The sequence below is a fragment of the Schistocerca cancellata genome, chromosome 7 (assembly GCF_023864275.1).
Source record: "Schistocerca cancellata isolate TAMUIC-IGC-003103 chromosome 7, iqSchCanc2.1, whole genome shotgun sequence".
In the NCBI taxonomy this organism is placed as follows: domain Eukaryota; kingdom Metazoa; phylum Arthropoda; class Insecta; order Orthoptera; family Acrididae; genus Schistocerca; species Schistocerca cancellata.
The window spans coordinates 318,219,520-318,291,608 of record NC_064632.1 but is presented as its reverse complement, the minus strand read 5'-3'; positions in this window follow the sequence as shown (position 1 = coordinate 318,291,608).

Here is a 72,089-nt window from a genome sequence, read left to right as displayed (position 1 = left end):
CTTAGTCTCGCTATGGGTAAATTACAAGTCCTGCTATCAGCACTACTCTGGTCACAATGTACTGTCGTAGCCTGCGATGTGGACTGACAGACGGCAACTGGAGGTGCTAGTTAGTGACGCCATCTGGTCAGCACCGACGGCCTGAATACATGCTGTTGAGAGGGTGTTGACTGCGTGTTGCTTGTCAGTGTGTCTCTGGTCTCTCTCATGATAGGCACGCTTCATCTAGCACCTACTATCGGTCTTTGTCCTACAGATTGCCGACGGGTGTGCTGGCGACAGCATGCACCAGCACGAGGAGCTCAGCAGTCAACAGATTTTCAGATAATAAATATAGTACACCCATTTTAACCTGACTGATTAAAAACAGGGGTGCAGGGTGCAGGGTTCATGAAAAGGAGTAGTGCAGGGGAACCATGTTTTGTAACAATTATCTACTGGCACTGTGTACAGTTAGCTTTCTTATCTCTAAAGGAGAGATAGAACAAGTCAAATAAAAAAGGATTTTATATTTTACTCAACCATTTTTTATGGTGCAATCATAACCAGTTTTGGCATCCAGAAGCCATCTACAGCCGTTGTGGGTCGCATATAAAACACTAGTTGACAATGCAAATGGGTCAAATGATTCTGAGCACTATGGGACTTAACATCTGAGGTCATCAATCCCTAGAACTTAGAAATACTTAAACCTAACTAACATAAGGACATCACTCACATCCTTGCCCGAGGCAGGATTTGAACCTGCGACCGTAGCAGTTACGCGGTTCCAGACTGAAGCGCCTAGAACCGCTCGGCCACACCGACCGGGAATCAAATACCACCCATAACATCTGATGATAGCCTTTGAAGGTCGAAACTGGTTATGACTGTACCATAAAAATTAACACTGAGTCAAAAATTTTAAAAAAAATGCTTTGCAATCAGTCAGTCACCTTCTCCTGAAACGGAATGCAGTTTTTCTTAAAAAGAAATGTTGTTAGCCGTAAGAAGTAACAATTGTCTCTTTGACCTCTTAGTTTACGACTTAATAAAGAACCCACAGCAACTAAATATTCATTATCTTAAAAATAACGGTGTAAAGGAAAATTCTTTTACATTCCAAAGTTGGAAATTTGTGATGAGAGTATTACATGTGTATGTTGGGTGGTGGGGGTGATGGTGGGAGGGAGGGGATAGGGGGAATTTCTAGCTGACATCTGATTGCACTCAGTGATTATGGTCTAAGGAAGGTTGGGAACCACTGTACTGGACGGTGATATACTGGATAACACCAGTATATGATGACAGAGATAGAAATACAAACAACAAATCAGGACGATGGCTGTGAGTGACGCCGGCCGCGGTGGTCTAGCGGTTCTAGGCACTCATTCCAGAGCCGCACGACTGCTGCGGTCGCAGGTTCGAATCCTGCCTCGGGCATGGATGTGTGTGATGTCCTTAGGTTAGTTAGGTTTAAGTAGTTCTAAGTTCTAGGGGACTGATGACCATTGATGTAAAGTCCCATAGTGCTCAGAGCCATTTGAGCCATTTGAGCTGTGAGTGACAGTGGCACACGGCTCATACCCATTCAGATGCAAAAGCAACCAAGGCAACTATGGAAATGTTACCGCTTTGTCTAGCCATTCCAGTTGACTCCTTTTCCCACCTAATCACTGTGGCTGGGTGGTTGGTATAGCACTATGAATGCAAGAAGAAAGAGATAAATAGCTAGTGAATACCTGTGGATTACCCACTGGTGAAAAATATAAAGAGCCGATCATCACTGGGCAAGGCGGTACTGAGTGTTCTTGGGACTGCCATGGTGTGGTACTAACAAATTATGCCCGGGTTGGTTCAAATGGCTCTGATCACTATGGGACTTAACTTCTGAGGTGATAAGTCCCTTAGAACTTAGAACTACTTAAACCTAACTAACCTAAGGACATCACACACATCCATGCCCGAGGCAGAATTCGGACCTGCGACCGTAGCGGTCGCGTGGATCGAGACTGTAGCGTCTAGAACTGCTCGGCCAGTCCAGCCGGCAATTATGCCCGTAAGGGCCTAAACGTCACAGCGCGATGCTACCACAGTCTGATGAGGTTGCAAGATGCTGTCAAGGCGAAATTTCACTAGAAGCTGTCCGCGAGAGTGTTTGTGTTGTACGACATTGTGCCAGCTCATTCTTCAAAGGTTACAGTCACATATGCTCTTTCTTTGTGATATCGAATTTTGTGTCCTCCCCTCCACCTTTTATCTTGACATAGCATACACAAACATTTTTTCTCTTCGATGACGAAACAACTGCGAGGAAAAAGTTTTCATTATGACAAGGAAATCATTGAGGTGGAACGTTTCTTCAATAACACTGGTGGGCTACCGATAGCTCGTGGGCAGGATCCGCCCTGGGATTGGTTTCAATCTAGCCTGCGGAAGAAGCCTGTGAAATATTTTCGGACATTCGCCATCCTGTATTCGCCTAGTTTCAGTTTTGTATAATATGGTCGATGTACGCTACGTTCATGTGATTGAGACTTTTAATCATTCTAAAATCAACAAACGCGCGACTCCTACGGTCGCAGGTTCGAATCCTGCCTCGAGCATGGATGTGTGTGATGTCCTTAGGTTGGTTAGGTTTAAGTAGTTCTACGTTCTAGGGGACTGATGACCATAGATGTTAAGTCCCATAGTGCTCAGAGCCATTTTTTTTTTAAATCAACAAAGAAATGATGGGTCCATTTATTGAGTGCGACTGATCCAACTCATTCCTATGGGATCAGTCATCAAACGTATTTTTGAACGGATATTTTATATATGCCTCCTAATTGTGTTTGTGGATACTAACACACTAAATTTCATACTATAATGACCAGACTAAGGTCAAAAATAGCAACGTTGCTCCTAATTGCTTTACATCTGGAATCACCTGTCTTATTGCTGTATTTTTTTTTTATTCTTTCTCCTACTAACACTAGTAATAAGTTTTGTTCGTTGCGGACATATTGGAACACTGCAACTGTTGAAACTGTATGTAATGTATTTTGAATTAGTCGCAATCAGTTGCCTTTATAGGCTTTTATTTTTCCGTGATGACATTTCACGATGTCTGGCGTACAAGCTTCAGATGTTTAAATTTATTTGTTTGTAGTGAAGTAATTTTGCAGAATTTTGCAAGGAAAATTTTTAAAACAGCTATCGTAAAACTTTCTCGGTAAAGAAACCATATTCTCGACGCGTAAATAAATATAAATATCTGAAGATGAGAACATAAAATGAATATACCCTCAAAAACGCGCCTTTTCATGCATACTTTGTTGCTGTGGCGCGTCGGGAAAGGAGTGCCCTTCATATCGCTGCTTCACCTCTTAAAAATTATCGTAACGGGCGCCATAGTTTTAACTTATTGCGCTAGGAGCACTGTGGTCGCGTCATGTGATTAACTCGCCCGCGAACTGAAGTATGTGCCTCAGGCTCGCTGGTCATCATAGACTGCCCATGCTTGCTCTACAGCCGAAATGGAGATTTCTATAACAAAGGAGACTGCCCAGTCGAGCATCGTTGTTTAGAGAAGTTCCATGTTGGCAATTTGATTTTTTCTAGGTGGTGCGTAAAACATGCCATTTCCTCGTACATGAAGACACTGTATTTACGCAGCAGAGATGGCAGCTTAACCGACATTGGATCCAAATACTGTGCAGTGTAAAAAAACTACATCACTATAACTAGTGCATTGTTAAAGTGTTCATAACGCGCTGTGTACGAGACAACGGACAGAAGTAAGCCAGCAACGACGGCCGTACCATTTTATTCGACAAATCCTTTAGAAATTGCGTGATATGGGACATGGCTGGATAACCTGTACATTTTAGTCGTATTTTAACTATAACAAAAAGAACTGCTTTACTCGTTGTAATGGGATAAAGTGTGCTCGCATGTACTCGGAGAAATGTAATGTCAAATGTTCCTCAGGATACCAAACCAGAACCGTGCATGCTTTTGACTTGCCCTTACCAACAGCAGATAACTGTTGCCTTTCGGATGATACGACGATTACTATAAGAGCTTAAACTTAACCTACTGACTAATGTAACATGTCGTCCACATGACATAAAGAGCTACTGGATCACAGGTAATATGCTGACTCCCGGTAGCAATAAAACACGTAACTCCAATTTCGCGTACAAAATTCGGCTTCGGGTGGTATTATCCTCTCCTGAGGCCATGGCATGATTACCGAAACAGAACACAACATTCTTTTCTACTGCCAACGAGAAAAGTAAGTTGTTCTTCTAACTTATTGTTCAGCAGATCATTACCCGATTGCCTGAATTGTTTTAAGTATCCATATACGAAAGGAGGTAAAGAAGTACCATGAAGATTCGTCTAGTTCCACATTTGCAAGCATTATTGGGAATTTTAATATTGGTTACGTACATGTGGCTTCTTAACTACACACATCAAAAAATCTTCTGCATCGCTCCGGTTCCCGGAACTCCTGAAGATAGACGTTGACTATGGATATTGTATCACAGACACAGTCCGTTTGAATGTCCAGAGATCCCACTTAACCCACCCAAAGGTCTAAACAACCATGCATGAGCAGCGCCTATTAGACGGAGCCGGTCCGACAGCCGATCAGTTCCAGACATTCTACCAGGAAGGAGGTACATGGCTCGTGTTATCTGTAGTTCAACCATGCCTAGACAGTCAGTACCCGTTTCAATCGCGTCCGCATTGTTACTTTGTGCAAGGAAGGGCTTTCAACAGGGGAAGTGTCAAGGCGTCTCGGAGTGAACCAAAGCGATGTTATTAGGACATGGAGGAGATACAGAGAGATAGGAACTGTCAATGACATGCCTCGCTCAGGTCGCCCAGCGACTACTACTGCAGTGGATGACCGCTCCTTACGGATTATGGCTCGGTGGAACCCTGACAGCAACGCCACCATGTTGAACAATGCTTTTCGTGCAGCCACAAGACGTCGTGTTACGACTCAATCTGTGCGCATGATGCGAAACTTCACTCGTGATGTCCTTGGCGAGGTCCATCTTTGCAACCACAACACCATGCAGCGCGGTACAATGGACCGAACAACATGCCGAATGGACCGCTCGGTATTGGCATCACGTTCTCTTCATGGAAGAGTGTCGCATATACGTTCAATCAGACAATCGTCGGAGACGTGTTTGGAAGCAACCATGTCAGGCTGAACGCATTAGGCACACTGTCCAGCGAGTGGAGCAAGTTGGAGGTTCCCTGCTGTTTTGGGGCGGCATTATGTGGGGCCGACGTACGCCGCTGGTGGTCATGGAAGGCGCCGTAAGGGCTGTACGACATGTGAATACCATCTTCCGACCGTTAGTGCAACCATATCGGCCGCATATTGGCGAGGCAGTCAAGGACGACGCGCCAAAAATCGTGCACATCTGGTGAATGACTTCATTCAGGATAACGACATCCCTCCACTAGAGTGGCCAGCATGGTCTCCAGTCATGAACTCTATCGCACAAGCCTCGGGTAGATTGAAAAAGGGCTGCTTATGGACGGCGTGGCCCACCAACCACTCTGAGGGATCTACGCCAAAACTCTGTTGAGTAGTGGGACAATCGGAACCGACAGTGTCTTGATGAATTTGTGGATAGTATGCCACGACGAATACATTCATGCATGAATGCAAGAGGCCGTGCTACTGGGTAGCACCGGTAGGTACCGGTGTGTACAGCAGTCTGGATCACCACCTCTGAAGGTCTCGCTGTATGATGGTACAACATGGAAAGTGTGGTTTCCATGAGCATTAAAAAGGGCGGAAATGATGTCTATGTTGATCTCTATTGCAACTTTCTGTGCAGGTTCTGGAACACTCGGAACCGAGGTGACGCAAAACTTTTTTTGATCTGTGTACATACAATCTACACTCCTGGAAATGGAAAAAAGAACACATTGACACCGGTGTGTCAGACCCACCATACTTGCTCCGGACACTGCGAGAGGGCTGTACAAGCAATGATCACACGCACGGCACAGCGGACACACCAGGAACCGCGGTGTTGGCCGTCGAATGGCGCTAGCTGCGCAGCATTTGTGCACCGCCGCCGTCAGTGTCAGCCAGTTTGCCGTGGCATACGGAGCTCCAGCGCAGTCTTTAACACTGGTAGCATGTCGCGACAGCGTGGACGTGAACCGTATGTGCAGTTGACGGACTTTGAGCGAGGGCGTATAGTGGGCATGCGGGAGGCCGGGTGGACGTACCGCCGAATTGCTCAACACGTGGGGCGTGAGGTCTCCACAGTACATCGATGTTGTCGCCAGTGGTCGGCGGAAGGTGCACGTGCCCGTCGACCTGGGACCGGACCGCAGCGACGCACGGATGCACGCCAAGACCGTAGGATCCTACGCAGTGCCGTAGGGGACCGCACCGCCACTTCCCAGCAAATTAGCGACACTGTTGCTCCTGGGGTATCGGCGAGGACCATTCGCAACCGTCTCCATGAAGCTGGGCTGCGGTCCCGCACACCGTTAGGCCGTCTTCCGCTCACGCCCCAACATCGTGCAGCCCGCCTCCAGTGGTGTCGCGACAGGCGTGAATGGAGGGACGAATGGAGACGTGTCGTCTTCAGCGATGAGAGTCGCTTCTGCCTTGGTGCCAATGATGGTCGTATGCGTGTTTGGCGCCGTGCAGGTGAGCGCCACAATCAGGACTGCATACGACCGAGGCACACAGGGCCAACACCCGGCATCATGGTGTGAGGAGCGATCTCCTACACTGGCCGTACACCACTGGTGATCGTCGAGGGGACACTGAATAGTGCACGGTACATCCAAACCGTCATCGAACCCATTGTTCTACCATTCCTAGACCGGCAAGGGAACTTGCTGTTCCAACAGGACAATGCACGTCCGCATGTATCCTGTGCCACCCAACGTGCTCTAGAAGGTGTAAGTCAACTACCCTGGCCAGCAAGATCTCCGGATCTGTCCCCCATTGAGCATGTTTGGGACTGGATGAAGCGTCGTCTCACGCGGTCTGCACGTCCAGCACGAACGCTGGTCCAACTGAGGCGCCAGGTGTAAATGGCATGGCAAGCCGTTCCACAGGACTACATCCAGCATCTCTACGATCGTCTCCATGGGAGAATAGCAGCCTGCATTGCTGCGAAAGGTGGATATACACTGTACTAGTGCCGACATTGTGCATGCTCTGTTGCCTGTGTCTATGTGCCTGTGGTTCTGTCAGTGTGATCATGTGATGTATCTGACCCCAGGAATGTGTCAATAAAGTTTCCCCTTCCTGGGACAATGAATTCACGGTGTTCTTATTTCAATTTCCAGGAGTGTATATTTCGAAGTGAAATGTGTTTCACTGTTGGTTAGGTTGTTTACACATAAAGCGAGAATTTATTTATTTAGTAGGAAAATAAAACTACCATCATTTTCTGCTAGCTGTTTAGTCGCTGAGCATTGAAACATTAGTAAAAATAAATTCGGACCGAAAATGACCTAGTATTAGTCTAATATCCGGAAAGAAACTCTGTCGGTGTGAAAGACTCATGAATTAACGAGTCGTTATTAGATTAACAATTATATGCAGTATACTACAGGGTTCTATGTAGTGTTTGTGTGTGTTTGTTTGTGTGTGTGTGTGTGTGTGTGTGTGTGTGTGTGTGTGTGTGTGTCTGTCTGTCTGCATTTGTGTGTGCGTGTGCGTGTGTGTGTGGGTGTGGGTGAGTGTGCGTGGTTTGGGTGTCCGCAGGTTATACTGGCAGCTGCAATGTTTGTGTTTCTGCAGCTGATATTGCAGTCATGCGGTCTAAGGCGCTGCAGACTGTGCGGCCGGTCCTGGCGGAGGTTCGCGTCCTCCCTCGGGCATGGGTGTGTGTGTGTTTGTCCTTAGGATAATTTAGGTTAAGTAGTGTGTAAGCTTAGGGACTGATGACCTTAGCAGTTAAGTCCCATAAGATTTCACACTGATTTGAACTTTTTTTTTTTTTTTTTTTTTTTTTGCAGTCATGGATAGCACAGCACACTTTCAGGGTACTCCCGGTCATGAAATTTTCGTGGATGTTAGTAAGTTAACTGGAGCCAAATCATTATCATTAAACTTCTAAAAGACACACTGAGTGCAGTCCAGAACCTGTAACAGGTCTCCATCGAGAAAATGCCTAAATAAAGTGGTCTTACAGACAAAAGAGTTGACAACTTTAAATTCTTGGGACTGTATGCTGATAATATTCTTGTTTGGTAGAAGCGTTGCCCAACATTGTTAAAAAGAATACCAAAGAAATATTTGAGAATGATTGGTGTTAGATATAGGAGACATACAAAGTAAGGTAAAAGATGTCATACTCCCCCTACTTTCATTTCGTACTGTCATGCAATAGAATCTAGGGAAATTCCAGTAGTCCAAGCGACCTTTCCTCAACCTCAAAGGTAATAACACTAATTACTTAGTCACGTGTAACGAACAGTATATCAGGAATGAGAACGATCTGCGTAATTGGTTAAAGACAATACGATACTGAAAAATTATGTCCTTCATTCATGAGAACACATGTACTACAACTTTCGAGTAAATAGCTTCAGACGAATCTCGGAATTACATTGGTGGCTATCTTCTTCTTCCTCATCAGCGTGATTCATTGTAGAATTAACTGATGTATGCTGTATTGTCAATATGAGATTATGTGTAACAACGCCCCTCGCCTCTTCTTAGTCGTGCAGTGATGCAAGAGGTCTTCGTTGCTACGGTGTACATGACGCAAATTTACCAATGTCGATCCACAGACTCAGTCAGTGCCCACTTCTCAAAACCTGTACTGCGTAGTTATAATTGAACTGAAAGTGTTCCGATTGCTGTAGTACCGTCTCTATACATCGCAGTAGGCTGAAACGTCGTAAGTACGTTTACTAATCGGTCTGCTCGCGGAGTATGCTGAAAAAAAATAAAAGCCCCACATCCTGCCACCAGGTGAAAATATGGCGCTGTGAGCATCCAGAATGTGAAATGTTTCCTGTTCCGACGCCTGTATTGTGTCTTTTTATCGCTTCGAAAAGAGTGTTGATGTCTTTTGTGAATCGATTGGTGATATAAAGTATCAAGAAGGTTTAAGTTTTCTACACGAAACGCAATAGCTATTGAGAAGAAGGAGCGCGCACTGTCGGTAAAGGCTGTTTTATCGGAACGGCAGCAGTAGCAGGACTGCATTGCGGGAAAATCGCCGACAGAAACAGCTGCGAAGTGGCCCTCACGTCAGTAAATGAGCCACAGAATATAATAAAGAAATCTGAAGAAACAGGAGTATTAGGTGGAGCAGCAGGAAGATGGTGGTGCCACATTCCCATGACAGTGAAGTTGCTGTAGCTATACCCAGCCGTGCAACACATGCCTCAGCCGGCAGCTAGTGCTCGTGCTGTGTATCTGGAATTATCTCCACCCTGATCCACAGTTCAAAAGATTCTGCGGCACATTTCCATACAATAATAAGAACTGTGAGTGAAGCTCACATTTGGCGAATACCGATAGCGCTATAACAAGGTATGTACCGTCTGTGAGAGACATGGTAACCTATAATGAACTGCCGAGTGCTGGACAGACATACAGGAGTAGACAAAATAATGTGAATATCTGTACTTACTTGGGAATATTTTATTAATAAGGGGTTGGACCCTCATTTACCCGTAATACAGCAGTGGTTCTACCTGGAATAATAGCATATAATGATTGCATAGTCTCCAGTGGACCGTTATGCCATTCTTCGATCAGAACCTCTTCTAACTCCTGTAGTGGCGAGAGAGACGGAAATAAGCTCCGGAATCTGCCCTCCAATACCGATAATATTCAAGTCCGGGGACTGTGCTGGCCAGGAAAGGCACTGTAGTACAGTTGCATGCTCCTCATACCACTGCCCACTGTCCTGGCAGTGTGAATGGGAGCATTATCGTCCTGAAATATGGAATAATTGTTGGGGAGCAACATTTGAATCATGGGGTGCAACTGATCACCTAAAATGTTCACATAATCGTTGGCTATAGTACGGCCTTTGAGAGTAATGATGGGACCAGCAGAATACCATGATACGGCTGCCCACACTCGGTTCCCCCCGGCAGAGGTTTGAGTCCTCCCTCGGGCATCGGTGAGTGTGTAGTGTATAGCGTAAGTTACTTTAAGTTAGATTAAGTAGTGTGTAGGCTGAGTGACTGACGACCTTAGCAGTTTGGTCCCATAAGACCCTACCACAAATTTCCAATTTTTTTACCTGCCCACACCAACGCACTTCTACCTCCATGTTTAACCATTGGAATCAAGCAATCAGGATTACAGGCTTCTTTTGGCGTTCTCCAGACGTAAACCCGGCCCAATGTTGGAAATACCGAAAACGTTGACTCGTCGGACCATATGACGTGTTTCCACTGATCAGCCGTCTAGGATTTATGCTCCAGACACCATATTTAAGGCTTCTTTGCGTTGGATATCGTCACTATTGGTTTCAGTATAGCAGCTCGTCCATGAATATTCGCTTTATTGAGTTCTCGGTGGACAGTGTCGATAGATACTGGGTCTCGAAGATGGCTATTGAGCTCTGCAGTCACTTTAGCTGCCGTACTTCTGCGTTGTTTTAAAACAATTCGTGTTAGCGTACGACGATCTGTACGCTGTTGAAACAGTTGCTCTTGAAACATAAGTTGGCTGTATTGGTTACTGACGCTTCAGCTAATAGGGCCCCCACAATCTGCCCTCTTTGGCACTCTTAGGTCTTTCATTGCACCTCAGCCTCGGTCTGTGAATGCAAATACGAAGTGAGCACAACCTGCACTGATGGCTAGTCCGTAGCCCACCGTGACGCGTGCCTTACCTACGTTGTTCGCCGTCAAGCACAACCATCCCATTATTAACTCTGTTCACATTATTTTGTCTATCCCCTGTGGGTCACAGGGAGCACGTGGGCCGACAAAATGCTGTGACATAGCCGTTGGCGGCTTGGGGAAGCCCGACCGTTACAACTCGGTAATGGTAGCAACTCGGGCACGGAGTGCACTACGAAGATTAATAAAGCAGAATCAGTGAAGGTACAGAGGTGCCCGTAGGCTCATTTTAAAGGGAAAAGTATGGCGGTGGTGACTGTCGAGAGGCACCACCGTTATTATAAACACTTTTTAAATTACATAAGTTTAAATAATAATTATATTATACACCCAATCAACGAACATACATACTATGTTTCAGCGTTCTGCGATACTAGCAACAAAAACATCAGCCACTACTTCTTTAGGGCTAGAGAGCGACTTGCTTGGTGTATAACGAGTATAAACTTCATTCTTCACGAGATTGCGTTCTAGCTATAGGATTTAGGGTTAGACTGTATGGTGTAAGTCGGAAGGGAAGGATTTTCTTGCACAGTTTTGTTCGTTGAATACGTAGGAAGGAGTTGGAGCTCCTTAATTATAGCCAAAAGTTCGGCTTTTCTTGGCTCTACATATATTTAATGTTTTCTTCATTTTTTCATCATAGTCCGACTTTTTGCGGTACAACGATATAGGAAAAGGGAACACAAAACGAAGCTCTGCGTCCACAACAATTTAATGTTGACCGGCACTGTTGTTTGACAGTAATCCTTACTTACTGTCACTTTGTAACAATTATTCGGTGTAGTGTATATAATCCGTTCATCTAAATGAAGTACGGTCGCTTTAATCCTGATGGCTTAGTTTTGTACAAAATCTAATGTAATAGGCTCTTTTAGCAAGTAAGGTCCTTCGTTCTGAGGTAAGGGCTCGTTCGTTTTGGCATCATTTAAAGCCATAGATGGTACATTTTTCTCTCATACTTTGTTTACTAGTTTGAGATTCCAGTTCTCTGTGACAAAAGCTCTGACGTTTTAGTAAAAGATGGTATTTACTTCTCCAGCTCATAAGACCACAAAACTGCACTCTAATAAGAAATTTATCTACATCATCAGTGAAATATTTGTTCTTTTTCTTTGGGGCAAATATTTTAGTACTCGTTCACTCGGCTTCATGTCTCATCTTATCTAATTTGCTTACCAACAAAATACTTAACTTGTGGTTTTTAATATTTTCTTGCATCTTCCGTCGCCATCAGATTAATCCTTGTGCGTTCTGTGTAGTTATTGTCTTTGAATAAAAGTGTTATTTCTATTCGTCGCATTGCATATTTCTTTCTTTTACCTTCTGCACTATACTGTAACCTCTCTTTGTAGATATAGTCCAAGTGTCATCGAGATAAGGTACTTGTGATACATCATGCGAAAGTTACTCCCGTCCCTAACTTTTGCACACCAGTGTGCATATAGCACTAGCCAGAACTCAATGGCGGACATGTATAACGTAAAAACAAACACTTCGTATTTTATGCTGAACAGTTACAATATAATAATGAAATGGAAATGAGCGCGTGGCATCGTTGGCCGAGACGTACCATACGGGGAATTTCGGCCGCCAAGTGCAAGTCTTATTTCAGTCGACGCCACATTGGGTGACTTGCGCGCCGGTGAAGAGGATGAAATGATGATGAGGACAATACAACACCGTGTCCCCGAGTGGAGAAAATGTCCAACGCTGTCGGGAATCGAACCCGGACCCGCTTGCACGGAAGACGAGCACGTTACCACCCAGCTAAGCAGGCGGACAGTATAACAATAATTTCACTGGATTAATTATATATGCTAGGCCCACAGTACATCGTGTCGGCGACGGAGTTCTATTTGGTACTGCGCAACTCCTGTACCAATACAACGGCACTGCCTGCACAAAATACTTCGAAAATATTCCTTGGTTAATTCTCAGTTACTGGAACCTGCAAGTAAAAACTGTCCCAGCCATTACGCCAAAATTGTTGTCTCCTTCTTTCTGCTTTATGAGTGATTGTTGGAATTTGCTACTCCTGCAATATCTATTCATGCGCAAGTCCAAATAAACGAAAAAAAAACGTTTGCAATTCCATAATCGCTCATTTGGACACGAACTGAAAAAAATGGTTCAAATGGCTCTGAGCACTATGGGACTTAACATCTTAGGTCATCATTCCGCTAGAACTTAGAACTACTTAAACCTAACTAACCTAAGGACATCACACAACACCCAGCCATCACGAGGCAGAGAGAATCCCCGACCCCGCCGGGAATCGAACCCGGGAACCCGGACGTGGGAAGCGAGAACGCTACCGCACGACCACGAGATGCGGGCGACACGAACTGAAATACGTCTCCACAGCGACATTGCGTATCATAGTATTCATGTGATGGTGTGTGTGTGTGTGTGTGTGTGTGTGTGTGTGTGTGTAAGGATAAAAAGTCTGTGAAAGCGAGGTGGGTGGAGTGCCACATGTGTGATGAGGCAGTAGCTCCTGATAGCCACGCCGTTACAAAACCCTAGGACATGCTCGTAGCAGGCCACTGGTCATTCTCATTATTTCTGGGTGCGTACCACTCTCTTTTTATTTAAGTAAGTCCTTTTATCCTCTTTTCGGTAACGGAAATGAGCGCGGTGCTTCATGAGAAATCCAACGGCCACTACCGATACGCAGTAGGGTCGGCAAACCTCATTCCTGTTCGCTTTTTCTCATTTTCTTGCTCTTTAGCCTGTCTTCCCCCGCTCACCTTTTGCACTTTCTCTCTCTCGCGCTCGCTCTCTCGGACACCACCTTTCTCTTTCCCTCTTTCTCTCTGACCGTTTTCCCCTCTCCTCCCTTCCTGAATAACCTTACTTTAATCGCCCCCGAGCACAGAAATGTGATGTCGAAAATTAAATGCAAATGGTTATTGGCAACTCGGTCGGAGCACCCATAAAGGCACGCGCACGCGTGCGTCTGCGCGCATGGCTGTATGTGTGTGTGTATGGTTTGGAGAGAGAAAGTGCTGCGAAAGAGGTCCCAGCATGCTCTGCGCACACTCAGGTAACTGCACTGACCGACTATTACCATCGTTGGCGAATTCTGCTGAGACTTCGCTCATGAATACTGTCAAAATGTGCCGCTGTCCACAGAAACAGCGACGCAAAGACAAAATGAACAGCAGGTTTTAAATTACGAGATTTAGCCGTGTTTGCTTTGTTATTTCGTACAGAGACGTAATGCAGGGCTGAATTTCTAAAATTTTAGGACCCGGAATGCTCCTCTTCAGCAATTGAACGCACCCGTCACCCGGCCATAAGAATCACAATTTGCGATTTTGGAAAACTCGGATAAAACTTAAGATGAGAACTCATGTTTCACTAAATTCTGTACTCAAATTCAGGTTCTAAAACTTAGTTCCTTTCCTTATACCCCAAACAATAAATCCACAAGAATTAATACAGACAGCCGGTGTTACTGTCTGTTCCCGTAGCGGTGTTGCGTTGCTCATCAGGTCTGTTCGACACATATCGGCAGACGTTGGTAATCTTCGTGACGTCAGTTTTTCAACTGACACCACCTGCACTGTAACTATATATCAACAAAGCCTTCGGGGAAGAATGGCGATTAAGATATCCCTGGCCCATCAGGGTCATGGAGAATTCCAGATTCTCGAACAGTAAGCAAAGACATTACATGGTGAGACATGAGACACGAAACTAGATTTTAGTAAACGCTTTAAACGTCATTTTATTGCTACTCGTTGAGTGGCATTACAAGTGAATTGCAGCATACCGAGGATATATAGGCATATTATTATGTCCCTGAACGGTGTACGGCAGCATCTCTGATAACGGGGGAGCGCGCGGTTTTGCCACTGTAATAAGTGAAGATGGCCAACGCAACGTTGCGAGGCGGGTTAGCTTGCTGAAATGGCGTTATTACATTGGCAGCTGGATTTTTCTGGAGCCTCCTGGGCTCCCACCTGACTTCCTCTACTTGCTAGCACCATCCTGGCTCAAAGACTCTGTAGTAGGATGCTGTAGGATTGATTGATCCATTGCCACAAATAAGCAGCAAGTTGGAATACGAACATTCCTTCAATGCACGCGCACCTTTTTGAATTTCCGATGCCCACTCGTGCCAGTGAGCTAAAAAAAAGCCCTGGTGTGAGGTACACAAACGCTGCAACCTCGCTGCTGGCACTGCACTGCTCGTTGGGAGCACGTATCCGGTAAAAGTTCACTCCCATAGCCGAGTGAATTACTTGCAGGGGTGTGAAGCAAAGTTGATTATCAGTGTACCATAACAGTGACAAAGTGACAACAGTGTTTCTTTCACGAAAAGTATGCGCTCGGAGGCATGAGCGCCCGAAGGGTGTGGTGCGGAAAGTGCAGAGAGGGGGTTGCGTGTTGCGGGTGGTTGGGATAGTGGGGCCATCTACCCCTAATGAGAATTTATTTAGTTTAAATTTATGACAAAGGACCTGTAACCGCAGGGCCTGGATTTAAATGATCTAAAGAACGTGGAACATTATCACTAAAATGACCTGGAAATGTCGATAAAACGACTTAATTAAACAAAGCCTACGGAAAGTGGGTTACGAAATGAAGTACAGTGTTGAAAAATATGGGGAGTGGGGGTTAGAACTCAAATTACAAAATCGATCATTTAAAATCGCTATATTTTTATTTACGAAATCTCGTTCTTTGTAAGTGTACAAAATTATTGTTCAGCCGTTTTAGAGTAACTGCACTGAGACAGAGGTTCTCAAAAGTGAGGGAACGCCTGTTGTCCGACAGCAAGTGCTTCTACATTTGCTGAAACAACTAGAGCACATTTTTTGTTGTTTCCTTTAGTTTCAAGAAAAAATCTAATAATTCGACTCACAAATGTCAATATTTCACAAATGATTATTATGTTTAGTTCAATATCGATGCAAAATACTGATTTTTTTTTCCAATACCCATACCTGCTACAGGTTAAAAACGATATGTGACGTGACAACCATCAATTTATTTTCATCATTTACGAATATGTTCTTGAGAAACATTGTTGTTTGTCCTGGAGGCAAGTGGATTTTTCTGGCTCTTACCAAACAACATTAAAAGGATGAAATGTTATGTCACAGATGAATGTTAAAGACAAGCATGAAAAAAATAAAGTAAAATCTTAAAAATGAAATCGTTCTCGGGAAATTAAATTACATTGCGGCGTCTACACGAATAAAATGCAAAATAAAGTATGTACGAGATCTTAGGACTTTGGAAAATGCCTGGTTCATAAAGAAAAAAAAATTACTGGTCAACGAACACCAGGCATCACTAATACGGCACAATAAAATGAAATAAAGCTAACGATCGACTTAGTGACGAAATTGTTATATGTGTACGAGTTCCGTGGTGAAAATTCAATCTCGGAAATATTCCTTTGCTAGGGAATAAGGATCACATCTTCCCCGTTTCCGCCTCACTTGATTTGCACATTTTCATAAACCTCAAATGGTTATTGCTGAAACAAGAGTTTCACGACTAATTACTACTTTAGACAGCAGTTGACAACAGTCAGACACAAATTTAAAGTACCTTATCGTGTTAAACTTTTTTTTCATTTTATGAACGGATATCCTTTTGTACTGTGTGGCCGCTGATCGGTACCTATTTGCCAGCAGAGGTAGCAAGTCATAGTCACTGTGAAGTGAGTGCTCACGCAAGATTACCAAAATGAATAATAATTTGACCTTAAATAGAAATTGAAATTATTCACTCGAAAGAAAAAATTAACTAGAGTAGATGGCCATTGTTGATGGTGGATGTATCTGTGATAGGGGCTATATTGGCTTCCAGAAAAACGCTATAAAATGAAGAAAAGATTACACCTTTCAATACCACCATCCGATTTGAGTGGCCAGTATCTGTTACTTGCGGGCGAAAGGGAATTTTAGCTTGCAGACTATGGCCAGATCGTTTAACGCTTTCGGTCATGGCGTCCTCATATAAGGACATACTAAATAAATGCTCAGTGTTAAAGGTCCTAAGATTTTACCATTTGTGATTGTTCTCCTCATATCGTCACAAGCAGAGAGTTTATTTGAGAACAGCGTCGACATCTACTGTCAATAAGTGGTACCACAAAACAAAACAGAATGTACACAGTCACATGGGCGCTTCCCAGTAATCTTTGTACTTCCCATCAGCCAATTAATATCTTCGGAGTTTAGGTAAAAAATTAATTAATGCGTAGAAAGGTGCATTCTTGAAGGTGAAAACCAAAGGTGTCTTTCAGAACGAAAGGTAAGTGACATATTTAAAACTTTATACGTGTCTCCAAATGATGACATTGTGATTGAAAGGTTGTGAAAAGTCCCCTTAGAAAAATTATTGAATTACTGTGCTGATAAACCTCTTACATTATTTGATTTTTAAACAGCTGAGCAGAACTGAACGTACTCAGACATTTCTCTCTTTACCTATTCTGATCAACACTAAACTGACACAGAATATTTCTAGCGCAACGCAATCTTTCAAAAATCCCTACAAAAGAATGGCCTTGACTAACAATAATCTATACCTTTCATCAATCACTTACCTCACAAAAATCTTCGTTACTAGAACTACTGCAATACAGCAAGTGCCACTACTGTCAGCTAAATAAAAGATTCAAACTACTGAAGGCACTAACTACTGGCAGGCATAGTTAGCAAATGAAAGGTTTTGATAGAATATAAACAATGTATTTACCTTAATGGTGTTCAAAAGTCATAATATATATAGCAGTTCATGAAATCCAGTCTTACAAATTTACTGTCTCTGATGGACACACGTCCAGATCATCCGCCCTCAAAACTCCGCCATCTCTCTCCCTACATCCACCATTGTTGGCGGCTCACCTCCAACTGCGCAACGCTACGCGCTGTTAACAGCCAACTGCCCAACACTACAATAGCAAACAACAATGAAAACCAGCCTCAGACTGCACACAGCACAGGCAGTGATTTTCGTACATAGCGCTACGTGGCGTTGCCAACATAAAGACCTACACAGCCTACTTACAGTTGTAATAGCATAGAAATTTAGGACATTATTTCTATGTCTTTTTAGTCATCTTATGGTGATTTCACAATTCCCCGAGTCCAAGATAGGCGAAGTCCACATACAGAAGAAGAAGTAATAGAGCTCCTTAATTCATCTGAAATTGACGATGTATCCGATTATCCTGTCGATAATTTTGAACAAGAGGACAATGATGGAGGTAATGTTAGACGTTTTATATCATACTATATATTGTAAACTGAGTAGCCTAGACACAAAGCCCGCTGACTGCATGATAAGTGACACTGAGATAATCACGAAACACTCGTCCCACCCAAACGACTATGCATTGGCAGTGAGAACGTTATTGTTACGTATGAATTTGTCACAGCGCAGCCAACCTAATAATCTAATTCTAATCATAAAAGACTGAAAGCTAGCTTTGAATGTCCAGATTGATAAATGTAATGTCTGCTCATCCTTTGCACGCTGACGTTGCAGGGCAACAGCCACGCCTATTGGGCATTTAGCGGGCTTTGCACCCGAAGACAAAAAATCTATACGGCGTGTACCCACCTCAAAAGCGACATGAAAAGGATTTAGCGGCTTTTCCATCTGGGTTACTCAGATGTACGTTTTTCATGAGTTCTTCTTTTCGTAATAGCAGTTTTTATTATAGGCTCTGGAGAAAAATGTTAAATCGACCGGCCACAGGTTATTCAAGTTTCAGTCAACATATGGGAGGGGTCGACAAGATGAATTTCCCTATCACAATTTATCGCACGTTCATCAGATCGCGAAAGTGGACGCTTTGCATGTTTGCTCATGCAATTGATATTGCATATGTTAATACATTGAGTACAAGAAAAATGCATCATAATTAGGTGACCCTAAAAATAAGACTCTTGATTTGTTTCACTTTATAGCATGTGTAGCCAAAGTATTGACGAAAATATATAACACAGCTGCCAGGAAAAGGGAGCGTCCCACTTGTGAGAGTCAATTGCTATCTCCAAGAACTTCAAAACGAGCCAATGCGGAAATTCGTCCAGAAGGTAGTGTTCGTTTTGACAACGTTGGGCATCTTCCAGTGGTCAGTGTCAAAAGTCATTTGACAGGTGCAAGAAACCGGGTTGGAAAGGCAAGTCTACATTTTATTGTGTAAAATGTAACATTCAGTTATGTCTGGATAGAAAAAAATTGTTTTTCACAAGTGTGAAACCGTAGTTTATGTATACAATTATTAAGTAAATTTTATTTAATTTATGCATTTTGGTGAAATGAAATCAAATTAAATAATTTGACTTTTCGACTTATATCGCACCCACTTGAGCACAATGACCTCATTTGGGGATACCTTGTACCCCTCCTTGGGGGGCAGCAAGGAATATTTTATACATCTGAAAAATTTAATTCGAAGAAATGGATAGCCAAGCCATGATTTTTTTTTTTCATGAGAAAAATAAATCGTGACCGAAAGGGTTAAGGTTCCGCGTTTGAATCCAAGTTTGCAAAACACTTCATGATCATCGGCAATTAATCTTAGGGACGCTGTAGCAAGTTGGAAATGTCTTGAATATTCGGGAATCCAGCCGGATGTTCGCGTCGTTCTCGCACGATATTTCAACAGCGTGCCTCCCTGTCTTCTTCAGGTGCTACCTGAGACTGGTCCTTGGGTCGGTCGAGTCCATTATTTATGCCTGGAAGAAGCTGGGCGTTCCCTAATCGGTCGGCGCCGAGTCGAGTGCTCCGTCTGTGGTCCGCGCTCGCCAGACTCGGCTTCAATGGACCCCTCCAGTCGCGGATGTTCCGACGGCCGTCCACGCCCGTTTTGGCCGTCCTCAACGGTTGTGGTCGTCATCTGAGGTGTGTCAGACCCGACCTTAGATGTTGGGAACTCTGTGGCTCCATAATGGGCCCGCGCCGCGTCGTGTGTTCCGCCAGACGCGGCTACATTGGCCCTCTCTGGTTGCCGATGTTCCGACCGCCGTCCGCGCTCGGCCTGGCCGTCTTCTGGGACCCTATTCTGTATGGTTCATACCGATCGATGTAGTAGATTAGTCTCGGTAATGACCTCATTTTCGGTTCTTTATCGAAATATCCTATTCAGTAAGCTTCTGAGTCTTGTTACCGAACGGTCCTCCCACCGATTTTACGACAATTGTACTGAGAGGTTTTGGTTTTCGGTCTGGCCCTGTCGATCGGCGAGCTGTGGTATATGTACACCCATAATTTGTTATTTTAAACATATTTAGCGATTTTAGCTTTGGATTTAGTGATTGTGTTACTAAATTTTACATATACATAATTAGCGATTTTAGCTTTGGATTTAGTGATTGTGATGATGATGATGTTTGGTTTGTGGGGCGCTCAACTGCGTGGTTATCAGCGCCCGTACAATTTCCCAACCTTTGCTCAGTCCAATTTCGCCACTTTCCTGGATGATGATGAAATGATGAGGACAACACAAACACCCAGTCATCTCGAGGCAGGTGAAAATCCCTGACCCCGCCGGGAATCGAACCCGGGACCCCGTGCTCGGGAAGCGAGAACGCTACCGCGAGACCACGAGCGGCGGACATTTAGTGATTGTGTTACTAAAGAATCACCAGAGGATGCATCCAGTAGCAAAGTAAGTTCCTAATAGAATATTTTCTTTTGTTAGAAATATGGGTAGGTTAGGTTGTTACTGTGAATGATTACATAAAAAAAACGTTTTGGGCCAATATTCTCTCAAAATACCTGTTTTTCATGCAAATTTTAAAGGTCGTTAAATATCAATACATCAGCTCTGTTTACGTGTATTACATGAGTGTGAACTGACGTTACTAGTGCCTATTCAGTAAGCTTCTGAGTCTTGTTACCGAACGGTCCTCTCACCGATTTTACGACAATTGTACTGAGAGGTTTTGGTTTTCGGTCTGGCCCTGTCGATCGGCGAGCTGTGGTATATGTACACCTATAATTTGTTATTTTAAACATATTTAGCGATTTTAGCTTTGGATTTAGTGATTGTGTTACTAAATTTTACATATACATAATTAGCGATTTTAGCTTTGGATTTAGTGATTGTGTTACTAAAGAATCACCAGAGGACGCATCCAGTAGAAAAGTAAGTTCCTAATAGAATATTTTCTTTTGTTAGAAATATGGGTAGGTTAGGTTGTTACTGTGAATGATTACATCCAAAAAAACGTTTTGGGCCAATATTCTCTCAAAATACGTGTTTTTTATGCAAATTTTAAAGATCGTTAAATATCAATACATCAGCTCTGTTTACGTGTATTACATGAGTGTGAACTGATGTTACTAGTGCCTTTGTGTACTTTTTCCCACAAATAGGTTAGTTAGTAATTATCGAAACGTGTTTACAACTTTCAAATAACAATGGAAAGCAATTATGTGAAGCCTGATATTGGAAACCTTCCAAACTATCACGCATTTATGACTTACGCAGCACCGTTTGGCAACGAAGTCAGCCTACGTCCCTCTACACAGTATTACAACAACTGAGCATGAGTGTTGTTTGGCGTGGCCAAGTGGTTAGCGCGCGGGAATGCGATACCAAAAGTCACGGGTTTGCGCATAGGTGGCTGCAAAAAATGTTTTTTTCCTCTTCATATATGCAACACGTTCTGAGAAATTGTTATTCGTGTAAAGTTAAGATTTTTCTGCAATATTCGTTATTACTTACATGTAAGAGCGCACTTCCTCAGTAATGATTTTGTGATTTCTGTGTGTTTAAAATACGAAATATGAAATTGTTGGAGATGAAATTGCTGTGAGTGAAACAATCGAAAGTGACCTTTATATTTTTTCTTGTGAGAATTAATTCATCATTTTTTCCGAATATGTAGCGATTTACGAGCATGCAGTTAGAAAGGAATCTAAGAGCACAACTTAAATTACTGGGAATGTAACTAGCAGCAGTCATGTTCATAATCTTGCCTGTCACAAGTATTTATCTGCCATCGACTCCACCACAGTCGACAGAGATTAAAGATCTCTGCCGTAATATATTTAGACTGTAGCACCACATACGAAAAATTTCATTCATGACATGCATGTTATAAACTTAGAAGAACAGCAGCAGCTCTCGGAAATGCTTTTCTTTTCAATTTTTGTTTTTAAGACCCAAATCGTTGACGCATCATATACGGAAGTGGGCTACTTAATCATTTGGATCTCTAAGAGTATGTTATAACCACATTCTGTTTATCTTCTTATTCTTTGAAACTCTTAGAATCTATTTTTCAGGTGTTTTTATAGATGTATTAGTACAATGTGGTACTACACACTATTCCTAACTCATTTTCCGAAACGTAAAATCCAAAACACGATGTCAGTGTGAATGAGAATAAGATGACATAATGCGGCATTTACGACAATCTGCATAATACAAATACGCTATCTATATTATGCATGCATGGAAACATGCGGTCAGAGAAACTGTAAAAATTTTTATGCATTTCAGCTGAGAATCATGGCAATGGATATACTGCGCCTGATACTGTTAAGGAGGAGGCAAGGGCGGTGAAGGCGGGCACGTCAGCTCGATGGAATGCGGCGTCATGCGTTATGGCAACGTAAACGGAATTTTCGGTACTTTGAAGAATAGTGCGCCTTTGTCGGCTGCTAACCGCTTTGTGTTCGTGGCGCTGTGAGCGCTGCAGTGTGCATGCGCGGATCTGTGGCCGCATGGTTTTGATTGGCTTGTGCGACATGAACCGACAACAGCGCTTCGGTTCTCTAGACCCGAACGGTATCGCTGCCGAAATGCATACTGAATAACACAGAGACTCTAATTCGAGTACTAGACCGTTCGGTGCTATTGAATACCGTAACGATCAGCACAATGGCGGAAAGATACAGAATAGGCACCCTGAAGTCAGGTTCATGATCTGGTGTGTGTCAAATCTGGTCTCTAATGTCCGACACCTTGTCTCGCGGCTGTTCTCTCGGTCTCTACTTCTATTTCTTGTAGAATCTCGGGGTGTCCTGTGTCGAGTTTCCACAAGCGCTGATTTGGTATCCTGAGTCACGATTGATTATCTGTGACCTTAATCTCAATGGCTTTTTTAATGACACAGTCCCAAAATCTTGAGGTCTGTGTAACAATCTGGATGTCATTGTAATCCATTGAATGACCAAGTTCCAGACAGTGCTCTGCTATGGCTGATTTAGTTGCCTGTCTGAGCCTGGTGTTCTTGACACCTGATGTCCACATTTCTGATGGTCTGGCCAATGTAAGACATCCCACACTGGCATTTTTTTTTTTTAGTCATCAGTCTACTGACTGGTTTGATGTGGCCCGCCATGAATTCCTTTCCTGTGCTAATCTCTTCACCTCAGAGTAGCACTTGCAACCTACGTCCTCAATTATTTGCTTGACGTATTCCAATCTCTGTCTTCCTCTACAGTTTTTGCCCTCTACAGCTCCCTCTAGTACCATGGAAGTCATTCCCTCATGTCTTAGCAGATGTCCTATTATGAAACGTCCCCTTAGAACAATTGTACATATGAAACGTCCACTTAGAACAAATTATACATGACTGTGCTTAAACTGACACACAACATTTTTAGCGCAACGCAATCTGACTATCAAAAATCCCTGCAAAAGAATGGCCCTGACAAACATTAAACTATACCTTTCACAAATCACTTACCTCACAAAAATCTTCGTTGCTCGAACTACTGCAATACAGCGAGTGCCACTACTGCCAGCTAAATAAAAGATACAAACTACTGAAGGCACTAACTACTGATAGGGATAGTTAGCAAATGAAAGATTTTAATAGAGAACAAACACTGTATTTACCTTAATATTCATAATTGACATTCAGTCTTACAGATTATCAAAACTCCGCCATCTCTCTCCCCACATCCACCACTGCTGGCGGCTCACCTCCAACTGTCCAACGCTACGCGCTGTTCACATATAGCTGCCCCTCTACAATGGCAGACAACAATGCAAACTAGCCACATACTGCACACAGCACAGCCAGTGATTTTCATATAGAGCGCTACGTGGCATTACCCATATAAAAATCTAAACAGCCTACTTACATAGCTCCCATGCTCCCCACAAAAAATTTTACAAAATATTTTTGGGCAGTGGCCAATAAAGATTTGATAAAATTTTTCATAATTACAATAACAAAGATATCAAATGCACACACTTATTGATACAATGTTGGTCAACAGCTAAAATTTTTTTCACAGTCAATAAAGACAGTCCTGATCATTCATCATAAGAGTAAACCTGCAGTTTGTTTGCTCAAAGTCTGAGCAGTAAAATACAATGCACACGGAAGTAGTGGATTTCCATGCAGTCTTGTAGAAGTAGTATTGTCCTTCCAACGGTAAGACAGTGCTGACTCTTGACATGCTGACAGGAAATGGGCCACAACAGAGCAAACCCACAGCAGAGTCAGTCGACGTTTCGAAGAATATTGGTAGGTAGGTTATCACAGAGTAGACCCACTGCAGTCCTGGTAGAGAGTATTGGTGGGCCACCAGAGGTGCAGACCCACTGTAGTCCTTGTAGAAATTGTGGTCAGGCCCACTGTAGTCCTGGTAGAGATGGCCAGCAGCCATCTGTTGCGACTGTGCAGGTGCACAATCACCATTGAAGAGTCTTGCGGATAATAGAGCAAGTCCATAACCACCACTTGTGCACTCACAAAGTTTTTGGAATTGTCCTTAGAACTAGCAATGCTGTTATCCAGTCCCTTGCTGAATTAGTAACACACGTGCAAACACTAACAGTCCCAACTTCTCACATAGTGTCCATATAGTATGACCAACAGAAAAGTGTGCAGTGAAATGAATGCTTACAAGTTAATAATATGATGAACTGGTGTCAATTACAATTTTATGACGTAAGAATACAATTACAAAGGTACAAAATACATCATTAAAAACATAACAATACAGATAACATTTGTAGTACAGGCTTTACAAAACAATAGAAATAAACATATACATCAGTGTTACAAGAATTATGACATGAGTACATACATAAATATCAGAATCACTTTTGAAACGTCAACTTCACACATGAGCATTAAAACAAAACAGAATAAATAATGTCTAACATCTTTACAAAGAAAATACCATATTAGCTAGGGCTCCTTGTGCTTGCCAAACACATGATACACAAAGTAGGCGTGTACCCCTCTGAGGTTTATTGTAATTATACCCTCAGGTGTTACAGATTACAGCAATGGAACGAAATGTATCACGAAAAACTTTCTTTGTAATTCAAAACTCTTTAAAAATAAATGTTTTAAGTACAAAATTAATCACTCAAATACGTGTCCTGTAGCGCTAAATATGCGTCTTGCTGTAAGATAATCTCTGGGAAGTGTCGTAGTTATTGTCCTCCGAAAGCTAAGTCCTGCAGAAGTCAATGTACTTACCTCATGATACACAAAAGTGAAATGCTTTGCGTATAGATAACTTAGTTATTACGCTTATTGCCGTGATGAAGAAAGTACTGTGCTGTAACGTATTGTTGTCCTACGGAAAAGGCTGTCTCCTTGTAGCAATAGCACAAAAGTCACCACTAAAACATGTTTCACTTTATAGAAGAATTCAGAAAAAACTGTGCAGATATAAAACAGATACACCGCAAAAGCAACATTGTAAATTGTCACGCATTAGCAGCGTCGTGATAAAATCGTGTAGCTGTCACATAAACTAACCACTGTGTCATCTGGCATTTCACAGAAAGCACCTCAAATCCAGAATCCACTCTCAAGCAAACCAAAATGTTGCATGAAAATTTCATTAGCAGTGCTGGTATATGTTCTAAGTATGTAAGCCTAATAGTCGTTACGTAATCATGCAACTAACAAGCAAGAATGTACACACACAATAACACTGTGTCGTCTGTTCGCAATAACAATGCATTCGTAATTTCTGTTTAAATAAGTTCTCTTGGTTCTTGACTGGATGGTTAGTTAGCTTTAAAACATAGTTGCATGTTAACAGTTTCTCAGTGTGACAAATTGTACAAGTAGCGTGAAGTGAAAATTGCAAAGAATAAGTTAAAAAGCAGATTATCTGTCAATAAATGGTTTTACATGAGAAATGTGGTGTAAACCTTTTCCTCTTCTCAGTACGCAGAGTTTCAACTTGAATGCAATTATCATGCGGTATTCGTCCGTAAAGAATACGGGAATTTTGCTCAAGGTTAGTGTCAATGTTATTTTTCCCTGAGCCAGCGGGCGCAGGTGGCTGCCTGTGGTGTGAGTCATTGTCTGTTTCTTTGTTGGCGCGCGCCGTTACTGGGATTAGGAGGCCTAACTTCCACAAATTCGCCTTGCCGAGAGGGCCCAGCTCTGTTTAAAACTCGCCAGTTCTGATGCAGTTCAGGTCTGTCGTTACGATCATATCGTCTGTCGTCATGTCGGTAGTTTACATAGTTTCTTGTTTGTCGGTCATGTGGTAGAGAATTTCTCCCGGAATCGTAACTACGCGCTGGACCGTTGCGTCTAAAGTTATTCTGTCTCCCTTGATAATAGTTATTTTGGTTCCCATATTGTCTGTTTCTCTGATTGTCTCTGTGATAGTCATTACTGCGGAGAGGTGATCTTTCCCTGTAATTATTACTACTCTGCCAACGGTTGTCATACGGGTGGTGTCTATTTTGGTCACGATTTGTGTGGTGAGAATAGCCTTGTCGCGTCCAGTTATCGTTTCTGTCGTCACGGAATTGTGACGGATGTGACCTGTAGTGATTGTTTTCCTGTTTTCGCATCACGCGACTGTCTGTGTCAATTTCTAATTCTTGTAACAGTCCCTGAAAAGCTTCAATGTCGTCTTTGCAACGTCCTGCTAAAATAATATGTCTCAAATGTTCGGGCAGTTTGATTAAGCAAATGCGGATGAGTTCTGAGGGGCTGTATGGGTTTGACAGGTATTGATTCTTGTGCAACATGTCTTCAAAATATTTCACAAGACTGGAAAATTCAGATTGTTCGAAGTGTTTCATCATTATGATGCTATGTTTTACGCGGTCTTGTGTGGCTTGAGACCAATATGCTGAGAGGAAGGCATGGTAAAATTCTCCTTCACTGTGGCAATCGTGAATGACCGATCGCATTCCCTTAGAACAATTGTACATATGAAACGTCCACTTAGAACAAATTATACATGACTGTGCTTAAACTGACACACAACATTTTTAGCGCAACGCAATCTGACTATCAAAAATCCCTGCAAAAGAATGGCCCTGACAAACATTAAACTATACCTTTCACAAATCACTTACCTCACAAAAATCTTCGTTGCTCGAACTACTGCAATACAGCGAGTGCCACTACTGCCAGCTAAATAAAAGATACAAACTACTGAAGGCACTAACTACTGATAGGGATAGTTAGCAAATGAAAGATTTTAATAGAGAACAAACACTGTATTTACCTTAATATTCATAATTGACATTCAGTCTTACAGATTATCAAAACTCCGCCATCTCTCTCCCCACATCCACCACTGCTGGCGGCTCACCTCCAACTGTCCAACGCTACGCGCTGTTCACATATAGCTGCCCCTCTACAATGGCAGACAACAATGCAAACTAGCCACATACTGCACACAGCACAGCCAGTGATTTTCATATACAGCGCTACGTGGCATTACCCATATAAAAATCTAAACAGCCTACTTACACTATCAACCTGTCCCTTCTCCTTATCAGTGTTTTCCACATATTCCTTTCCTCTCCGATTCTGCGTAGAACCTCCTCATTCCTTACCTTATCAGTCCACCTAATTTTCAACATTCGTCTATAGCACCAAATCTCAAATGCTTCTATTCTCTTCTGTTCCGTTTTTCCCACAGTCCATGTTTCACTACCATACAATGCTGTACTCCAGACGTACATCCTCAGAAACTTCTTCCTCAAATTAAGGCCGGTATTTGATATTAGTAGACTTCACTTGGCCAGAAATGCCTTTTTTGCCACAGCGAGACTGCTTTAGATGTTCTCCTTGCTCTGTCTGTCATTGGTTATTTTACTGCATAGGAAGCAGAATTCATTAACTTCATTGACTTCGTGACCATCAATCCTGATGTTAAGTTTCTCGCTGTTCTCATTTCTACTACTTCTCATTACCTTCGTCTTTCTCCGATTTACTCTCAAACCATACTGTGTACTCATTAGACTGTTCATTCCGTTCAGCAGATCATTTAATTCTTCTTCACTTTCACTCAGGATAGCAATGTCATCAGCGAATCGTATCATTGATATCATTTCACCTTGTATTTTAATTCCACTCCTGTACCTTTCTTTTACTTCCATCATTGCTTCCTCGATGTACAGATTGAAGAGTAGGGGCGAAAGGCTACAGCCTTGTCTTACACCCTTCTTAATACGAGCACTTCGTTCTTGATCGTCCACTCTTATTATTCCCTCTTGGTTGTTGTACATATTGTATATGACCCGTCTCTCCCTACAGCTTACCCCTACTTTTTTCAGAATCTCGAGCAGCTTCCACCATTTTATATTGTCGAACGCTTTTTCCGGGTCGACAAATCCTATGAAAGTGTCTTTATTTTTCTTTAGCCTTGCTTCCATTATTAGCCGTAACGTCAGAATTGTCTCTCTCGTCCCTTTACGTTTCCTAAAGCCAAACTGATCGTCACCTAGAGCATTCTCAATTTTCTTTTCCATTCTTCTGTATATTATTCTTGTAAGCAGCTTCGATGCATGAGCTGTTAAGCTGATTGTGCGATAATTCTCGCACTTGTCAGCTCTTGCCGTCTTCGGAATTCTGTGGATGATGCTTTTCCGAAAGTCAGATGGTATATCGCCAGACTCATATATTCTACACACCAACGTGAATAGTCGTTTTGTTGCCACTTCCCCCAATGATTTTAGAAGTTCTGATGGAATGTTATCTATCCCTTCTGCCTTATTTGACCGTAAGTCCTCCAAAGCTCTTTTAAATTCCGATTCTAATACTGGATCCCCTATCTCTTCTAAATCGAATCCTGTTTCTTCTTCTATCACATCAGACAAATCTTCACCCTCATAGAGGCTTTCAATGTATTCTTTCCACCTATCTGCTCTCTCCTCTGCATTTAACAGCGGAATTCCCGTTGCACTCTTAATGTTACTACCGTTGCTTTTAATGTCACCAAAGGTTGTTTTGACTTTCCTGTATGCTGAGTCTCTCCTTCCGACAGTCATATCTTTTTCGATGTCTTCACATTTTTCCTGCAGCCATTTCGTCTTAGCTTCCCTGCTCTTCCTATTTATTTCATTCCTCAGCGACTTGTATTTCTGTATTCCTGATTTTCCCGGAACATGTTTGTACTTCCTTCTTTCATCAATCAACTGAAGTATTTCTTCGGTTACCCATGGTTCCTTCGCAGCTACCTTCTTTGTACCTATGTTTTCCTTCCCAACTTCTGTGATGGCCCTTTTTAGAGATGTCCATTCCTCTTCAACTGTACTGCCTACTGCGCTATTCCTTATTGCTGTATCTATAGCGTTAGAGAATTTCATACGTATCTCGTCAATCCTTAGTACTTCCGTATCCCACTTCTTTGCGTATTGATTCTTCCTGACTAATGTCTTGAACTTCAGCCTACTCTTCATCACTACTATATTGTGATCTGAGTCTATATCTGCTCCTGGGTACGCCTTACAATCCAGTATCTGATTTCGGTTCAAATGGCTCTGAGCACTATGGGACTTAACTGCTGTGGTCATCAGTCCCCTAGAACTTAGAACTACTTAAACCTAACTAACCTAAGGACATCACAAACATCCATGCCCGAGGCAAGATTCGAACCTACGACCGTCGCGGTCGCGCGGTTCCAGACTGTAGCGCCTAGAAACGCTCGGCCACTCCGGCCGGCCTATCTGATTTCGGAATCTCTGTCTGACCATGATGTAATGTAACTGAAATCTTCCCGTATCTCCCGGCCTTTTCCAAGTATACCTCCTCCTCTTGTGATTCTTGAACAGGGTATTCGCTATTACTAGCTGAAACTTGTTACAGAACTCAATTAGTCTTCCTCCTCTTTCATTCTTTGTCCCAAGCCCATATTCGCCTGTAACCTTTTCTTCTACTCCTTTCTCTACAACTGCATTCCAGTCGCCCATGACTATTAGATTTTCGTCCCCCTTTACATACTGCATTACCCTTTCAATATCCTCATACACTTTCTCTATCTGTTCATCTTCAGCTTGCAACGTTGGCATGTATACCTGAACTATCGTTGTCGGTGTTGGTCTGCTGTCGATTCTGATTAGAACAACCCGGTCACTGAACTGTTCACAGTAACATACCCTCTGCCCTGCCTTCCTATTTATAACGAATCCTACACCTGTTATACCATTTTCTGCTGCTGTTGATATTACCCGATACTCATCTGACCAGAAATCCTTGTCTTCCTTCCACTTCACTTCACTGACCCCTACTATATCTAGATTGAGCTTTTGCATTTCCCTTTTCAGATTTTCTAGTTTCCCTACCACGTTCAAGCTTCTGACATTCCACGCCCCGACTCGTAGAACGTTATCCTTTCGTTGATTATTCAATCTTTTTCTCATGGTAACCTCCCCCTTGGCAGTCCCCTCCCGGAGACCCGAATGGGGGACTATTCCAGAATCTTTTGCCAATGGAGAGATCATCATGACACTTCTTCAAATTCAGGCCACATGTCCTGTGGATAGACGTTACGTGTCTTTAATGCAGTGGTTTCCATTGCCTTCTGCATCCTCATGTCGTTGATCATTGCTGATACTTCCGCCTTTAGGGGCAATTTCCCACCCCTAGGACAAGAGAGTGCCCTGAACCTCTATCCGCTCCTCCGCCCTCTTTGACAAGGCCGTTGGCAGAATGAGGCTGACTTCTTATGCCGGAAGTCTTCGGCCGCCCATGCTGATTGGCATGGTATATTGTAAATACCTAGCTTGCGTAGCCCCAGGTCATCTTTTACATTCCCCAGCATAGCCCCAATTTTGGTGGATGGACAAAATGTGCTCTAGATATCATCCTGCTGGGAAAAAATTTCGTAATACCACCCGAAACTAGTGACAGATACACTAACCCTACCCTTCACCCACAAGCTGGCAGGAAAAAGGCAGGGGTGTAAGGTACTATCCTTATTCTTTTTGGGTGAGAATATGTTCAACTGATAAGATGCTGGTGTTGGCCAGGGGAATTTAAAAACTGTATTACCTCTAAGCATACAGCTGAGGACAGTATCTATCATTGTTTGATATCAGAGTTCACTGCAGATGCCTGCTCAAAAACTACGCTGCAGCCCAGGTGACAAAAGCCAATACACGCTGCGACAATTCAGGGGGAAAATTAATCAAATTTCTAATTACACTTAGAAATTGCCCTGAGAAAACCAGCAATCGTAACTAACAGGCCTTAATGCGACACATATACTGGTAAAATTCATCATCCCGAAAGGCTGCAGAGGAGACAGTAAGAGAACGTGCATTGTACCCGAGAGGCACTCACAAACTGCCAAAAATCGAGGCCCTCATATCTTCCATCATTCTTCCCCTCCTTCTCTCCCTCCATCCATCCACCTATAGGGAGGACACCGGCTTTTTTAAAAGTACAGCTTCTCCACTGTTGGCGTTCTACCATTCTTCCATCTGTGCTATGATCATTAACCATTTTGAAGCAAAGCTTCTTCAACAGCACAGTAGCATGTATAGTCAACTAAACGATAGGAAATAAAAGGACGGCCGCCGAAAATGCAACATGCTTGTCTAAAGTATAGTGACACAGCCCCAACACAACGCCCCCTGGCCAGAGGGCAGCTGTGTTGTTGTATAATACAAAATTTTGAAAACATCAGTCGCGACTGAGGGCTGTGTTTTTCAAAATTTTGGATTCTATTTACCATCAACACTATCTTGCTATTTGTTACACTTATTTCTTTGAAAGACTGGATCCCTCTGGAACAACAACGAAAATGTCCTGCCACGGGTCACTTCACCAACCCAAAAGGGAAATTTAGGAGCACTGCCCTGCCCTCGTCGAAGCGCGGCTGTGTCCGGCGACCAACCACAATAGACTTGACCCCCCCCCCTCCCCGCCGTGCCAACCGTTCTGCGATGGGTTATAAAGCAGCTATTAAGAAAAGGAAAACACAATTACGACGGTAATAAATGTCCTCTTTTCACAAAAATTGGTGCAGTTAATTTCTTTTCGTTTTATGAGAAAAATCGATATAGCTCGTACGTTCAACTGCAGGATACAATTCGCACCTCATTATTTTGCGACATCCAGCAAAGTGTAACGTCGTCAAATACACCTGATCAGCAGAGACGTGTCCACACCGCGTAAAATCGGGGAAAGGAACTTGGACTATTTTGCTGTGAAAACTTCTACTCACCGCAGAATGTCCAAGTTACTTCGAAACCGTCATCAGAGTAAAGAAAAAGCGAGAATTTAAACTCTGAAGAAGAAGCACTTACATTAAGGAATGACTGTCAGCTTGATGGGCCAATTACACGACCCGAGAGCATCTCTCGCGTTCATATAGATAATAAAACGGGGTCGCTACGCTTTCAACTATCTAGTTTGAACTACTTTTCAAGGTCATCCAACCACCCACTTCGTATTAGCCGAACGGTCTAGGGCGCTGCAGTCATGGACTGTGCGGCTGGTCCCGGCGGAGGTTCGAGTCCTCCCTCGCGCATGGGTGTGTGTATTGTCCTTAGGATAATTTAGGTTTAGCAGTGTGTAAGCTTAGGGATTGATGACCTTAGCAGTTAAGTCCCATAAGATTTCACACACATTTGAACATTTGAACCACCCACTTCCACATCCGAAATACATGCACATTGATCGTTGCATATAGGAAATGTCTTAGGATTTTCTAGGTTAGCGAATAAGACAAGTAAATATTCTTGTACAAAATATTTATTAACTTTTGCATGTACATTGACGCACAGGAAACAACTCTTTCCTTATTTTTGTTAAGTTTAGTTTTAATAATGTCCAATTTAGTTTTTAACTTATAACTTAAATCCACACCTGAATCATCAGTTTCTTTCTCCAACCAGTAATTTGACAAATACAGGTGAGGGATATTCTTGAATTCTAATATATATCTAATTTTCTTCGTGTAAAATACTTGCTTTATGGCTTTAACTATTAGCTCAGTTCCTTCACGCAGTTTTTCTAGGCGAGAGCGTTTCGGAATATTAATTTTCTCGTATCTCCTTCATGACGCTGTTTTTAAAGCGTTCTGTGTGTATGTAGGCAACTCTTCTGCTCCACATTCTTGCAGGGCTTCTGCATAGAACTTTAAGTTTACAACTTTTGCAAACGATTGTCCATTAAATGTAGTTATTCCATCAGTTTTAAACTCGGGAAATGGCTGTTCTGTTGCTAGGTGGACAACATCCAGTTCGGCACAATGAGATGGTATATAACAATCCTTTTTAAGTTGATCCAAATGGGAATAGATCTTAATACGCACATTTTTCGTGTATCCGTTAATATAGTAAACGTTCTCGATTCCACTGATTTCGGCCAGTACTCCAACACGTGACCTGTTTCCATTGTTGTTTACTGACTTCGTAGTCAGATTTTTCCATACAGTGTGTTTAAAGCCGTACGTAAACCTGGCCTGCACATCCGCAATAGCTTCCTCCTTTTCTAATTACGGCTTATATTCTTCCTTTATGGCAGTTGTCTTCTGCGTATACTCTAGTTTCCTTTTCTTTACTTTGAGGTCCTCTATTTTCAGTTTTCTTCTCCATACACTTTATACGTTAACTGTACTCGAAGGAGTAATTTCTAGAATGGGGAATGGTTTAAATCTGTTTGATACATTGGTTATTTTCCTTAAGACTTGGGGTATAACATTATTTGTAGAAACCAGTCCCGATTCTGTGATATCTACATCAGACGATATTGTGGAGAACAGTGTTCTAGACTGAGAAAAGTAAGTTTCTTCTGCTTTAACCTAATACTGCTGCGTAATACTTATATTGTCTTTGTCGGAGTCAGAGTTAAGAACCGCCACTTAGTCTGCAGGTAGGTAATGGAAACTGTATGCAGACGGAGCATAGCTTATAAGCTTCTCTCGGTCTTGAGAGTCTGGCAGACTTACTTGCACACCAGTCAATTTTCGGATGTTATTACCCCAGTAGCCAAATTTCAGAGCGCTGTTAAACACCATACAGCAAATGTTCTGTAAATTATTCATTAGCTGACACCACATGGATGCAATTGGCGCAGAGTAAAGTGGAACACATTGTAAATACTGTTTGTTGATGTCTAATTCACTTAAACAGCTTTGCACTGGGTCAAACACACGATCCATCCTGTAGTTGTATTTTGTAGCCTCCAGCCTGGTAATATCAGCTCCTTAGACAAAAACTTTTCCGTTGCCGCGTGTCTGAACACTTTATAAAATCTATAAGATGGTTACCGATAACTTTCTTTACTCCTGGACTTGTGATTTGCCATATAAATTTGTTATATACCTTTACAATTGGAGCTGATCCACATTAAGCAGTAAATTCCAGCTGCCTTATCGTTGTCCACAATCACATTGCTGCTTCCCTGGCGGAGAGTACCTTCCTGTCCCACGTCGCACAATCCCGCTACCACGTCGGATACTGCGGTACACAAGCCCATCCAGCTATTGCGCTGTACCATCCCACCAAAACGATGTCCACGTACAGTGCTGTGCTCTACTGTACTAGTACTGAGCTGTACCAACCCGTCAGAAATTCATATACAGCCCCATATTCAACTGCGTGGATATTGCACTGTACTGTACCGTCTGAAAAGGCGTCCATGTACAGCGCTGTACCACACATACCAGCTGATGCATTGGTACTACCCCATACAAGAAGGTTGTACTCGCGATGGGCGGTCACCCTCCTCTCCCACGGACACCTTACATGATGTGTTGACAGAAGAGCCAAAACCGTGTTGCTAGAGGAGGCGTTAAAGCTCACGCAGGCTGGCGTGAGGTCTGGAACTGTTAAGGGAATTATAGTAGTAAATAAAGTACGTAGTTGATGTAATACTTAACTTTAATCCATAATTGGAGAACATCGTTCTTGATGACACATAATTACAATCTCAATATAAACTGGTAATGGCGCCTTGCTAGGTCGTAGCAAATGACGTAGCTGAAGGCTATGCTAACTATCGTCTCGGCAAATGAGAGCGTATTTGTCAGTGAACCATTGCTCGCTAAGTCGGCTGTACAACTGGGGCGAGTGCTAGGACATCTCTCTAGACCTGCCATGTGGCGGCGCTCGGTCTGCAATCAGTGACAGTGGCGACACGCGGGTCCGACGTATACTAATGGACCGCGGCCGATTTAAAGGCTACCACCTAGCAAGTGTGGTGTCTGGCGGTGACACCACATTACACACATTCAGCTAGGAGTTTTCAGTTGGATACCGCATACAATTAAATTTAAAATGTATGACCGGAAGACCACGTGAGCGGAAGTGCCGCCACCGTGGACGTTTAGAGTATAAAAGGAGGCATTACAGCTGCAACTGATCAGTCTTCTGTGGTAGTTGAAAGTATCAACATGGATTCCTCCAAAGTGCTTAAGGGGGTAGGGTGGTTGGGACCTACGTGCAGGCTAAGAAAACCACATGACGTCATCCGGGGGTGGTGCTGTGGATGGGCGTGGTCGGAGGGACTAATTGATGAATTTAATTAATTTCCATATCAATTTGATATCAAAATTGTGCTGTAATGTGAGTGCAAAATTGGCGTTCTAAGGATCGGAGTGTCGAATGCCAAATACCGTAATCGGATAAGTAGGGTAAAATTATATACAGTATGAGTTAGTGACGTTCGTTGGCAGGAGGAACAGGACTTGTGGTCTGGTGAACAGCTCATTATAAATGCAAAATCAAATAGTGATAAGGCAGGTGTAGGATTAATAATGAAGAAGAAAATAGAAACGCAGGTAAGCTACTATGAACAGCGTAGTGAACAAATTATTGTAGCCAAGATGGACACGAAGCCCACATCCGCCACGGTAGTACTAGTTTGTATGCCAACTAGCTCCTCAGATGAGGAGGCGATTGAGGAAATGTGTGATGAGATAAAAGAAATTATTAAGGTAGTTAAGGGAGACGAATGTTTAATTATCGAGGGGGACTGGAATTCGATAGTAGGTACAGAAAGAGAAGGAAAAGTAGTAGATGAAAATGGACTGCGGGATACGTATCACTATGCGATACGTATTGTGGAGAAAACTTTATGCTTTTTGACTACTTCTGGAAATTCGGCTCTTGGGGTAAGGGTCTCTGCGATGTACAGCATTCTTGTAGCGTCTGCTACCGCTCATTCTTGGGCATTTCCATGATCTTCTTGCGTTGGCTAAACAGACCCATGACATATTGTGTACCTCTTCTTTCAAGCTCCTCCATTGATGATGATGAGTGCCATACTTCTTTACAGAGCGTAGGGGAGCGACGCGGGAGACCCGCGCCGCCTTACTAGGCAAGGTCCTAGCGGAAGTGGTTTGCCATTGCCTTCCTCCGACCGTAATGGGGATGAATGATGATGATGAAGACGACACAACAACACCCAGTCATCTCGAGGCAGGAAAATCCCTGACCCCGACGGGAATCGAACCCGGGACCCCGTGCTCGGGAAACGAGAACGCTACCGCGAGACCACGAGCTGCGAACAGCTCCTCCATTGCCCCATACTAAATATGTAATGATTCCTGACTGACGAACAACATCCAATAACTGGTGAAATGGGGATCTTGTAAGCGACCTCTTTTCCCTGTATGTATCTTATTCTGTTTTCCACTAGAGTAGCATTTACGTTATTGTTTTCCACGACTTAAACTCCATTGAGCACATGTGGGACGTGCTGGGGAGACGCACTGCAGAATGTCTACTCTCACCAACGACTATCCAGCAGCTGTCAGACACGCCAGCAGAGAAATAGAACGCCCTGCCACGAGAACTCCTTACCAGCTTTGCGGGCATTTGTCATCTCCGTGGTTGGGATTATTCTTAACTTTGTAAACGTATCTTTTCAACATGGATTTGAAGGTGTTAAACTCCTTCGGTGCTTTTAAGACTCTCATGTTAGAAAGTAAAGCTACTGCAACTGACATCTATATTGATTTAATATCCCATTTCTGGCATCTCCATTGATTTAATATCCCGTTAATCTCTTTCTGATGTTCACACCAAAGCAAATGGAAAACTACATGCTTTGAAATTACTTGCTTCAAACAACGACGGGGCAGAGCGGGATGCTGCCACATTCTCCTCCGCTCCTTCCATCCCAAAGCACATTTACGGTTAAAAATCTCATGGAGCACAATAACTGACGAGTTTAAATATATTATGTAACTAACTTATAATGAATGGTATGCCCTTCAACATCACACATCATTTGAGCACGTACATTTAAGACTTAAAGGCTTACCTTGAATTTCAATATAATTTACGTTGAATTTCAATATAATTTGAGGAAACACAGCTGTTACCGTGAAGGACGACAGTTGACTTACAAGTCGCAATCCAGGCCAAATCAAAATTGCTGTCACACCTTTCCTTCGATTCAGAGACACAAACTCCTACTAATGTCCAGTTATAAGTGTCCGGATACTTTTGAGAAGCTCGTGTAGTTATATTGTTATAGGGCTTTTAATTATTATCTTTGCAGTTGTGAGAAGTTTAATCCTGCCTAATAAATGTCCACCAACTAAAGTTTCCGATTAAGACAGTGGAGCAGTGCGTCACACAGTGTGTATCCGACACCTCACATCGCCAAAAGAGAGTGTGTTGCGTTAGCGGCCGCAGGTGTAATTTTGCGCTACGCTACGGTAGCTACGAAGTTCGTACGAAAGAAACATTTCTAGGTGGCAATTAAAACTGTTCTTTATAGATACACCAATCAATCAGCGACGTGTAATACAGCAATGGAGAATTAAGTTAAGAGAAGTATTTATTAATTAAAAGTATTATATTTTTAATACTAGTAACATATATTAGTTTCTCTGTCTAAAACAGATGAGATTATATACAATATTCTTAATTGTATATCACGTAGAAAGTACATATCGTCTTTGTCAAATTAATTTTGTTTTTTAAAACTCCTTTATTTTGCAGAACTACTTTGAAGACAGTATTAGGAGTTATAACTTGTTCATGATTTTCTTTTCGGCTGTATGTGCCTTTAGCACAAACACAAACATCATTAAAAGTGCAAATCCGTGTAGTAGCCACTTATAACTGTCCACGCGAGAAAATAAGCTCTGGTAAATACAATATCGCTCTTTCAAGTGTCTGACCTTGTGATTTATTAATGGTCATAATGAAAATTACGTTTATGGGAATTGTTTTCTTATTATTTGGAAAGGCATAGTTGGATCAGAAGGTGTGAGGTTACTGTGGGTATGTGCATAGTTTTATCGGAGCCAATGATTTTAGCAGAGATGATGTACTCACCTATGTGAGTTACCACTAATACTGGATCGTTAATTATTCTCTGGTATGTGTTAGAGTTGTAATTAGATGATAATAGCATTTTTCTTTAAAAGCAGTTAATAAGATGGTAAACCGGATGGATTTGAACATTTCAGGAATTCTACAAGTTACTATTCAACGCCGTTTATTTCTTCCAGTTGGGCAGAAACAGAACTGAGGCAAACATTTCTGTTTCCAGTTAACGTATCGGTAGAGACATATTTATTAATTGTTGTACAATCATTAATTTTTGGACACAGAATTGCCGTTTATGAATGTTGATGGAATTCAGTTTATTCGCTCAGCACACGACGCTTAGTTACAGAAAGAAAACAACTCCAACCGGTGTTGTGCCTAACAATAAAATTAGATTTTAAATAGGTTTCGCCTTTTAAACTGGTTACATCGACATGTACGACTGAAACTGGGTAATAGTCCACGCTTGCGTAAAGAATCTTAACAACTGCAGCAGTTATTGTGTATGTTAGTTAAACAGATTATCAATAGACGGCACCTTCTACACTGTTTTTGTGAAAATAGTTTCAAAATAACATTTTAACGAAAGTAATTACTTTAAAGTATTTGTGTATTTTTCGGCATTGGTGGCGAACGAAATCTTGGAAATGATGTCTCAATCATTATTTCTGATTAAACAATACGGCAGTTATGGTGTGCCGACAAAAAGCACAGTTGAGAAATCTGTCTATGCAAGAGGAAATGTCCTGACAGACTAACTTTTCACCGTGCAGCCCAAACCCCTAAGAATAGAAATTTGGAGAAGGCATGATTTAACACTGTAGACAGCCCCTGAGGGGGTGAAATAGAGAATGAGAGGGTTTTTAAAAGTATATCGCTATTCACGCAATTCTGAAGCTAAAACTATGAAAATTGGTATTTGGTTTCTTGGTCAGAATTAAAGAAATATGTTTTGTTGCTATGGCGTGTTGTAATGTTTTGTGGTTCGTGGCTGGATGATGAGAGGGTAGTATGACAGGTGAGTGGCCGGTTTTGTCTCACTACAACATAAAATGCACACCTGGTTAAAGCACACTTTATTACAGGAACCAACTGAGTACTTAACTTGAGTGATGTCCATTCTGAAGTCCTGTGGTAAAGCAGCAATCAAATAACATGTACTCATTCTTGAATCTTGTCTGTGTCCATATCACAACAATACATAATGACTAGCGTTCTCTCACGGTTAGCTTTGGTGAGAGACGACGAGTATCACTGTGGAAGACTAGAGCACAGTGCAATGCGAACTGTGTCCCGATGCGACGTACTGAGGTACTGAGTTCGAGAGATTGACCCAGCTCGGACGGCGGCGAATAACGTCATCACAATATGTGTTTAGACAATTTAGGAGATTAACCCCTGTGTAGTTGAAAGAGGGGGTGCAAATATTCTAAAATAAATAATTATTAAAGGACTACTAAGGCATTTTAATAATTACGTCTGTGAAAATTGGTATTTAATTTCTCGGTTGAGCCCAAATATAAGAACATTATAACTATCTTCTCGATCAGAAATAAAAAATATGTTTCAGTATTTTTGGAAATTCAAATAGAGGATGAGTTTTTAACGGCTTTCGACTTCAGCTACAATAACAGATTTTTGGTGAGAAGTAAATTCGGAAAAGACCATGTTTCTATGCTCTTAATTAGAGTGTAAAGTTTAAGAGTTATTGCAGTTTGTGACCAACATGAAAATTCAATTAATGAAAAAAAGTCTGTACGAACCACTATGTCTATGCGAGCGAAGCAGCGGGCGCTCAGGTAGTGTCAAATATGTTTAAGGGCGCCTGATTCGTAAGCCAATAATTTTTCTGAACTACTGTGCTTCCCCACAAGGCGACAGACAATACCTCTAGTTGTTCTCTTTCTTGTAGCTTTCACTACACCGCGAGCCGCATAAATCACGTCGGTTCAGGGTTTTCCATTGTTTTTTTATAATGATCTGTGCGTGAAACAGAGCAGCAAGCAGAAGATAGTTCGATAGGACGCCTCGGGGAGTGGCTGGTTTATAAGGGTCGCGTGTTGCTGGGGGCAGAGCGGGGGCGTTGAGGGATTAGAGGTGAGCGTGGCGCAGAGCCCCTGCCCCACCAGCCTTGTTAGCGAGCAGGCGGCGCAGGCCAGCCCTCAGGCGGACACCGGCCGTCCCTTCCGGCCCTGCAGGCCCTGCGGATCAAGTTATCCCCCCACTGTCTGCGGCACCAGCTTACATAACTCGTCGAGACGTCCCCTTCTTGAGCTACCGGAATATTCCGCGCTGTCGCAGCGTCCCACTGAATCTGAAATTATTATCTGGGAAATCATAAGAGTAGTTTCTCAGGAACAATTAACCTTCCCTCCGACATGAATTCAATCTTTGAAGGTCGAGGAGCCCCACTTCTTACTAATTTTGTTGGAAAATTTTATGAGAATGTTTTTCTGTGGTAGAAGTATTTATTTCGGACGAACAGTGCACAGGAATTAATCAGACTTACATTTTAACCCATTGTCTTTATGCATAAGATTTTAAATAGCTAACATTGATTAGTTTAATATCGTTGTGCAGGCAGCTTGACGATTGTGCATCACAACAGTAGTGAAAATAAAAGCGGCGGATGGTTCAAAATGGTTCAAATGGCTCTTAACATCTGAGGTCATCAGTCCCCTAGAACTTAGAACTACTTAAACCTAACTAACCTAAGGACATCACACACATCCATGCCCGAGGCAGGATTCGAACCTGCGACCGTACCGGTCGCGCGGTTCCAGACTGAAGCGCCTTTAACCGCGTGGCCACACTGGCCGGCACGGCGGATGAAGACATAGGAAGATATACTAGTGGTAATAGTGATAGAGTTGGTAGAGGTAGTGCATAACGTCGAAGGTTCCTTGAGGATTTTCATGGGTGATGCTTTTGCTACATATAAGCTGAAACGCTAGAAAACTGCAGAGAAATGCAGCAAGACCTGCAGACAATGGACGCTAGGTACTGATGGCCGTCATTATCAACAAATGTAAACGACTGCACACAGATACACAGAAAGTCCTATTATTGTGTGATTACACGATTACAGAACAATCACTGGAAGCAAAAAAATCAATTAAATATTTATGAGTATACATGCGGATTGATTTAAAGTGAGACGACTTTATAACATTAACCGCAAGGAAGGCTGCAAGTCTGAGATTCGTTGGAAGAATCCTCAGAAAGTGTAGGCCACCCTCAAAGAAAATAGCTTACAAAACACTCATTCGATGAATGCTTGAATACTACTCGTCTATCTGGGATCTGTACCACATTCGATTGCTCATTCGATGAATGCTTGAATACTGCTCGTCTATCTGGGATCTGTACCAGATTGCATTGATAGAGGAACCAGAGAAGATTCAAATAAGAGCAGTATGTTTCGTTTGAGGTTCTTTTAGTAAGACAGAAAGCGTCATGGAGACCCTAGGTAAATCATAGTGCCAGTCGCTTCAAGGCAGGCGTTGCGCATCATGATGTGGTCTGCTGCTACATTCCTGAGACCGTTCGTTCCTAGAAGACTCAAACAATATACACTCCTGGAAATTGAAATAAGAACACCGTGAATTCATTGTCCCAGGAAGGGGAAACTTTATTAACACATTCCTGGGGTCAGATACATCACATGATCACACTGACAGAACCACAGGCACATAGACACAGGCAACAGAGCATGCACAATGTCGGCACTAGTACAGTGTATATCCACCTTTCGCAGCAATGCAGGCTGCTATTCTCCCATGGAGACGATCGTAGAGATGCTGGATGTAGTCCTGTGGAACGGCGTGCCATGCCATTTCCACCTGGCGCCTCAGTTGGACCAGCGTTCGTGCTGGACGTGCAGACGGCGTGAGACGACGCTTCATCCAGTCCCAAACATGCTCAGTGGGGGACAGATCCGGAGATCTTGCTGGCCAGGGTAGTTGACTTACACCTTCTAGAGCACGTTGGGTGGCACAGGATACATGCGGACGTGCATTGTCCTGTTGGAACAGCAAGTTCCCTTGCCGGTCTAGGAATGGTAGAACGATGGGTTCGATGACGGTTTGGATGTACCGTGCACTATTCAGTGTCCCCTCGACGATCACCAGTGGTGTACGGCCAGTGTAGGAGATCGCTCCCCACACCATGATGCCGGGTGTTGGCCCTGTGTGCCTCGGTCGTATGCAGTCCTGATTGTGGCGCTCACCTGCACGGCGCCAAACACGCATACGACCATCATTGGCACCAAGGCAGAAGCGACTCTCATCGCTGAAGACGACACGTCTCCATTCGTCCCTCCATTCACGCCTGTCGCGACACCACTGGAGGCGGGCTGCACGATGTTGGGGCGTGAGCGGAAGACGGCCTAACGGTGTGCGGGACCGTAGCCCAGCTTCATGGAGACGGTTGCGAATGGTCCTCGTCGATACCCCAGGAGCAACAGTGTCCCTAATTTGCTGGGAAGTGGCGGTGCGGTCCCCTACGGCACTGCGTAGGATCCTACGGTCTTGGCGTGCATCCGTGCGTCGCTGCGGTCCGGTCCCAGGTCGACGGGCACGTCCACCTTCCGCCGACTACTGGCGACAACATCGATGTACTGTGGAGACCTCACGCCCCACGTGTTGAGCAATTCGGCGGTACGTCCACCCGGCCTCCCGCATGCCCACTATACGCCCTCGCTCAGATTCCGTCAACTGCACATACGGTTCACGTCCATGCTGTCGCGGCATGCTACCAGTGTTAAAGACTGCGATGGAGCTCCGTATGCCACGGCAAACTGGCTGACACTGACGGCGGCGGTGCACAAATGCTGCGCAGCTAGCGCCATTCGACGGCCAACACCGCGGTTCCTGGTGTGTCCGCTGTGCCGTGCGTGTGATTATTGCTTGTACAGCCCTCTCGCAGTGTCCGGAGCAAGTATGGTGGGTCTGACACACCGGTGTCAATGTGTTCTTTTTTCCATTTCCAGGAGTGTATTTCTTCCTCCTGCGTATATCTCGCGAAAAGGCCATGAGGATAAAATAAGAGAGACTGGAGAAGACACCAAAGCTTACTAGCAATCGTTCTTCAGCGAACCATTCGCGACTGGGTGTCAGCCACAGTGGCCCGCAAAGTACCTTCCGCCATACACTGTAAGGTGGCTTGCGGGTGATACATGAACCATGAATTTGCAGAACCACTTAACTCCCCTAAGGTACATTTTCAGAAGCAACAAAAATCTGTTGATCTTCTCGCTGAAGCGAATATTGCACTAAATTATTCTACGATATTACATGTACAAGTAAATTAGGGTATGTAAGGGAGAGTTGGACCACTTCCTTTCTTCGGCATAAAATTTGACTAGTTCTCAACTTTTTAAGTTCTGGCAATATGTTCGTATTGAGTGTCATTTAATTATAAATACAACATATTATTGACGTACTTTCACTTGAAATGTAAGAGATATCATAAAATGAAAATGCACAAGAGTGGTCAATCTCATCCATAGGTGTCTAGCTAAGATGGACCAGTACGATGAAAGAGACGGACCATATAAAAATATGGCCACGGTGAAAGAGAAACACATTGAATCCAGTCGTCACTTCCATTTGTTTCGTGATAGATTTCACCACGCCTAACATAGTCATCTTCATCCAACTCATCAAAGTCGTTTTTATAACCTTCCATAATTTCTGCTTCTTATCAACACAGTGAGCAATTTTCAGTATTTTCTTTTATAGTTCCTTCAGTATGTATTTCCCTTTACCAGTATTCTCCTGTGATGATCTTTTTGTGCATTTTTTTCCGTTCCCTCCCTTTCTTTTCTTACTCATCTACTTCTTTACAGTTTCAATATATATACGTATATGAACTGGAATAATAACATAACCTCAGTTGTGGGTAAAGCAAGTGGTAGACTTAGATTTATTGGTAGAATACAGAGGAAGTACAGTCAGTCTACAAAGGAGATTGCTTACAAGTCACTCGTGCGACCGTTTCTAGAATATTGCTCAAGTGTGCGGGACCCATACCAAATAGGACTAATAGAGGATTTTTAACGTACGCAGAGAAGCACGAATGGTCACAGGTTTGTTTGATCTCTGGGAGAGTGTCGCAGAGATACTGAATGAAATGAACTGGCAAACTTTTGAAGATAGGCGTAAACTATCGCGAGAAAGTCTAGTAACAAATCATCAAGAACTGGTTTTAAATGAGCCTTATGTATTGCTCACATAGGAAAAGTGAGGATAAGATTTGAATAATTGTTGCACGCACACAAGCATTCAAAGAATCAATCATCCTGTGCTCCACACATGAATGGAACGGGAAGAAACCCTAATAACTGGTACAATTGGACATAGCCTCTTCCATGTACTCACGGTGGTTTGCAAAGTGTATATATAGATGCAGACATAGAATATTTTCAGCAGAGTTTAATACCTTGGGTACAGTTGGTGCCTTCCTCTTTAAATTCTTGCTTTTATCAAAAGAAGTAATAGTTAATATATCTTCCAAAAGTTTTGTCTGTGTTGGCTTAGGAGCAGCTTGTTTTAGTCGTAGTCTTGGAGGTTTTAGGTTTAGCAGGAATGGTGTCCGAAGTTGTGTCAGTGACGGAATCTGCTTTGTGCAGATAGCTCTGCTCTTTTGACGTCCTTCACGACGGTGTGTCTTTTCATGAGTTTTGGAGTGTTCGGATGGCCTGCGTGTGAGATTCCGCTCTTCCATTTATTGAAACTGACATATCTTCCGACGAATAATCATAGTCTGAGAATGCGACCATCTTCAGCAGGATTATTCGACATTCTTTGAAGCTAAATTTAATTATGGTCCATGTCTCCCACGTTTAAACAGATGGAGCATCTTTCCCCATTGTCTGCGAGAGATGGACAGCCCCCACGTCTGTCTGCAGGTAGCGAAGTCGATGGCCATTTTAGGTTAGTTTCATGCCTACACGGTTATCAAGCTCGTCGTACAAAAAATGCATCAATATTCTCCAAATTAGGCGTTAATACTAAAATTATAACGTGATTTATCAACAGAACTATCATAAAAATGGCAACAAAACTTTTGCACTAAGGTTTTTGGTAAGAGATTGTCCTTGATAATAGCGAGGGCTGCACTTTAGCAAGGCTTTTCTGAAATACGTACGCCGCTGGTCCATGTCATTAAGTGGCCCATCTCTATCGGATTTCCCCTACACAAAATTGTCATTAAAAACATGTCCTTGAACCCTCTTCCTGTTCGAATTTTGTTTTACGAAAGCAGGTCTTACGCTATTTTTCAAGTTAACTTCAATTGGTATTCTTCTGTAATAAAATTTTGATGTACAAGTATATCATGTGTGTTTTGCGTATTGAAAAACTCATTCAGAATACGTGGAACAATAAATGATCAGGCGAAAGAATCATACAGAAAAAAATTCCAAACAGAAAATGCAATTTTGCTCGTTTATCTTTATTTCTCAAGCTACAAAATTTTCATGAAATGCTTTAGATTCATCATCTTCAGGAGTTTACTTGAGCATCGTGCGTATATTTAATTTTGTTTGCATTATTTGGGCACATAGCAATTGGATACAGCTGGCTGGTTGGATGTTCTGGGCTGTTCGGATACTTAGGGTCAAGAATGAAAGAATGATGCATTACACCCGCTACGAACGGTTTTGCCACAACTACTGGTATTCCCATCTGTTCTGCGGAAAAGCAGAATATCATAAAAGTTGAAACAGTGAACGATACCGTTTCATCTCTAGAGCTCTCCTCAACAAAAGCCTGTATGAAAATTGAATTTCTTTTGTACTAATGTGGCAACCAATTGCTGTAATCATAAACGACTTATTTTCAACGACAGTAACAGTAAGATTTCCTTTAGCACTAGAGATAACTATGTGTCCTTCTCTGCGGAGAGTCTGTCCACACGCCTCAGTCTTCCCTTCTCTACTGCAAAGTCTCTACTTTGTGTCAAAAAGGAGTGTCCTCTGATAGAAGTCTGTTGCTCAAAAACCGCTTCGTTGCTTTTATAACCGTTAAACACCTGATGAGAGTATTATTTTTTATTTTGTCCTGAGCAGTCATCACAAAACAGCCAGAGTTCTTTAACACTAGATAAAACAAAATTATTGAATAGATATCAATATCATTAGGTTTTTATTATCTTGCCCCCTGTGGTGGGAATGCAGAATTAGTTTTCATGTTATGCACAGAGAAAACTGGAACATCCAGTTGGCAATAGTAATAGAAGTCCGGAACTGCCGGAACTGGTATCTTAGGCAAGCATACATTCTGTATGTATTCAAACATTAAAGCAAAATATCCTCTCTCTCAGTGCGTAGGTTGATTGCATCTTCACCGGTCATATCTTTACACTTAATGCATGTGTCTACACTTTCCATCGCCATCTACCCCTCTGACCACCTGCTACTAACCCTCTGTCTGTCCACCTCCTTCTTCGCCTCTGTATCCTTCTGTTCCTCCCCCATGCGTGCACCTGTTCTGTCCCCATCTGTCCTCTTACTACTCTCGCCCCTTATTCCATCTCTTCTTGCCTCTCTCTCTGTCTTACCCCTCTTCCCCATTTCTCTGTTCATTTCCCCCATCCCCATCTCCCTGTCTATCTGCTCCTCTTTCTTTCATATGTCCATCTCCTCCTATCCGTCTGTCAATTTCCACCTTTCCCTCTGTCCATTTCCCCTTCCTCTTTCTCTGTGCATCTCCACCTTCCCCTTGCCCACCTCTTCCTCCCGTTTCTCTGTTCATCTCCTCCTGTTTCCTTTCTCTACCCAACTTCTCCTCTTTCTTTTCTGTGCTCTTTTCCCCCTAGCCCTCACTCTGCCCATCTGCTCCTCGTCTCCCCTACTTGTTCATCTCCTCCTTCCTCATCTCTGTTTGTCCATCTCTTCCTTCCACCTTTCTATGTCGCTACACTGAGCCCAACACGAGGTTGGACGTTCCTGTGTGATGAAGTGCGCTTTGCGGCTAATGTTGTGGGGTAACTTCTGTCCAATCTTGTTGTCTGTGGTAAAGGTTATCACACAGGTGTGCACAAAATTGAATGTTTGGATAGTGACTGCTTCTACATAGGCCAGACAGGCAGATCATTTGAGATTAGATTCAAAGAACACATGGCAGCACTAAAAAATACCATACATCAGCAATAGACACCCACCTGCCTGAAACAAAACACCAAGTTAACAACACAAGTATCTGCATCCCACACATCCATCCAAAAGTCAGAAAACTAGACATCCTTGAAACACTCCAAATACACGAACACCAAATAAAACAACCTGAATCCATCTTAAATGACGAAAATTACAATATTTACAATAGTATCAGGTGTTTTGAGCAAGTTCCTACGTCATTAAAAATTGCAAAGTACACACACACACACACACACACACACACATACACGCACGCCCACACACAAACACCCTAATGATTACCATAATATTTAGTTATGTTACCACGACAGCCCCTAGTGTACAAAAGACTGATCTCATTTACAGATATATCATCACACCAACAGCTTGTACCCCTTGTCAACTTGAAACTATATGTACATCAACTACTGGCACAAATTGCACATCCATCTGCATATTTTTAAGCATTAACCAATGTATTACCACAACCATTAGGCAGTTATTACATGTAACAGATATAATCTTGAGACCCTGTAAGTAGGGTGTTTAGGTTTTTATATTGGTAACGCCACGTAGCGCTCTGTATGAAAATCACTGGCTGTGCTGTGTGCAGTCTGTGGCTGGGTGGCATTGTTGGAATAGTCGCTATTATAGTGTTGGGCAGTTGGAGGTGAGCCGCCAGCTGTGGTGGACGTGGGGAGAGAGATGGCGGAGTTTTGAGAGCGGATGATCTGGACATGTGCCCGCCAGAAAGAATAAATTTGTAATACTGGATATCATGAACTGATATATATATTATGACTTCTGAACATTATTAAGGTAAATACATTGTTTGTTTTCTATCAAAATCTTTCATTTGCTAACTATGACTATCATTAGTTAGTGCCTTCAGTAGTAAGAATCTTTTATTCAACTGACAGTATTGGCGCACGCTGTATTGCAGTAGTTTGAGTAACGAAGATTTTTGTGAGGTAAGTGATTTATGAAAGGTATAGGTTGTTGTTAGTCAGGGCCATTCTTTTGTAGGGATTTCTGCAAGTCAGATTGCGTTGCGCTAAAAATATTGTGTGTCAATTTAAGCACAGTCATTTATAACTTTTCTAAGGGGACGTTTCTACCCCTTTCCCATTGTAAAGTTTGCTCTCATACAATCACTCTTTCCACCCTCTCTCTCACTTTGTCTTTCTCTTCCTCCCCCTCTTCCTTCAGCCTTTCATATCTATCTATGAATCCTCACCAAAATTGTTATTTGTGTGTAATATGATTATTGTACTTAAAGTTTGTAACACTTCACCGGATTGTATAAATGAGTTTAAGCTATTTTAACTTGTGAAAATCGGATTTAGGCCTATATACCACCTGAAGTATTTATTCCAACGAATGTATTCATCACCTCAAACAACACCTCCAAATCCCTTAATAAATTTATTCTTTAATAATGTTGTCAGGATGTATATTCTTTGTACTTTGATAATGTTTTCTCTTCTGCTATACGATCCGTGGACGCAATAGGTTCCGACGCCATATTAGTTTACAAAATATGACAGTATACACATGATGTGTTACGTAGTGAAAGGAACCTCTGACCCCTGGAGGTACTTTATTTTACTTTTTTATGGTTACCGTTAGATGCACGTTTAATTTTTTGTCAATATAAACCCAAAACCATGTTCTGATATAGTGTTTTGTTTCTCCACTAGACAGTGCCACAAGTTCCTCCAAAAAAAATCGTAACACAACACACACACAAATGTCATATTAACAAATCTAAATCCATCTGATGATGGAGGTTTAAACCTTTGAAGAGAGTCATGGAGATAAATAAACAGTGACTGGTGACAGTAAACTTGTTGTTTCATTTTATATCAATACCAGTCACGGTAAAGCCTAACCTAAAATGTTCGCTTTTAAAGTTGATTGTTACTGAATAAAATCAAATTAGTGACGTAGCATGATTCGCTTGAAATCTAACGAAATCCGCCAAGTCGCCACAGATTTTTACTTGCCGGCCAGCTAAATATCACTACAAGCGTACGTGTTGTTCCGATACTCATAAAGCAGATACAGAAAATTATTATTTTTACGAAGCCACGGCGACCTCCTTACTGAATGACCGCGACGCTCCTAGAGACTGTGCCACGAAGTAGGCGAACCACTGCTCTAGACCAATACCTCACTACCTCCAGGTACCCTGATGTGGCGAGCTATTGCGTATGACCACATGACTGATATGGTAATTGTTGAAGGGAGGGTGAATACTCGCCAGTATGCGTCAACACTGGTAAAAGCTTCTGTCACAACCTTCATGACGAGCTACCAAATGACATATTCCATAATGATAATGCAAGATCCCTGACTGTAGTTCCCATCACAAACGATTTGAGTAACGCACGAATCCTTGATTGGACTGTCAGGTCTATTAACTTGCCACCAACGTACTATGCCTGAGGAACCTCCAATCAACAATCTTCATGAACTAACATCACATATTATTTCGGGTGAAGCAAGAAATTCCTCAAAAAGCCATTGTAATACTATTTGCTTTTAAGTATCATTAAATACAATAGAGGGAAGGTTTATATTTTAAACGAAATAGTACTAAATCTCAGTTACTTTGATATATTACCACTCGGTGAATCTCTGAATGCAAATATACTTCAGATTTTCTGTTTATTCGGAATCGTGTCACTTCAGATATCTCTGCATGACGAACTCGTGAACGATGCCAGTCTCTGGTTTCCAGAGGTTGCATTATTACGAAAAGCGCGGGCAATGTAGTATGTAACAGTCTAGTAAAGTCGTAGCCTTACGCGGTAGGCTAGTTGTTATGGCGTCGTGGAGAGAGTGTGTTGGATCCTGGCGGAATGCGCAGCTTGGATAGCAGAGGTAGCGCACAGATATTTCTATTTGAGACGCTCCATGATGTGTAAGCTGAGGGTGAAGGGCGAATTTTAAGATGCCTGTATAAAGAGAAAGCACTTCAAAAAAAGGTAACTTACTTTGAGGTTGTTAGCTGCAACCTCTAGTTGAGAATTTATTTTTCTGCAGGGATTTCATTGTGCCCAATGATTACTACGTGCTAGTAATGAAGGAGAACTATCAATTTTGTGTTCAGAATTCTAATTAGCCCTTCTCCATTTAGACTAGCTACATGATACTGTAAAAGGACGTCAAGAAAACAAATTTTTGTAGTAGAAATATTTTGAAGAAGCAGACATCATCGAATGTTACAATGTGGAGAGAGAAAATGCCAATTCCAGAATGAGATTTTCACTCTGCAGTGGAGTGTGCGCTGATATGAAACTTCCTGGCAGATTAAAACTGTGTGCCCGACCGAGACTCGAACTCGGGACCTTTGCCTTTCGCGGGCAAGTTTGGAAGGTAGGAGACGAGATACTGGCAGAAGTAAAGCTGTGAGTACCGGGCGTGAGTCGTGCTTCGGTAGAGCACTTGCCCGCGAAAGGCAAAGGTCCGGAGTTCGAATCTCGGTCGGGCACACAGTTTCAATCTGCCAGGAAGTTTCAAAATGCCAGTTATTCATATTAGATCAAATTTCCTTTTGTGTGATTAAAAGGATTGAATTTCAAAACACTTTCTTTTGTCATTTACAAATATTTCACAAATCATAGCCCTACTGTTCAACGAAACATGCCCAGTAAAATTTGCATTGTCACGCCTTGCACTTCTGTGTGAACAATAATTAATAATTTTGCTAAAACAGCAACTTAAATTAAAATAACGATAAGAAGCCAAACTGCCAAGCAGTGATTTATTTCAGATCACCATTTGTAGTGCAGCCAGAGCTGAGTCAAGCACTCCATTACAAGGTAAGAATTTTTGTAGAACATAAATGAACATTTTTTACAGAATATTAGGAAAAGTCTCCAGTTAGGGAAATTTCATGTAAAATCAACATATACGTTTTTGTAATAGGACATAGTTAAACAATGTAACAGTTAGTCATTCTAAGTATCTTTGTGAATCATACTTTTGTCCAATATAGACGAAAGTGCCATGGAAACTGGTATAGGCATCCGTATTAAAATACAGATATGTAAACATGCAGAATACGACTCCTCGGTCAGCAACGCCTATATAAGGTAATAAGTGTCTGGCGCAGTTGTTAGATCGGTTACTGCTGCTACAGTGGCAGGTTATCGAGATCTAGAGAGAGTTTGAACGTGGAGTCATAGTCGGTGCATGAATGATGGGACATAGCATCTCCGAGATAGCGATAAAGTGGTGATTTTCTAGTACGCACGTTTCACGCCTGTACCGTGAATATCAAGAATCAAGTAAAACATCAAATCTCCGAAATCGTAGCGGCCGGAAAAAGATCCTACAAGAACGGTACCAACGACGAGTAAACAGAATCGTTCAACGTTACAGAAGTGCAGTCCTTCCGCAAATTTTTGCAGATTTCAATGCTGGGCCATCAACAAGTGTCAGAGTGCGAATCATTCCACGAAACATCATCGATATGAGCTTTAGGAGTCGCAGGCCCACTTGTGTACCCTTGATGACTGAACGACACAAGGCTTTACGCCTACCCTGAGCCTGTCAAAATCGACATTGGACTGTTGATGACTGGAAACATGTGTGTTCGGACGACTCTCATTTCAGATTGTGTCTAGCGGATGGGCGTTTACGGGTATGGAGACAACCTCTTGAATCCATTGACCCTGCGTATCAGCAGAGGACTGTTGAAACTGGAGAAGGCTCTGTAATGCTGTGAGGCGAGGGGAGTTGGTGTGATATGGGACCCCTGACACGTCTAGATACGACTCCTACAGGCGACACGTACGTAAGCATTGTGTCTCATCACCTACATCCATTCACGTCCATTACGCATTTTGTAGGAGTTGGGCAATTTCAGCACGACAATGCGACACCTCACACTACCAGAATTGCTACATAGCGTCTCCAGATGCACTTTTCTGAGTTTAAACACTTTCGCTGGCCACCAAACTCCCGAGACTTGAACATTATTGAGAATAACTGGAATGGCTTGCAACGTGCTATTCAGAAGAGACCTCCACCCCCTCGCACTCTTACGGATTTGTGGACAGCCCTCAAGGATTCATGGTGTCAGTTTACTCCGAAAATACTTCAGTCCCTGCCACGTCGTGTTGCGGCCCTTCTGCGTGCTGGCGGGGACCCTACACGATATTAGGCAGGTGTACCAATTTCTTTGCACCTTCAGTGTAATTTACACACAGTTAGATGCACTTCAGATTAATAAAAGTCACACTCTGAGAAATTTAATTTACATAAATAATTTGATGCTCAAAAGTAGGCTAGTTACGCGCGATTCTGTATCTGAATCTGTAATCGGAAATTTATTAGTCATGTAGGTTTCAGATTAGATTAGGAAACGAGACACTAAAGTAGTAAATGAGATTTGATATTTGGGCAGAAAAGTAACTCACGATGGTCGAAGTAGAGAGGATATAAAATGTAGACAGGCAATAGCAAGGAAAGCTTTTCTGAAGAAGAGAAGTTTATTATCATCGAGTATAGGTTTAAGTGTCAGGAAGTTTTTCTGACAGTATTTGTGCGGAGTGTAGTCATGTATGCAAGTGAAATGTGGACGATAAATAGTTTAGATAAGAAGAGAATAGAAGCTTTCTAAATGTGAGCTATAGAAGAGTGCTGAAGATTAAATGGGTATATCACGTAACTAATGAGTAGGTACTGAATAGAATTGAGGAAAAGAGGAATTTTTGGCACAATTTGACTAGAAGAGGGGGTCGGTTGGTAGGACGCTTCTACGGCATAAAGGGAGCATTAATTCAGCATTGGAGGGTAGCGTGGAGGGTAAAAATCGTAGAGGGAGACCATGAGATGAATACAGTAAGCAGATTCAGAAGGATGTAGGCTGCAATATTTACTCGGAGACGAAGAGGCTTGCACAGGATAAAGCAGCATGGAGAGCTGCATCAAGCCACTCCCTGGACTAAAGGCCAAAACTAAAACAACAGTTTTCAGGTTGTTAACGAGGAAGTCGGCTACACACAGTTTCAGCATAGAATTACCAACTAAACAGATAACTTAAAGTCTTGGCTTGCACATAGTGCACATGTTTTTTAGCCTTTATATGATGAAAATCAGCACAAAGTACCATTGATATAGGACTAGTGCTTGAAGGTCTAACAGTTTCTATTTCGGCCCGTGTGCGCGTGCAGTTACTACACTGTTAGTAGACTTACTGTACAGAGATGTTGTAAGGATGAAGTATCTGACATTTGTCGCAGAGAGTGGAGCTTTAGAATAGTGTCGTGCCGTGTTTCGGAGTACAACTGGCACGCGATGCTCAGAACGTCGTGAGTGCACTACTTCGCCCTTGTAGCGGCCCCTCTGCCTCTCATGGAGGTCAGCTGAACGCCACCTCCCGCGCTGAGCCACAGTATCACACACTGTAGACCTGTACCCGGATTCGCGCAGCCTCCCTGTGATTTCCGTTTACTGCGCTCGTGGTCCTGGAGACGGCGGCTTCCTTACGTTTTATAGTCGGCCTCCAGCCGACCAATCGATTCTGCGCAGTCCGCACCATAAAAGTGCGACAGTTCTAAACGGACCACAAAATACGGCCATTCTGCAGACCGTAATACGGTACGGTAGATCCACATGTGGCTTACTCCAAGAAGGTCATACAATGGTACGCGGTGGATTGGCCGGTAACGAACTTATCGATACTATATTCTCTAGACGCTCTCGTCAGTGTAACAGATTTACATTTACAATAGAAATGGGCCGATTGGCCATACTGCACCTTATACGAGAAATGCCTTCTGTTTCTGCTGGTACAGATACGTCACCTAAAACGTCTATTTCCTTTATTTCCTCGTTTACTTTTGATGCGGAAATAATCTGCATTTATTTCACATGGAGAGAAGAGTAAGATATTGTACGAAGAGCGTTTTAAGATCAAGCGGTCGTCATAACACCGATACACTGAAGGGCCCCTTTTCAGCAGTATGTATTTGATTGTTTTAAAATATTCTGTTGGCTCCATAGGAAGGGCTTATGTCAATAGTGGTACAAGTCCATTACCTCCACTTTTCTGTCTATAATGCTTCTGACATTAATGGTCCAAACAAACAGAAAGAAAGGTTCATCTCTTGCAAGAAGCCATTTGCTTGAATATTCCTGGTATCTCAACTGCAGATTTTTCAGCGCTAATTTAACTTTAGGACTCTGTATCTCAGAATGAACAAAAGTGGACTTGTACCACTATTGAAATAAGTGCTTCAAATAATGCGGGCATGGACATTAAAAAATGTATCAGTGTTTCTTTTCTATACAACATATCGCATGGGAGTAAAAATGTTACGGCGATATAATGATAAATAGATCGATATTTTAATAAACAGATTTCTTTTTAGCAGTTGAAAGCCCAGCAAAAATAATGAAAATTATATTGGAGCGACCGATTTTGCTATATCGTTGCTCCAAAATGCATGCTTCGGCAGAATCTGACTCAGCGACTTACGTGACAGATACTACGAAAGACGGCAGGGTAAAGCATGGCGATATAAAGAAAGTGCGTTTCTTAGTATGGTGAAATAATAAGTAAAGAGTTACCAGCAATACTACACTGTTCAGCAAGAATAAAAAGCCCCTTTGTTGTAACTTCGGATAAAAGGAATTTAGTGAAATGAAGAGCCGAATTTTGCTAGAAAGACGTTCTAATGCTCGCATTTAATGTAGGCTACTCGAAAGATAACACGATTTATGTGTTTAGAATGGGTTTCCATTGAAAGGCAAAATACACAAAATGTCTTACACCGCAAAACCACAAATATCACAATAAAAACATTCCTCATATCTTTACTCAAGATAGAGTGAGTTTATTTACCCTTGGTCTTCGCGGCTGTGTTTGTCCTAAATGGATACTGCCGGCTACTAACCCGTGTCGTTGCGATGTCATCACGAAAAAAATAGGATTTCGTCTTAATATGAACAAAGTCACGGCACGAGAATTTATTCAGTGTAAATATGTCTTAAATATAATGTAATTCGCAAGATGCAAAAGTGAATGTGCGTGACATGGACCATGCAATAACCTCACTCATGAACACTGTCTGATCAAAAACATCTCGACACCTGTAAGAGGACATTAATATGGAGTGCCTCTATGACGGCTTCAACTATACTGACGGCCGTTTTAATGAGATGCCTAAATGTCTGGAGCGAAGCTGATGTTCTCTCATCAAAAGGTGTTTAATTGTAATCAGATCCAGACTTTGGGCAGGCCAGTTCATTTCAGGAATGTTGTTCAGAAACACTGCCTTCGAGATGCTAATTTATGGGAGGCTGCATTGTCATATCAAAAATAATCGTCCCAGATCTGTTCTTGTACTGTACGCGCATACAGTGCAGTGAAATGTGTTCGTATCCATCTGCACTTAGTGCCTTCTTCAGCTCAATGAAGTGGCCCAAATCCTAACAACGGAAGACATCTCCATACTGTAACACCTTCATCACTTTACTTCGCCGGCTGGTGTGGCCGAGCGGTTCTAGGGGCTTCAGTCTGGAACCGCTCGACCGCTACGGTCGCAGGTTCGAATCCTGCCTCGGGCATGGATGTGTATGATGTCCTTAGGTTAGTTAGGTTTAAGTAGTTCTAAGTTCTAGGGGACTGGTGGCCTCAGATGTTAAGTCCCATAGTGGTCAGAGCCAATTGAACCATTTGAACTATACTTCATTGTAGGAACTACACATGGTCGCAGATAACGTTGCTTGAGTCTTCAATCCAAATCACTCGTTTCGAGTCATCCACAATCCAATGGTACCGCTTTTGAACAGCGTCTCAAGCGTCGCTTATCATTTACTACAGATATGTGTGGCTTTTGAGTACCCGAATCATTTTAACTTCCTAGGCACAGTCATCATACTACTTAGACTACTGGTAACACTCTGAAAGTCTCGAGCGATTCCTTCCGCTGATTCAATGCAATTTTTTACAGTTACTTTCCGGAGTGCTCGACGGTCCCATCTCATCTGTACCTGACGTCTCTATACTCTTGGTTTAGATGCGGTTGTTGCTTCGCGTTTGCACTTCACAATCGCATCACAACAATCGACTAGGCAAACTTCAGAAGGGTTCAAAATGTCCGTGATGGTTTTGCTCCTGAGGTGACATCTTGTGACTCGTCCACGTTGTGACGGATCTCTTCTGTCTGACCCCTTTTTCTGTTACTGATCGCTACTGAAAAAAGCAGCACTCACTGCCGGCTTTCATATTGGTGGCTCCAACTTTCGTGACGCTTAGTGGTTATTTCTGCGTTACGCGGGGATGTCGGATACTTTTAGTCAGATAGTGTTTGTGCAACAGCGTGTTGTAACTGCAAATCTACATCGTCCGTCACAATTTATGATAGAAACATCATTACCTGACGGAAGGCGGTCAAGATTGCTGTTTCGTCAGACCTCGTTGTTTCAACTCGAAATTTACCAGCATGGACTCTGGCTCACAGAGGGAAAACGTGTTTCTGGTAACACACCACGCGATAGTGCAAGATCCCTACAGAGTAATACTAGATGACGCACTACGCAATTTTGGCACGAAACCACAACACAAACGCGACGGACGGTTGCGTGAATTACTTAGGAGTCGCGGCATCAGGCGCTTTTTCACCTAAATACGGATATGTCAGTTTTCGTGACCGGTTTCGCTACTTCTCAGTCAGGTAGCTCCTCAATTGGCCTCGCAAGGGCTGAGTGCAGCCTGCTTGCCAACAGCACTCGAGAGACCCGGACGGTGGCCCATCCAAATGTTAGCCAGGCCCGACTGCGCTCAACGTCGGTGATGTGACGGGAACCGTTGTTACCACTGTGGCAAGACCGTTATCTTAACACTGTACGATACATTGTTATAGTTACAGACAAACAAGGAATAAAAGAAGTACCACAATTAATACACGAAAATCTGTTGGAAATCATTGGATTCAGGAACAGAAGACTAACACTCAGTAAAGATTCGTCAGTGTTGTCGGTAGAGATGCGGTCCACCACGAATTTTTCTTCTGTAGCAACCTCTTCTTCTCAAAGTAGCACCTGTACCGTACGTCCTCAATTCTTTGTTGCGTGTACTCCAATCTGTGCCTTCTTCTGTAGTTCTTACCCTGTACAGCTTCCTCTGGCACCATGGAAAGTATTCACCGATAACACGTATCCTGTAATACTATCCCTCCTTCTCGGTATTTTCCCAATTTTTCTTTCTTTGCTGATTCTGTGGAGCACCTAAGCTCTTACGTTATCAGTCAACATAATTTTCAACATTTTCTGTACCATCACGTCTCAAAGGATTCGATTCTGTTCTATTCCTGTTTTCCCTCAGTCCTAGCCGGCCGAAGTGGCCGTGCGGTTCTGGGCGCTACAGTCTGGAACCGAGTGACCGCTACGGTTGCAGGTTCGAATCCTGCCTCGGGCATGGATGTGTGTGATGTCCTTAGGTTAGTTAGGTTTAATTAGTTCTAAGTTCTAGGCGACTGATGACCTCAGAAGTTAAGTCGCATAGTGCTCAGAGCCAACCCTCAGTCCATGTTTCACTATCATGCTGCGGTGGCACGGTTACTTTCGTCCATTACCTGGACCTGCCTGTGAACACCTTGCAGGTGATCGCCGGTAGAGAAGCCGAGCAGAAACCTACTGTACTGCAAATCGCACCGGGCGGCATACAATGTAACTATTCCTAAAATCGGGCAAAGTTCTTAATTTTGAATGAAAGGTGGAAATAATGGCAAAACGCCGATATATTCTGAACCTTGATAATATACACGTTCACTGCCAAGCCCATTCTAATCTTAACACAGTCACTCACAAACTCCTTCATTCATGTTAGCAAGTTTATGGTGACATATTTCCCGAAACCTGAAGAGCTACTAAGCACGGATCGTTCTTGAATGAAAATTCTCGCCTTGCTATTAAGTTTATCGGTGTCTAATGCACTCAAGTCGCTCCAGTCCGGAGCCGCGCTGCTGCTACGGTCGCAGGTTCGAATCCTGCCTCGGGCATGGATGTATGTGATGTCCTTAGGTTAGTTAGGTTTAAGTAGTTCTAAGTTCTAGGGGACTGATGACGACAGCAGTTGAGTCCCATAGTGCTCAGAGCCATTTGAACCATTTTTTGCACTCAAGTTTTTAGTCAATTATCTGCTCAATATGCCACGCAGAAGTACTGTCTTTTCTCATACACAATATTACTGAAAAAAATCTGTACTTTCTAAAAGCATGCCGGAATACCTTCACTTTAAAATACTTCTGAAACATGTAGCACAACTAAAACCGGCAAATTATAACTTCCTTCGGAGCTCATACTACACACGACCGTATCATTGAGAGGCTGGGCTCCGACTGCTTTAGACTACTGTGAGCAATCTATATCTCTAAGAGAAAAGACCGTGAAGAATACTCCGATCTGATCGGCCAGTTTTCTTCAAGGTCAATAGAAAAGCAGATGTTAAATTCTACGCCTAAGCAGCGTTAGTCCACGCTTATCATGACTAACCAATCAACAACTTTCGAACTGTACTTTTTTCCTGAAACAAATATTTAACATTCTGATATTTTGTTTATACTTCACGTTATTAACTATTTTCGTTTGCACTGGAATTAGCATTCCTTTTACCATAAATTACTTAACATATGATACAAAATTCCCCGACGTCTGCATTTATACTGTGTTAAAACTGTCTCACATTAGATCGTACAGCGTTCATCAGTAGAACAATGATCTACACATTTACTTTAGACCACATTCATGCATCATTCACACTGCTAAAAGCATATACAAAACTGTACAAACAGTAATAGACCAAAAAGGTCGTTCAAGAAATAAACAGAACAATTCACAAAAAAATTCTCTTGAGCTGTTTCTTGAATGTCTCTGTGCACTACTGTCCTCTAGCAGATGAAAATTAGAACTACGTACTCGACTGAACCCGCTTCAGATCATCTGTCACTGTGCACGCATGAGTCATTCTCCCGATACACAGGCTCTACACAGGAGCCATATAAAGGCGTGCACGCTTCAATGCCAAGCTGTACTCGAAATGTACATTATCACACATCTGTTCCTCAAAGTAAGGCATCTGCTTTATACTAATAGAATTCTTTTTTTGTGTTCTCTTTGCTTCGTTCGTCATGAGTTATTTTGCTTTCAAGGTAGCAGAATTTCTTAACTTTGTATACTTCTTGATTACCAGTTTTGTTACAACTGGTCAAGCATTAATAAACGGAACGACAAATTCTTGTGTGTGCACCTAAAATAATGACGGCGTAAGTCAGGAGAACGCGGGTTTTCGGACATTTATCCTGGAGAGGAGTCGCCAAGTCCTATTGTGAGGAGTTGGGTAAGTATTTAGCACAGCCCTGAGACGCTACGGACTCTATCCCTGGTGACGTATAGTAATAGACAGGTCCCCGTGATGTCATGCGAATTAAAAAGAAAACAAAGTTGCACAATCTAAAACAGCTAGCCGGCCGCGGTGGTCTAGCGGTTCTAGGCGCTCAGTCCGGTCGCAAGTTCGAATCCTGCCTCGGGCATGGATGTGTGTGATGTCCTTAGGTTAGTTAGGTTTAGGTAGTTCTAAGTTCTAGGGGACTGATGACCACAGATGTTATGTCCCATAGTGCTCAGAGCCATAAAACAGCTTGTCTAATTAAGTTACCAGGAACGGCGCTAGTAACCATGAAACGTGGGTACTGCATCTCAGGTAGACATATTGGTAATGAGTTTCAATAAACTACGAAAAGAAACTAACGGTGTAATGACCCGAGGCACTGCTAAAAGATATTAAACATGTTTTATCCATTGAATCAAGAATACAATTAACTACCGAGGGAACAAGAATTTTAAAACATGTATGATAACCTCACCACAGGTGTAGGCACATTATACAAAAAACTTTCTTCACGAATATGAACAATGATTACTGAATATGTTAATGAGCCAAAGAAAAGTCCTGGGAAAGGATGAACAAACACCAGTACTGAAACTTCCTGACAGATTAAAACTGTGTGCCGGATCGAGAGTCGAAATCGGGACCTTTGCCTTTCGCGGGCAAGTGCCCAATCTAGTTCTGCAAGGTTCACAATAGAGCTTCTGTAAAGTTTGGAAGGTAGGAAGCGAATTACTGGCAGAAGTGAAGCTCTGAGGACGGGGCGTGAGCCGTGCTTGGGCACGTGGCGGCGAAAGGCGAAGGTCCAGAGTTCGAGTCTCGGTCTGGCACACAGTTTTAATCTGACAGGAAATTTCATATCAGCGCACACTCCGCTGCGGAGTGAAAATCTCATTCTGGAAACACCAGTATCCTTACGTAGGTGATCGTGGGTACAACTAACCGGCTGTAAAAATAAGATTAGTGGAACGAAATATGACGCAAGACAAATGAACCTGCACTCACCTCGATGAAAACACAATGGCCCACTACTCTAGCGGTGGAACTTCTTAGTTTAGCCCTATCATCTGAGTTGTTTTCTGAGTTGGAGATATCTTGCTTTGCGGCTCTTAGAAGAAAGCGTACTGTCTCAAGCCCTGCAGACATATCTTCTGTAAGTCTCCTGAAGGAGATGACTTTACGATGATGTCCCTGGAGCAAGAGCTCTCTTGCTCTCCTCTAAAAAACGTAGACGTTCTGTCAGCACTGGAATCTCACTTGCCAGTTCTCTCCACCGGTACCAAAATATTTGTTATCAGCCAATCATGGGCCTCCTTCTCGTTGTTCCATTAGACCAGTAGGGCCTTCGTCCCATCGTGTGACCGGCCAAGACTTGGCTTTCAGCAGCAACATTTTTGTGAACATTGTGACTCCACTTGTGTCTCTCACCTTTCGCCAGTCAGCTAAGAGTCCCATGCTGCAGCATATTACAACAGGCCATCACGATACCAAAAGGAAAAGACACGGAGTTTTTTATGGAGTTGTATCGTTATTTGTTTCCTTCATTTTCTAAAATCAGTGTAGTATACGCTATATTGTACATTCATTGTGTGTATAATGTCTAACTTATTTCCTTTGTTGACTGGAAAACTTAATAATATGTGTGGTTATAGCCTGCTCTAGTTTCCTAGCGAGCAGCTCATTGCAATGTAACAGAAACAAATAGGAGGGCGTGCTAAAAGATAATTCATCGAAATTTCTTATTCTTTTCTCAATAGAGCCAAAGAAATTAGTACACCTGCCTAATATAGTGTAGGCCCCCGCGAGCACACAGAATTGCCGCAACACGACGTTGCATGGACTCGACTAGTGTCTGGAGGAATTTGACAACAAGAATCCTGCAGAGCTGTCTATAAATCTTTAAGAGTATGAAAGGGAGGAGATCTCTTCTGAAAAGCACGCTGCAACGCATCACAGATCTGCTCAATAATGTTCATGTCTGGGGAGCCTAGTGGCCAGCTAATGTGTTTAAACTCACAAGAGTGTTCCTGGAGCCCCTCTGTAGCAATTCTGGAAGTGCGGGGTGTCGCATTGTCCCGCTGGATATGCCGAAGTCAGTTGGAATGCACAATAGACATGAATGGAGGCAGGTGATCAGATAGGATGCTTATGTATTTGTCACCTGTCAGTGTCATATCTCGACGTATCAGGGGTCCCATATCACTTCAACTGCACACGCTCCACATCATTACAGACCGTCCACCAGTTTTAACAGTCCCCTGCTGACATGCAGGGTCATGGAGTCATGAGGTGTCTCCATACTAGTACACTTCAGTCTGCTCGATACAATTTGAAACCAGATTCGTCCGACAAGGCAACATGTTTCCAGTCAACAACAGCCCAAAGTCGGTGCTGACGGGCCCATGCGAGGCGTAAAGCTTTGTGTCGTGCAGTCATCAAGGATACACGTGTGGGTCTTCGGCTCCGAAAGCCCATATCGATGATGTTTCGTTGAATGGTTCGCACTGAAATCCCAGAAATTTGCGGATGGACTGCACTTCTGTCACGATGAACTATTCTCTTTACTCGTCCTTGGTACCGTCCTTGCAGGGTTTTTTTTCGGCCGCAGCGATATCGGCCATTTGATGTTTTACCGAAATACTGATATTCACGGCACACTGCTTTTTTTCTTTATTGTATTTTCCCTTTATACAAAGGTGAGCCGGCAGCGGCTTACATATGCCGCTCTTCGGCCAACAAAAAAAAAAAAAAAAACATACAGCAAACATGGAGTCATAGAAAAGAAATACATGAATGTTAAAAACAGGAGACACACACAAGGATAGTGATGAAGGCGTTTGTCGGAAAGCACTGGTTTCAGAAACAAGCTCCACAGTACGCACAAACGAAGGTAATCAGTTTTACACTCAAACGAAGGAGTCTACCGAAGATAACACTGACGCATAGAAACAAAGAAAACACTGTTGCACTAAACACTAGTGACGATCTTTGGCACAGAAAACACTGAACACACTTGATGAGATGGGATGTGGCCTGCCACTGAGTGTAGGGAACAGGCAGTGGGGGAAGGAGGGGTGGGGGAAGAAACCAGTGGGAGAAAAAAAGGGAGAGGGGAGGGTAGAGGGTACTGTGAAGTGTGGAAGCCCAGTGGGGGGGGGGGGAAGAAGTTTGAAAAATGTGTGAGGGGAGGGGGGGAGGATGAAAGGATGGTGAGAAACAGGGATCCCTTGAAGAAAGGGGGGGAATAGGCAGAGGAAGAGGAGGATTAGATCTGGTAGGAGGGGTATATGGAAGGAACGACGACATCAGCAGGGAGGGGGAGTTGGCGGAAGCCACCCTGGGCAAGGGTATGGAGAGTATGAAGATGGAGAGCTGGTGGGATGCAATGGTACAGGCGCAGCATTGGGGTGGGGTGGGAGAGGATGGGAGAGACAAGTGTGTGGGGAGGAGGTGTAAAGGATCCGAATCCGTTCGTGGAAGAGGAGGTACAGGAAGGGAATAGAGTCGTATAGGATCTGCATGGGGGATGGGAGACAGATACGATAGGCGAGGGATGGCATGGCATTCGAGGATCTGGAGGGACTTGTAGTAGGTGGGAGGGGCAAAAATCCAGGCAGGGTTGGCATAGCAAAGGATGGGGAGTAACAGTACATTCAAGCTCACTTAAATCTTGATAACCTACCAGTGTAGCAGCAGTAACAGATCTAACAACTGCGCCAAATACTTGTCTTATATAGGCATCGCCAATCACTGTGCCATACTCTGCCTTTTTCCATATCTCTGTGTTTGAACACGCATGCCTATATCAGTTTCTTTGGCTCTTCAGTGTATATCATGCACGTTACTTGATCGACTTTACCGCTTCGCTGCCGCTAGAGGGCTCCAAATACATGTAACATGGCGGTATTCAATGTTACTGTGACAGTATGTGGGAAACAGCATGTTGTAGCCGATTTTGTAACTGCAGAAGGGAAAACCTTTTCTTTCAGCCTGATAATGCCGTACCACATATGGCGCAGTGACATCTGCAACAATCCGACGCCTTGGGTTCACTGCATCGATCCCCTCCACACACCCACGAATTGGCTCTATCCGATTTTCATCTACTGCCAAAACTAAAAGAACTCCTTCGATTATTCACTTTCATACTGATGAAGCTGTGCAAGCGGCGGTGAGGCTGTGACTCTGTCAACAAACTGGTCTCTCATTTGGAGAAATGTGCTCGACATCATGGTGTCTATGTCAAGAAATAAGAATAAAGCTGTAGCATGTTAATAACACTTTTTTTGTTAAAGAATGTTTAAAAGTTTTCAAATAATAAATTTGGAGGTATTACTTTTCAGTATACCCTCGTAATCTACACATATTATAAAAATGGATGAGTAGATTTCTAGTCTCCAGAAAAGTCGTTATACTCGAACATAATGCGTGTTCCAAAATTCTACAACTGATAGACGTTAGAGATATAGGTCTATACTTCTGCACATCTGTTCGACGTCCCTTCTTGAAAACGGGGATAACCTGTGCCCTTTTCCAATCCTTTGGAACGCTACGCTCTTCTAGAGACCTACGGTACACCACTGCAAGTAGGGGGGCAAGTTCCTTCGCGTACTTTGTGTAAAATCGAACTGGTATCCCATCAGGTCCAGCGGCCTTTCCTCTTTTGAGCAATTTTGATTGTTTCTCTATCCCTCTGTCGTCTGTTTCGATATCTATAATTTTGTCATCCGTGCGACAATCTAGAGAAGGAACTACAGTTCAGTCTTCCTCTGTGAAACAGCTTTGGAAAAAGACATTTAGTATTTTGGCCTTTAGTCTGTCATCATCTGTTTCAGTACCATTTTGGTCAAAGAGTGTCTGGACATTTTGTTTTGATCCACCTACCGCTTTGACATAAGACCAAAATTTCTTAGGATTTTCTACCAAGTCAGTACACAGAACTTTACTTTCGAATTCATTGAACGCCTCTCGCATAGCCCTCCTCATACTACATTTCGCTTCGCGTAATTTTTGTTTGTCTGCAAGGCTTTGGCTATGTTTATGTTTGCTGTGAAGTTCCTTTTGCTTCCGCAGCAGTTTTCTAACTCGGTTGTTGTACCGCGGTGGCTCTTTTCCATCTCTTACGATCTTGCTTGGCACATACTCATCTAACACATATTGTACGATGGTTCTGAACTTTGTCCACTGATCCTCAACGCTATGTGTACTTGAGACAAAACTTTTCTGTTGAGCCATCAGGTAATCTGAAATCTGCTTTTTGTCACTTTTGCTAAACAGAAAAATCTTCCTACTTTTTTAATATTTCTATTTACGGCTGAAATCATCGATGCAGTAACCGCTTTATGATCGCTGATTCCCTGTTCTGCGTCAACTGTTTCAAATAGTTCGGGTCTGTTTGTCACCAGAAGGTCTAATATGTTATCGCCACGAGTCGGTTCTCTGTTTAACTGCTCAAGGTAGTTTTCAGACAAAGCACTTAAAAAAATTTCACTGGATTCTCTGTCCCTGCCACCCGTTATGAACGTTTGAGTGTCCCAGTCTATATCTAGCAAATTAAAATCTCCACCCAGAGCTATAACATGGTGGGGAAATCTACTCGAAATATTTTCCAAATTATCCTTCAGGTGCTCAGCCACAACAGCTGCTAAGACATCCAATTACCATGTATGAGCCTGTTTTAACCGTGACCTTCACCCAAATTATTTCACATTTCGGATCTCCGTCAATTTCCTTCGAAACTATTGCACTTCTTATCACTATAACACGCCTCCCCCTTCACTGTCCAGCCTGTCTCTGCGGTATACATTCCAATCTGAGTTTAGAATTTCATTACTGTTTACATCTGGTTTCAGACACGAGTAAATAGCTCAACCTAAGCCCTGGAACAATTTAAGTCAAATTTCTTACACATATTAGTTACAATATGGAAAGAAATACTGTGCGGAGAAGATTAACCATCCTCCTACTGAGGTGAGCGAGATAGGTGGAGCAGAAGATGAACACAGAAAGGGAAGGGGAAAAGATGGTCTGAGACAGGATGAGAAACAGTGCGGCAGAGAGAGCATATGGGGGAGGAGATGAACAGAGAGTAGGAGGAAATGGGCAGTGAAAGGGAAGAGTAAGAGACACACAGAGGGAGGGGAGGGGAGGAAATGAGCAGAGAAAGGAAACGGGAGGAGGATATCGATTGAGAAAGGGGAAGAGGAGAAAAAATTAGAAGAGGGCCGGAGGACATAGATATACTGGGAAGGAGCTTTTGGCCAGAGAGGATAGGAGCAGGTGGGCAGAGTGAAAGGAGGAGAAGACGGACAGAGAGAGGGCAGGAGGAAGTGGACAGTGGAGGTGTAAAGGTGGAGCTGGTCAGAGAGAGGGGGAAGGAGGAGATTGGAATAAATACAGTACATATCTGGGCAACTCCAGGTACTCAGCTAGTAATTACTTAAGTTACTGAGTGAAACTGAACATTACATGTCTGTATCCGTCTGTTCGGTAAGACGGGAACCTTACTTTAAAGCTTAACAGAATAAGGCAAGTACTAAAGCTAGAAACTGTGTCTATGTCGAGACAGGATAACTCGCGGGGCGCAAATTACAAAGAATGTATTCACCCAGTATTTGAGAACGATAGCACTTGTCGACTTCCAACAATCTTTACAAATAATCTCAAACCTTTTCGAAACTTTTTGCCCCCCTCCCCCCCGCCCGATCTCACAAAATAATGCAAAGGAAAAAGTACATCCCATACTTCGTTTTAGCTGTTCGCGCAGGAAAACTTATGCATTAGACATGACATGCTGATTTATCACATCTTTACTACATACTCTATTCGCTGCCGATTTTGCAGGCAGTATTCACATATAGGCCTGCCATCGAATATATCTCTCAAATGAAACTGAGATGACAAAAATCAAGAAATAGCAATGTGCACATACACATATGGCGATAGTAACGCATACACTAGGTATAAAAGATCCGTGCATTGGTGGCGATGTCGTTTGGGCTCAGGTGAACCAAGTGAAAAGATATCTGGCGTGATTAACAGTGTTCGAATGCGGAATGATAGTAGTATCTAGACGCATGGGACATTCCATTTCGGAAACCGTTAGCGTATTCTATATTCGCTCTGCAGATGACGAAGAAATTGAAGAAATGTATGATGAAATAAAAGAAATTATTCAGATAGTGAACGGAGATGAAAATTTAATAGTCATGGGTGACTGGAATTCGATAGCAGGAAAAGGGAGAGAAGGAAACGTAGTAGGTGAATATGGATTGGGGGTAAGAAATGAAAGAGGAAGCCGCCTGTTAGAATTTTGCACAGAGCACAACTTAATCATAGCTAACACTTGGTTCAAGAATCATAAAAGAAGGTTGTATAAATAGAAAAAGCCTGGAGATACTAAAAGGTATCAGATAGATTATATAATGGTAAGACAGAGATTTAGGAACCAGGTTTTAAATTGTAAGACATTTCCAGGGGCAGATGTGGACTCTGACCACAATCTATTGGTTATGAACTGTAGATTAAAACTGAAGAAACTGCAAAAAGGTGGGAATTTAATGAAATGGGACCTGGATAAACTGACTAAACTAGAGGTTGTACAGAGTTTCAGGGAGAGCATAAGGGAACAATTGACAAGAATGGGGGAAAGAAATACAGTAGAAGAAGAATGGGTAGCTTTGAGGGATGAAGTAGTGAAGGCAGCAGAGGATCAAGTAGGTAAAAAGACGAGGGCTAGTAGAAATCCTTGGGTGACAGAAGAAATATTGAATTTAATTTATGAAAGGAGAAAATATGAAAATGCAGTAAATGAAGCAGGCAAAAAGGAATACAAACGTCTCAAAAATGAGATCGACAGGAAGTGCAAAATGGCTAAGCAGGTATGGCTAGAGGACAAATGTAAGGATGTAGAGGCTTATCTCACTAGGGGTAAGATAGATACTGCCTACAGGAAAATTAAAGAGACCTTTGGAGAAAAGAGAACGTATGAATATCAAGAGCTCAGATGGGAACCCAGTTCTAAGCAAAGAACGGAAAGCAGAAAGGTGGAAGGAGTATATAGAGGGTCTATACAAGGGTAGTGTTCTTGAGGGCAATGTTATAGAAATGGAAGAGGATGTAGATGAAGATGAAATGGGAGAATGGGAAATGCGTGAAGAGTTTGATAGAGCACTGGAAGACCTAAGTCGAAACAAGGCCCCGGGAGTAGACAACATTCCATCAGAACTACTGACAGCCTCGGGAGAGCCAGTCCTGACAAAACTCTACCATCTGGTGAGAAAAATGTATGTGACAGGCGAAATACCCTCAGAATTCAAGAAGAATATAATAATTCCAATCCCAAAGAAAGCTGGTGTTGACAGATGTGAAAATTACCGAACTATCAGGTTAATAAGTCACGAATGCAAAATACTAACGCGAGTTCTTTACAGACGAATGGAAAAGGTGTAGAAGCCGAACTTGGGGAAGATCAGTTTGGATTCCGTAGAAATACTGGAACACGTAAGGCAATACTGACCTTACGAATTATTTTAGAAGCTAGATTAAGAAAAGGCAAACCTATGTTTCTAGCATTTCTAGACTTAGAGAAAGCTTTTGACAATGTTGACTGGGAAACTCTCTTTCAAATTCTGAAGGTGGCAAGGGTAAAATACAGGGACCGAAATGCTATTTAGAAGTTGTACAGAAACCAGATGGCAGTTATAAGGGTCGAGGGGCATGAAAGGGAAGCAGTGGTTGGGAAGGGAGTGAGACATGGTTGTAGCCTCTCCCCGATGTTGTTCAATCTGTATACTCAGCAAGCAGTAAAGGAAACAATAGAAAAATTCGGAGTAGGTATTAAAATCCATGGAGAAGAAATAAAAACGTTGAGGTTCGCCGATGACATTGTAATTCTGTCAGAGACAGCAAAGGACTTGGAAGAGCAGTTGAACGGAATGGACAGTGTCTTGAAAGGAGGATATAAGATGAACATCAACAAAAGCCAAACGAGGATAATGGAATGTAGTCGAATTAAGTCGGGTGATGCTGATGGAATTAGGTTAGAAAATGAGGCACTTAAAGTCGTAAAGGAGTTTTGATATTTGGGGAGCAAAATAACTGATGATGGTCGAAGTAGAGAGGATATAAAATGTAGACTGGCAATGGCAAGGAAAGCGTTTCTGAAGAAGAGAAATTTGTTAACAGCGAGTATAGATTTGAGTGTCAGGAAGTCGTTTCTGAAAGTATTTGTATGGAGTGTAGCCATGTATGGAAGTGAAACATGGACGATAACCAGTTTGGAAAAGAAGAGAATAGATGCTTTCGAAATGTGGTGCTACATAAGAATGCTGAAGATTAGATGGGTAGATCACATAACTAATGAGGAGGTACTGAATTGGGGAGAAGAGGAGTTTGTGGCACAACTTGACTAGAAGAAGGGATCGGTTGGTAGGACATGTTCTGAGGCATCAAGGGATCACCAATTTAGTATTGGATGGCAGCGTGGAGGGTAAAAATCGTAGAGGGAGACCAACAGATGAATACACTAAGCAGATTCAGAGGGATATGGCTGCAGTACGTACTGGAGATGAAGAAGCTTGCACAGTATAGCGTAACGTGGAGAGCTACATCAAACCAGTCTCAGGACTGAAGACCACAACAACAACAACAACATTCAATATTCCGAGATCCCCGGTGACAAGAGTGTACCGAGAATACCATGGTTTACGCATTACCTCTCACCACGGGCAACGGCCGACGGCCTTCACTTAACGACCGAGAGCAGCGGCGTTTGCGTAGAATTGTCAGTGCTAACGCAAGCAACACAGCTCCAGATAAACGCAGGTGTGAATGTAGTACATACTACGAACGTTTTCGTTAGGACAGTGCGGCGATATTTGGCGTCACCGGGCTTTGGCTGCAGACGACCGCACGAGTGCCTGTTCGACTATGAATCTGTTAGCCAGGAAGTTCAGTAAATAAAAGAACCTCACTTATTGCTCTGTAGTAAAACAAAATTGTAAATAATGTACGATCTTTAACTAAAGGCGATAATTTCCTCATCAAAATGTAAGCTATGAAGAAAATATACATTTCAGTAGTCGCGTTGAGTTAACAAACAATTGTCCCTGAACATTTTACTGTAATTAAAGTTCGCAGAAGTGCGTCTGAAGTTCACTGCACTGTATGATTTTTTAATATGGTATGTAGGCCTACGTTTCTTAACAGTCGCTCTCTCTCGTTTCAGGAAAACGCCACCCCTTGTCTTTAACACAGTCGCATATGCCTTTCAGTTAAGAGATCGTTGCTCCGCAGTGTAATGTCCTCTGGCTGCAGCGCGGGGGAGTTACGGCCACCGCGCGATCGCAGCCCCCATGGTACGCAGGCTGGAATCGTGCGTCACGTCGCGGTATATAGGCCATTCCGAGGCCATCATCCAGATTAAAATGGTGCCTGTGTATTAAGCACGTGGTCGGGCAACCGATGCGCGCGAGCGATGCGACCACACACACACACACACACACACACACACACACACACACACACACACACACACGCATATTTGTGGGTATGTCGTCCCACGTTGCGAATGCGCGCCCCGAAATGCGTGCAGTGCTATCGCCGTACTGCCCTGGCATCCATTTAATGGTAAGTGTGTAACAGAGCCTCCGTCCATATGGCCGAATGGTGTGACGGAGCAGGTGCCAATTCGTGTCGGAGATCGCTTGGCTGTATTACTACGAGCGTAGTAACGCCACTTCATTAACACGCGAGGGAACCGCAGAATCCAGTCTGTACATGCCTGACGAACATGGAAAGACGGTTTCGTATAGGCCACAAGCTACGGAATAGTAGAAGCATTCACCAATCCGGCTACTTCATGAAGCCGATGCACACTTACAGTAGAACATTTCCATGGATGTGGCACGTGGTAACAAATTACCTGCATTAGTAAGGATCCAGCATTTCACACGTGTGTTAATCATGATGACATCGACAGTCAAAAGATGGCACAACAGTTAGACGTAGTTGTTATTAACGCACACAAATTGCAAGAAATAAGAAGTACTAACTGATTATTCCGTTGTTACTTAGTAGAACGATTTTATAATTAAAAACAAAAATCATCATCAGAATTTAACTATTCTCGTCAGATAAGACGCAAAAATCGTGAACACCACTGAAAAACCTGTTTTACATCAAGCGTAATATACGAACACACAGTAAGTCTCATCTTTGACAGTGCAGTGGTAATATAATTAAAAACGTCAAAGTTAAGCATTAATTAAATATAAAGAGAACAAACTGGAAAAACATTAACACTAAACCGGAAAAAGCAGAGCCTATATAATAATTTAAATTAAATTATCAGTTCCAAGTAAATAAAATTAGTACGTGTGAAGAGTACTGCTTGAAGACTTATATACAGAAGATGATAAAGAAGAAGAATTTAGAAGAGGTGAAGTACTCAGCTATGTCCCACAGTCCAGATTTGTTATTAAATGACCAGACTCAGCTCAGTTTTTCCCCTCTTTAAAATTTTCGTTAATCGTCACTGTTTCCCAACTCATCCAACACTGTTTCTTCCATTCTTCTCCACCATTTTTTGTGTATTTATTGATTTTGTTGTGATTGTCTATGTGCTCCATACAGTTTTTTCTTACAAGTAGTTCTGTGTCAGCTTTCATATACAACACCTCTTCAAATTATTCTCCAGTAGTCTAGTCACTTCCTAGTTTAATTTCAATGGGATTATTAAATTGTAGTACAGGCGCTGAGTTCGACTTTAACGTCAATGTTTTTTACAGTTTATTCCTTTTAAATTTAAATACAGTTTAAGTTTAATATTTTTAATTGTATCACTACTTACCGTCAAAGGTGATATTTGGTCGGTGTTCGCAACTCACTCATGATAAGTAACACATTTCTCAATGTCGTTCATGGATACTGCACCTTCTTTGGAGATGACAGTTAAACACTGAAGATGAAATTGAAAGAGAACTGGTGGCCAAAATAAATTAATACTGTAATACATACAAGATATTGCACTTTTCGATGCTAAAAAAAAGTAGACAGAGAAAGAGAACATTTTTATCACATTCGGGTTACATGCATGGAATGTTTAATATATTTATTTTCGTCATGAAAGCTGATTGAATTTAACAGCATATCAAGTATGATAACAAAGACGCGAAAATTCAAAAGCTAATTAACTCTTAAGAAAGTTGCCAGCACTACTTTGTTGGCTCATTTTGGGTAAA